General features: G+C 45.4%; 1 protein-coding gene across 1 annotated transcript; it reads left to right on the top strand.

Moving 5' to 3' along the window:
* The first annotated feature begins 15825 nt into the window (after positions 1–15825).
* Positions 15826–43534, top strand: ALPK1 (alpha-kinase 1). The gene is made up of 13 exons (XM_010088199.1): positions 15826–15946; positions 21055–21209; positions 31213–31411; positions 33444–33503; positions 33800–33886; positions 34578–34654; positions 36260–36355; positions 36859–36963; positions 37391–39461; positions 40255–40408; positions 41482–41644; positions 42533–42719; positions 43338–43534. The coding sequence occupies exons 1-13, from the start codon at positions 15826–15828 to the stop codon at positions 43532–43534; spliced, it is 3672 nt and encodes a 1223-aa protein (XP_010086501.1).
* The last annotated feature ends 8708 nt before the right edge of the window (positions 43535–52242 follow it).

The raw sequence follows: 52242 nt of genomic DNA, 5'->3' as shown, positions 1-52242 counted from the left end.
CTGAAATGGTCATGTGGCTTACTCAAATGGTTTATGTGGTTTATTCCTGTACTACAGTAACTTCTTTTTTTTAATTGAACTTTCTTTGGTCAAAAGTGAAACTGCAAATAAAAGTGTAAAGCTTGCAGGGCTGAGCTGCACGGCAGGGTGAGCGAGCTGCTGGGCCTTGGGCCAAGGGAGCTGATGTCAACATTAACCTAGCAGTAGCTCTTGCTGCTGTCCTGTCTGTGCTGCCTGCACAGCCCCTTCCTCCCTTGCGGTTGTGCCTTTCCCCAGGCATGCTTTCATTTCCGGAGCGTGACTCTACCCTGGCATCCCTGGAGTTACCCAGCTGCTAATGGAGGTGATGTAAATTTGAGCTTTCCCAAGCCTGACTGCAGAGCCGGTGGCATGCGGCTTTCCCCCGGTTTACGAAGGCGGTGTGGGATCTGAAAATAAAGGCGGAGCAGAGCCACGCGCTCCTTTTGGTTGCCTTCCAGCTGGCTGGGTTTCAGACACCTGTATTGCTTGCCTTGCCGATCCCTAGGGAGGAGGAAGTCCTAGAAAAAGTCATGCTCATTCCTTTAAATGGATGATTCCTGCTTACGTGTGTCCAGTGTGGCTTCTCTGTGTAAGTATGGGATGGCACATTATGGGTGCCAGCCATTTGGGCTAGTTATTTGTAATGCGTAGCTGTGGTGGGCTGAAAGGCTGAGGTGGTTTGGGCTGGGCTGCAGTGGTGTGTTGTTTTTCTAACAACAGATTTGTAAGGCTTCAGCTAGCTCCAGAGCCTAACTAGGCAAATCTGGAAAATGGAAAAATACTGAGAACTCTTAAATTGCTGCCAGTCATGACAGGCTTTGAAAATCTGAGAGTCAGTGAGGGCAAATATGTGCCTTTCTGTGAAGTTCCTGGTAGGTCAGGAGAGTTACAGGAAGGGTATTCTGGGTTAGCGAGCAAAGGACTGGTTTGGGGGATTTGTGTTCAGCTAATTCTTTCTCAGTGACTCAGTGTGAAACCTCCCTTCCCGAGCTTCCTCCCTATGCTCTTAACAATCCCTAAGAAACCTTACCAGAACATCCGTGGGCGTTTTCCGAGTGCTCCAGCACACGGTGCGGTTGGCATGGCTGTTAACGGTCTGCCTGGTTGGACACAGGTTGGGAATGCTGGGATCGTGGTTCTCAGACACTCGGGAATCGTGTCCTTTATAGTTCTGTCTCTCTTGTTGTGTAAAAGCCATTCTGCGGACACACGTTTGAGGCAAGATATGAGACTAGCAGTAGGCTGGACCAGTCTGAAACTTCCTATTTCTGTCTGCTATTTCAATTAACACAATGAAAGTCTCCGTATCTTGTTGGATCAGCAGCAAGTCTGGCCTGGTTTCAGTGGTGCCGGGATTCCACTGCGGTCTGTCCTTCCCTCCCGAGGCCGGATTTGACACGTGGTTATCCAAGCTGCGGATGTAGTGCGTGGGTTTACCGGCTGTGACAGGACGGATGTGGGTGGGAAGGGTAACTGTGCTGGTTGTGTCAGTTCAATTTCCGTGGTTTTTCTGGTGGCCTTTTCTTGGTTACCAGCTTTCACTGTTACAGCTTGTCAGTGGTGGCATCCTGGGAAGACTGAAGCGGATGCTGTGACCTGGTGAGACCTCTTCTGCCGGACTTTGCACTGGAAATACTTGCGGTGGATTTGAACATGTTGGGTTCTGGTTCTCAGGTAAATATGTGGAGATGCCAGTTTTCTGCAGGGTTGGCCTCTTGCCACGAGGGGACATAAGCAACCTGCTTGTGTTTCGATGTCACAGGTGTGAAAGTAGTGCAGTGCAGGTGGCAGGGGGCACGCTGTCCTTGTACCCCGCCTATTTTTCCGCCTACCCCAGGGCCACACTGCTGTCCTGGGGTGGCACAGGGGTGACCTGAGATCGTCCTTCGGGGACACACAGAGCCACAGGGGAGGAGGCACAGCCGCAGCTGCTGAGAGGCCATCGCTGCTTCAGAGCCACGAAACCCAGGCTGGCGACCGTGGTGGCCCACGCGTGGGCGCCGGCGGGGCGGGGCCGGTAGGTGGCGCTGTGCGACAGGGCATGGGCGGTGACCAGCTGGGGAGCGCTGGTGGCTTGGGGGGTTCTGGGCTTTTGGGGGGTTTTGCTGTTTGTTTGTTTGATGGTTTTTTGGTTTGGGGTTTTTGAGTTGGGTTTGTTGTTGTTGTTGTTGTTGTTGTTTGGGGTCTTTTTGTTTGGGTTTGTTTGTTTGTTTTGTTTTGTTTTGTTTTTTTAAGTGGGGAACTTCGTTTTGCTATCGCAAGAGCTGTTGTACTCGTGTGTTAATGGTAATAACGGCAGCGGTAACTTCCAAGAGTTCCATTTGGGAGAGGCAGAACAGAGCACACCCAACCCATAGCTGGGTTCTGCAATGAATTATCATTCCCACACACAACCAAGTTCCTCGTGTTCAAACAGAAAAGAAATAGGCCCTTCGCAAAGATGCGCGTATTCCAAATGTAAAGCGAGATGTTCAGCTGGGTCTGTGTTGGGGGGGGAACAGAGCTGGGTGAGAAGGAGGGGCGTTGTAGGTCCCAGTGCCTGGAACAGCTCCGCATGGTAAAGCAGAGAGGAGGTCCTCCAAAGGAAGAACAGAGTGCAGTTCCCTGTGGGTTTATGTACTTCTTTGCTTCTTCTTTACTTAGGAAAAAGCACTCTTCCATTTTGCATCTTGTCTTACGTGAATAAATTGATGAGGGAGCTCATCGTGACTAGTGAAAATAACTATTGCTTATAAGGTGGTCTTTGTTTATGCTGCTCTCCAAGTTCTCTCTTGTTTTTTTTTCTCTTTCAAAACCATGATATGCCCTTGTTCCTCCTTCCAAACCCCACCAGCTTCTCCCCTTCGCTTCTTTCTTGCCTGTCTGGTGTCTCTGTTTCTTTTCCATCTTGCTGTCTGTTGTTCTTCCCTCTTGCCATCCTCCTGATTGTTTTTCCTATCCCTCTGTCACACTCTCCACCCCTCGTTTGTTTTGTCACTGGGGCCTTTCTCGCCCCATCTGGGTTTTCTCCCTTTCATCCATCCCACTGCCCTTATTTCCACTTTCTCCCTGCTCTGCTTTTGCTGCTAAAGACTAGACACCTGTGGAGGGGCCTACAGGACAGGTGAAACCACACAGTCATGGGGCAGCAAGGAAATAAACACTGGGAAGAGACTGGGAGATGGAACAGACTGATCTGTCTGTTGGCATTGCAGAGCAAGAGCCTTGAGAGCTGCCCCAGGAGTGGGTCTACAGCATTTCCCTCCTTATTCTGCCAAAAGGATAGCTGCCCTCTCTATAAATAACTGGTAGAGATCTGGGGCTAGGAAGAAAAAAAAAAAAAAAGCACAGAAGGGCCACTGTGGAAAGAGGTGGAGATGTTCCTTGTGACTTGGAGCCCCTTCTTATTAACAGCTCTGTCTGTGAAGGAAGGTTCATGCAGCTCGGTGGGCTCCTGTAATTCCAGCTTTCACGGGACAAGAATCAGAAAAAGAAGAGTAGGGGAGGTTCAAAGCCATAGAGTCAGTGCTTGCTTCTTGCACAAAACTAGAAGTAAATCATCTTTAAGCCCTGACACTGAAAAAAAAAAAATTTGTCAGTTCTTCCCTGTTGTCTTTTTTCTTTTTTTTAAGTTGTTACCAAGCCTAGAGTCTTAAGCATGTTGGAGCATCATGCTTCTCCACGAAGAGTGTCTTAATGAATTACCTTAGAGCTGAAAATGAAAAAAATAATAATTTGTGCAATTTAGAAACATTTTGGGGATTAGTTGTCTGTGAACAGCTGCTGATTGTAACTGTGCTCACAGGAATCCCCTGTGTCTTCTAATAATAGAAAGCTGTGGGGTTTTTGTTGGTGAGCCCTACTGGGGTTCTCTTTGTTTACCAGTGACTGTGAGTCCAGCTTTCAGTTATTTGGTGGCCATCTCCCTCCTTTTGTTTGTGGAGGTGATTTACCGATTGACATTTTGCTCCTCTAGTTGTATGTCACTACAGTTTTAGCTGGCATATACCTCTGCCTACATTTGTTGTTTTGTGGAACTTTGCTCAAACTAGAAATAGAAAACATAAGGCTTTTCCATCTGTAACTGCTTCCAAGAAATATGCAATTCATGTGAGATCTTCCCCCTGCAGATACCCTGTGAACTTCCTACATACGAACTATGATATCTTTAGGATACCTCAGTTTTTACCTTGTCAGATTCACAAGCTATATGAGATTGGACCTTATCCAGGCTTACTAAAGAGAAGTCTGTGATGACATGGGTAGCCCAGTGTGCAGCATGACACCTTGACAGAGTTTTGTGCGATAGAGGGCATGCCAGGGAGTGGAAGAGAAGGCTCAAACTGGTGTATTATAACCAACACATGAGGCATTGTCAGCCTTTATAATCCCACTGATCAACTGTGACCATGCAGAGACCAGCGGCATTCTTTGCAAGAACTGGAACAATAGTCCAGGTTTGCTACAAAAATTACAGTAATGGTAGATATGTTCCCCCTAGGTCATGACCCTTGCATTTCAGTTTGGTGTTCTCTGCTCTTTGCTGTTTCCTCTTCTAGAGAGCTAAACTGAGGAAGCCGCACTTTGAGAAAGTGGCCAGATACCAGCAGCAATCACAGGCATCACAATACATAGTTAAGCCAGTGACAAGTATTTTAAATATTGTCTTGGGAATTTACAAGATTCTAACAATGATAAGATCTATTTGCTGCATTAAAAATAAATAAATAAATAAATAAAGTTTCCTCTTGCCCTGAAGAAAATTCATTGGAGTGTAAAAACTGTGACAGTTGATCTAGATGCCGGTGAAATGCTTTGGCTGAAAGCAGAATGTTCACTACTTCATTGTGCTTTGGAATAGCCTCCAAAATAGCATTTCTGTACTTCTTCACAGTCACCACATGAGGGACAGTGTGGTCTTGTCTCCTAAGTATATAGTAGCCATTCTAACTGTGTTGGATATCAACATATTGGATGAGAATACTATTTTGATAGCAAGGACCCTAAACATTGCCTTCACCGGGGCCAAGCTGAACCCGCTCACTCTGTCGGGTTTGACACCATTAGATGGGGATAATTTCGTGTACAATGCAGGCTGAACAGAACTAACCTTTCTAGCTCCCTTCAAAAGCATTGGTTGAACAAAGAATGTTGTTTCGAAGAGTGAAAGATAAGCACTAAATTAAACTGTCTTTTGCTGATGCATAGCAAGACCAGTGAATATAGTGTTTCTTTTTTTTTCTTTGAATTTGTATAGATGCTAAAGTGTTAAAGATTCCACATTTTGTGCTGTGTGGCAATAAAAAACTCTATTCCATTATCTCACTTTATAGTGTTTAGGGGCACCCAGCTGTGAGAGACACAGCCTGCCTTGGAGGTACATGACCCTTTTTTTTTTTTCTTCTTTAAAGATCTGTATAATCCTGTCCTGAACTGCTCTACCTGCAAAGTCTTTATGTTTTGAAGCTTACTGGCACACTACAACACTATCTGTTTTCCTCGGGTGTAGGCTTTAACTGTAGCTGTTAGTGAATCAGTGTGGTATTGCACTTGCTTTCTAGCTGTTGTCCTAAAGTTAGCTGATCAAAAAATGGCCTGAAATAAATGTGAGCCTTACTGAAATCAATGTGAGCCTTTCCCCAGGAAGGGATCTAAGGTGGAACAGAGGTGGAAGATGAGAGGGAACCATGTTTCGATAAATATTCTCACTTCAGCATCTCCTCAGTCTCACCCCAGGTTATATTGGCTGTCCCCCGTTCAGACTGAACCATCGCAACCCGCTGTATTTCAGAAGCCTTGCTGCACTGTGAGGCAGAGCATTTGCCCAGCAGGTGCCTGTTTCATCTTTATGTTTTATTGTCCTGGTAACCCTCCCTTGGAGCAGTTGGTGTCTGATGCTGTTTAGGAGCGAGGTATATACATTACTGTAGGCATATATGCTCCAGTTGTACGTTGGCGCTGAGAGGCGATAAAGGCTGTCGTGTATCTCCTCCCTCTTGTGCAGCCCCTTGCTTGGGACTGGGGAGGGTCTGTCCCTTACAGGCACTCTTGGCGATGAAAACAGTAGGATTTCACAGCACACGGAGCATTGGTTTGGGGGTCTGTGTATAGGCTCACAAGGGAACACTGTTCAATAGGCTTCAAAGTGATTCAGCCATGGCATAACGGTGGCTGTGGCCACATGTAATATAGCCTGTAGCTCTTTAAAGAGGATTACCCTTAGATCAGGGACAGCATTCATCTCTGGATTTCATGTAAAGTAGAATATGCTAATGAATGGAAATGTCTACGGCAAACATTGCATAATATTGTAAACCTCAAAATTGAGCATTGTGTCTTGATATCTCTGCTGGAAGTCAAACCTTCGTATTCTGTTTGTTACTTGGAGAAAAGTGGAAGCTTGTAATATCACCACAAGCTACAGTAAATTAAGATCTTGTTTGCAGTTTTACAAGCAAAGTTAAAAAGATAACAACAAACATTTGCAGGTAAATTTTCAAATACTGTTGAATGCTTTAATAATGTCATAGTTCTCCAGCAAAGAGAAAATCCACCACATCTTAAAATAGCATGTTGGTTTTCTATAACAGGCATAGAATTGGTTCAATCCTGCATGTCTACTCATCTGCCTGTCCATTGCGCTAACTGGCATGTTTGGGCTTACAAGAGTTTCAACATCAGTCCTGCAGAGACACAGTATTTCTGACATGCATTTCTGAGACATTTCATCTTTTTAAGGCACTTTCTATCTGTACATCGACCTCAACTAGCAGTCCAGCAGGCATGACTTGGCTCTCCTCTTTCAGTTTTATGGCAGTCTTTTGAATGCTTGAAGTTAATATTATAAATATGTAAAAGAAAGCCCCAAAACTTCAAGGGGGACCCACAATTCAAACTGTCTGACTAGAGGTGTGGCAAAGGATTTTAATTGCAGAAGGTCATAAACACCTCCCAGAAAATGGTTTTAGTGAGAAATCACTAGCCCCTCTGAAAGCCTCGGCTGTGTAGTTGCATGTAAAGGAACCCATTCTTGTAGCATTAATGTGCTGTGTTTTACTAAGCCTGGAATCCTCTTTATTTTTAATGTTGCATATTTGTAAGCTTCACAGGAAATGTGTTGCCCTGATACGAAGCTGACTCAGTGCCTGGACTCAAAACCTTTGCGCACGGGAGCATTAGACCCGCTCTGGGTGATTTCCTCTTCACTCAAGTCAGCAGGCATTCATGTGAGGCTCTGACTTCTCTGCCCAGTGCTGTGTATTCGTGGCCTAGGTTTTGATGCCCATGCAGGACATTCAGACAAGCTAGATATGAAATACAGGGATAGACACTATAAACCTCGGTGGACCATTTTGCTTTTATGTACCTACAAGTGATGACTTGAAGTGCCTCATCGCAGTGTGCTGGGGAATAAAAGTCCAAAGAAAGCCTTTGGGAAGAAGATCCTTCTGGCTCTGTTTACAAAACATGACCTTTCATTACTTTGTAGTTTTTCACTCTCCAGAGCTCCACATCTTGGGATTTTGTTGGTTTAGGATTTTTTTTTTTTTGTTATGGTGATGGATAAGTTTGGTTTATTTTTATTTTGCTGTTTGGAAGGGTTTTTTTCTGTAGACGTGGAGGGGTGGTGATACATATTCATGAAAGAGAAGTCTTTCCAGCCCTTGCTCGCATTGACAAAGACTTAGCTGTTTCACACAGCAAGCTGACTGGAATTGTGTGGGGCCTGCCTGACCAGATTAGAGCAAACAGCAAGCTTATTCCTCCAGTTGTTAGGCCTCCCCTTCCTAACAATTTCCCCAATTGTCATTTTGACAAGGCTGTCATTAGGTGATGGCTTCTTTTGGCCATTTTCAGATAAAGATAATTTCCTTAACTTCCATTTTATTTGACAACAAGTAGTTTGGGAGAGAAAGGAAGTGCTTCAGTAGTTCATGGTTTAAGGGTTTGTCACATCAAAGGCATCTTTGATCTAAAAATATGTGCTGTACCAAATTCATTATGTCCTTTTTTTTTTTTAAGAACTTTTTAATTTATTGATCTGCCCCTCAATTATTCCCTTTTTTGCATCCCCTAGTAGTACATGAGATAGCAATGGTGAGGGGAAAGCACCCAAATGGCCCCTCTGAAGAGTCATTACCAGGGCAAAACAACAGGTGCTTTTGTTCGGCACCAAGCGCCGGCTCCATCACTGATCTGGTTGTAGCCAGAGGTCCTGCCTGCTCCTGCCATGGCAGGGATGTGCAGCTGGGGGTAGGGATCAGTTAAAAACTGGGAAGACAGAGAATATATGTTTCATAAGGAATGGCTTATTGTGTGTTTTGTATTTGTCTGGTCACTCCTCTGGTCCAACTCAATGGCCTGAAAACATCGATCTTGGGCAGTGAGCGTTTAGCAAGCTGGAGTTTGTGTAGTTCAGTGATGAGTTTTGATCCCCAAGTACCCTGTTCTGCCAGCTCCGTGCGGTGGGCAGGCACCGTGGTGTTTGGCTGACACAGTTTGCTATGAGTGATGGCCTTCCCCCCCACCCACCATCCCCCTGAGACCCTGCACCCTCACTGCTCCTACAAAAGTGCTGCAAACAACCTCTGCTGATGAAGGGTAGCTTTGAAGTAAAACGATGGAGCTCTTTTTTTTTTTTTTCCCCATAGGAATAACTTTACTGAAGGTCTGTTCTGTGTCTGTGCTGCACTAAGAAATCCCAAACCTCATTCTAACAAACAGACCCATAAAAACCCTTTCGCTGGTCTGTTTGCAACTTAAATGCTCTTTCCGCAAAGCACTAGGCTTGGCTTCGGAGCAGGCAGGTGTGGTGGTTGAGGGTGCTGCGTACCCGACCAGCAGTGTTTCTGTCCAGGTGCGTGTCCGCACTGCTGCAGGCAGAGCGGGCTGTGGTGGAGGTTTGGCTATGGATCTAGAGCTGGGCTTTTGCAACGCCTGCCTTAGCTGTGTCTGACCCCTCCTCTGCTTTTAGCACTGACAAAACAGTGTAAATCCATCAGCGTGGCCCATTAGACTAGCCTCAAGCAGGCTTAGACGAGGCTGGCACTTGTTCTGTATAAATATTAATATCTGTTCTACCTAATTACTTTGGCTTTTTTCTGTAGCTTTACCTCTGTGTTATAGCCAGCCGGCTAACCGCCTCCTTGCTGCTGGAGGCTGCTCTTGATCCCATTTCTAAACAGAAGCACTTCTGCTCCAGCGCTGGCTGGGGTGGCTGTGCAGAGGCTGGCTTTTTTTTCCTTTTGCCTGCTAATTGGCTGAGACCACCAGAATTTGGAGGACACAGATGTCACTGATAGTTTGCCTAGGGAGCACATTCATGCCCATCTGTTGCAGTCTAGAAGGCTGTTCATATATCCACAAGGCCTTCATTTAATTCTTGTCAGAAAGTAATGTAAATCCAGTTTACCTCAGAGGTCACAGCCAAGATTTATGCCAATGAGCCCCCTGCAATTTACACACACTGTAGTTGTATAGGATGAAAAGAAAGCCTTTCATGTTGGTGCATATTAACAAGAAAGCTTGCCTAAGGAGAGTCTTTTTGATTGAGGTTCTTCCTTATTTTAATACAGCCAATGCCAGTTGGTATATTCAGCTTTACCAAAAGAAAACATCTAATCTTTAAGCCACAGAAGTAAACTAACTAACTAACTAAATAAAGCCCCTAGCAGATTGATTTTTTTTTTTTAAACCTCTTTTCTCTTTCATGTGGCAAAGCCCCCATGTACTGAAAAGAGAGGTAAATGCTCTAGGAAAACACAAGCATGCATGGATTGAAGTAGTCAGGAAACTGAATTTGTTTTCTGTGGAAGATGCTATTAACTCGGTCACTGAAAATTTTGCTAAATCATCGTAAGCATGTTTTCTTTTTTCTGTTTTTCTTTTCCCCTTGAGTTGCTAAATTTGAAAGTAAAGTTGAGCCTGTTATTTTTGACACATGTAATGGGAAGCACTCCAGAAGGCTCATGTGCAAATCCTGAGGAGGAGGAGCGGCCAAGGGTTCTGTACGATGTGCGTGCTCCCTGTTACCTGCTGAAGGAAAAATAACCAGCCTCAGTGTTCAATCACTCTTCTAGTGGCAATCTTTTGCAATTTTTTCGGTCTACCTACAGAAAGTCAGGGGAGCCAAAAATGTCATAATATGCACTTGGGAAGATGAGACCATAACTCCATCAGCTCCAGGAGGAGGTGCAGCTAGAATAGATCCAGCACTGCCTCTGTGCCATTTCACCCGGTCCCTCTTATTTAATCAAGAGACTATACCAGCCTCAAAAACTCCCTCAAAAATCAGTGTAGCTTCATTGACCTCAGTGAAGCTATGTGTAGATGGGCCTCGGTACACCATGAGCTGCTGTATGCAGTCTTCATGTTGTGTGGTTAATTACTTGATTAGAACAAGGAAACTGGATTTCACAGAGTCAGGTGCAAGGATTCCTACCTCAGCATCCATGAAAAGTGCCGTTGCACCACGTGGTGTTGGCGTGGCTAAAGTGCACAGGAATCAGACCAGAGGGAAAAGCTAGAAGTGCAAGTGGTACAGATGCTTGAATTGAAAAATAGCTGTTAAAAAGAAACACTCTTAAGTACTTTGGTATTAAAATTGCTTGTAAAAGTAATCAGAGAAAAAATATCACACAAAGATGGATCAGGGTGTGCCAACAAGATTACAAGGGGGTTTCAGAGTTGGGCAGCTCTGCTTCTTTGGGCCCAGTCTAGTTTGAGGATGCTCCTTTCATTTATGCCGGTTCCACTCAGAGGGATCCTCCTTCCTTTTCCTCCTTCCTTCTCTGCAGTTTGTTCTGCTGGTGGATTTTACCTTGGCAAATGCTTTCAAGTGTCACAGGCATGAAAATCAGTATCATTTGCACAGTATCATAATGACCGGAGTGGTTTGGGATTAGGAGGGAGGAGAGCAAGGCATCAAAATGAAAACAGGGCTCAGATTCTAAGTTCCAGTATAGCGCTTAAAATAATTAAAATGTTTATTTGAAAGTCAAAACAGCCTCAGTCGTAAATAACTATCCATTCCTCAATTGATTGTGTCGAGTCCCAACCGAGAGCTCTGGCAATAAGGTTTATTTGCTCCCTGTTGGGATTAATCCATAAATGTAGTCTCCACATGGAACTCATCAGGTCTTTGCTTCCTCTTCATTAGTCTCCCTGGAACTGGAGGGTAGCCTGAATAAGATGAAAATTAGGATAATATATTTTCAGAGAGAAAAGGTCTGTCGATCTCTAATTTGTGTTTCAGGACCATAATACTGTGGAAAATTTCCCAAATGATGTTGTCTGAGAAACCAGTGCTTGTTATGCTTGCTGTATTTGAAGTGTGAATGCAGCAATTACATCTTCTTTTTCTTAAAGCCTCCAAAGCTAATTGCGGTCTTAAACTAGCTAGGTTGACTCCCAGGCTTCCTTCTATACACAGTATAACTTAAAATTCCTTTCTCTTGATGGATCTTTTGGTCTTCTAGCCCAAGGGCTCTGAAATGTCACAGTATGGCCCATTTCTTACTAAAGAGATCATTTCACTGTAGCCCACCCAGTTCCTCCCTCCCTCTCTCCCTCCCTTCCTCTTGTTCTGAACCATAGCTCCAATTAGAGGGCAACCACAGAAATATACTTTCTCTCTTCCTGAGACCTTGGTTATTTTTTTTCATCATATTTGATGCACGAAGTTATTTTAATCCAGGCTCCAAACAGAAATGGCACAGTTTTTTTTTTCATAATTTCTATTTTAAAGTGGCTGACAATTACATCAGCCATTTAAAAACACTCTGTGCCCAAAACTGGAGTAAAGGAGCTTTCCTGTCACCAGAAAATGCTTAAATTCTCAATCTGATGTAAAATTGTCTTGTGTGTTTTGAAAGTGGTAGCTGCAGCATTTGTTGGTGTGTCCTCAGAAAGCACTTCTGTCTAGACAGTTTTGCAGCATATGAAACTGCAATTTTTATCACTTCAAAACTGTATTCTTCTTAAAGTACTGTTTGTTAGGATTTAGTGGTACTTTTTAAGGAAGCTAAATTAGTAAGCATCGAGGGAGTCCCAAAGGCCTCCAGAAGTTTGTGCTGGTTCTGCTGTTCGGCTGTAGTCTCAGGTCTTGCGTTTGCCCCAAGTCCGTAAGCTGCGTGCTCAGTTATTTTCACGTCCCAGCTGTCACTCGGTGCTACAGCTGTCACAAAACACAACTTACAAAGTGGCATCTGTGTAAAGGATGCTGCTATAGTTTAAAGCTCTTTGGTGCATTTTAAGCTGATTTTATGATGCAAGTCATTGCCCCTAGTAATGGGTCTCAAAAGGCTATCTTCCTTCTGAGTACTAATGTACAGGTTATTGCACTGTTCTATATGGTTTCAGCACTTTGTTGTCATTGCTGTTGTAAATCATTATTTATTACTCTAAGTGCTCTTGCTGTTTATTCAGTTCTTTGGAGAAGTGTACTTGAAGGAAAATTTCTCACTTGCTGATATTCATATATCACTGTTTTAGATCTGGCAGTTTCCCAGTGAGTTAGATCTTTATAATCCTAGGAAGCCAAGTGCTGTACTTCTGCACTAATTTAAGCTTCCCTGCTAAGCCCCGCCAGTTCTTTGTGAGCCTTGCAGCCTGTGTGGCTCACAAAGCCATGGGGCCCTCCTGCTTACAGGAAAGACCTGATGTGATCTTCCAGCCTGCAGCGCTGCAGCCCTCCAGCCGTTCCACGAGCCGGGTTTAAGACAAGTTTTAGGCTCTTGACTGCTGTCAAATGCAGGCTTTCTCTGACACACTTCTGCATGCTCTTGAAACAGTCTCCTCCACTTGCTCGGACTGATATTCACAGTGGAGCTGAGATACATGGATAGCTGGGTAGTTACTAGAGAGGAGTCCCTAGAAAAGAAGATTTTTGAGAAATCAGTTACACAAAGGAATGGAGTCAGGGCCAGATGGCAGGGATGCTTCATCCCAACCTGGGAGGTACTCATGGGACAGCCACACACTCGTTCACATGGGGCTGTGTAATCAGAGAAATCAATTAGCAGATGTCAGTGCAGTTAACAGAGCCAGCAAGGCTAGGATAGGTGTGTTACTGTGGTCATAGCACAGGGGGCTGCTTTTCTTTTCACTGGTGGATAACCTTCCAGCTTGATCCAAATGAATCAGCATTTCCAGACCTAGCAGGGTAGGAAGGGAGGACTCTGCTTTGCTCAAAAGTGTGCTTTTTGGGTGTTGTCACCAGGTCCAGACGTCTGTCCTTGCCAGGATTGGTTGGCTGAGAGTTGCAAACACAGCAATGAAACCTCTGCTGCTCCTCAGAGCCCTTTTTCACTATACGGGCTTTTCATTCATTTGTATGGTAGACAGCTCGCAGGCACTGCCAGGCTTGGCTTCACGGCACCCGAGGTTCCTAGCTGTCCATGGGAGGCCCAGCAGGCCCGATCTCAACTGGCGTCTCTATTCCTCTCTCATGTATGCAAGAGTGGAAGGAGAAATGAGCTACAGCGTATGTGACTTGACATCACCAGGACATCAACAGCAGACCTAAGAACTGAAGCTAGCTCCTCTGTATCTCTGCCTGACACTGTACTCTTGAGACTCCTTAATTCTTGCTGGAGGATGGTTTGTACCCTCCAGAACATGAAGACTACAGTCTGCTTTTGCAGCTGGTTGAGCAGGGTGCCAGGACCTTTTCATGCCATGCTCCAGAGTGGAGTTGCAATAGAAGGAAGCACTGCCAAGGTGCTCTACAGTGTGGGTTGCACGGGAAGAATTTACACCAACAAAACCCCACTGCGATCACAAAGCCAAGCCTCAGATGCTAGGAAATGTTCAGCATTCCAGCAGTTGTAGTCTTGCCTAAGTTTTTATCCATGGCTCTGCATCTAGCTCATCTTGTCCTTGTCCACCCTGCTCTCCAGTTGCTCTTACATGCCTGTGCTCCTGCCCTCTTCTCCCTTTTACAGCTACTCTCTTAATTTCTTCTTTCTCTGACATTTGTCTGCGAAGTCAGGCACAGACCCACTGACTAGCTCCTGCCCCCAGGCTCTTTGCTGATGAATCCCATCTTTTGCCCTGCTCCACCTGCCTTTCCACGGCAGGCTCTCTGATCCTCTCTGCTTTCGCATGAGTGCATCTCTTTTGCCCTCTGCTTTTTAATCTGGCAGCTTGCTCTTGGTGCCATTGAAGACAGAAGCTATCTGCCACCAGCTCCGGGATCAAGCGATCCCGGAGCTGCAGCAGAAAGGAAGAAACTGGAAATTTAGCGGCTCAAATGTAAGTTGTTTCTAGTCCACAGAGCAAACTGTGCCTGTATGTGTGTTCCTTTGCAGTCCCCTTCCCCTTTCAGATGCTTGTAATTTCCCCAATATTAGAAATATTTTCACAGAGGGTGTTTCTGACTACATTGCTTCAAACTGTGGGAGCAGTTTTCCCAGTGAGACCATCACCAAATTGGTGGAAAAAAAAAAAAAAACCGAAGTGTTTCTTCCATGCTTCATTTTTGAAAGCTGCTCGACTGTTTTGGCAGATGCTGAGCCAGATATCTGGGGTGGAAATTGTGGAGTTTTTTCTGCCATGCCATTGGCAATGTCATACGCACCTGAAGGACTTGCAGTGGAAAAGTTTCGGCAGGCCACACAGCCGGGTGAACATATGGAAAACCAGCCTTGGCTAGAAGCAGTCCAAGTAGACGCCAGCAGACATTTGCTTCTTGGGACTTCCTCCCAAAATTACTGTAGTAACTGGAAAGGATTTGGTGTTGGTACCCTACACATGACATGTGAGTTGATCTACAGCAACTGCAGCATATCCAGAGCTTGAGTGCCCTCAGCCCAGATCCGTGGGTGCTGACGGGTGCTCCTGGCCGCTGTCCTGAGGGATGCCCAGCAGCACCCAGGCAGCGCCAGTGCCAGGAGCGCTTCTAAGGTGGGGGCACAAGGGGGGCAGCCTGGGGAGGCAGAGGTGCAACGTCAGTGTAGGAGATGGGAATTGGAAAGGCTCCTGAGAGCTGGTCTGATTGCGGGAGGCCCAGCTGTGACCAAAACAAGCCTTGTGCATTTCATAAGATGGTCAAAAGCCCCAGTCCTTTCTGTCTATCACAGAGCTGGCAGAGCTGTGATTGATGCCAGCGCTCGTCCTGGGGCCTGTGACATCGTGCTAGGTTAGCTCCTGATGCGTGCTCAACCTCAGCAAAAAGACTGTTAATTCAGGTGGGCTCCTTCAAAGACCATTTTTGCTTCACTACCTCTGTGAATATCATTAGGATAGTGCATTGTGTGGCAGGAGTGGGGCTAGCATGAGAGGAGAGAGTGATGTGCCCCCGTGTCCCGGGGTAAAAGAGCCTTGTGATTTCCTCCAGTGTCTGGTAAACGCACACAGCATCCTCCATGAGTTCAGAGCGTGCACAGTTCTGCCATTCAATCCAGGCTAACGGTGTTCAACATCCTGAGCCTCCCAGATGCAAAGGGCTTCTGCATGCCCTGGCTGGTCGCTTCCCTGCTCGGGGTCTCACAGCTCCATTGAAAAGCCTGTTCTTTCTCCCTGGCACCTCGGAGATGTTTGCCTTGCGCAGTTTGTCACCAAGACCCTGCAGTAATTTCACACACTCCTCTAATAAAGTCCTCTGAGGCTGTCATGTATTTTCATGTATTTCCCCTATTATTTCTCCCTGCTTGAGCCTTTCAGATAATTGATGATACTTTAGTTAATCATTTTCCCCGTCTTTTGTTCACCAGGTACCTCAGCCTTGAAGGGATCCTTTTCATTTAGAATCTGTGTCTACTCTTAAGTAATTGATCACCGTGCACCCGGGGACACCCAATTCACAGCCGAGTGGGATCAGCCTTCATGAATAATCAACATGCTGTGGCCATGCTGCTGCAGGAGTGCAAGCGAGCTCTGGACACGGTCCTGTCAGCCAAGGCTGACACATGCGAGGAAGACAAGCGAGAATACCAACAGCGCCAAGGTGAGGTCCCCATTCGGCCGGCCCCCCGGCACCACCAGCCGGTCCTCAGCCCTGCCCTATTTTTTGTCTCCTGGCAGATGAGTGTCAAGAGATGCCTGGATTTCGAGGCCATGAATGGGATACAGGCTACAGGCAGACAGGGAAAGAAGCCCACTTTGTTGCAGTGAATTGCTGTCAGTTCTAATTTTAGGCTTCAGTAAACATGAGGCTGTAAGGAACAGTTTAGTTTGGGAAGGACAATGCCGGAAAGTTTGCTGATGCACATAAATTTCAGTTATTAAAAAAAAAAAAAAAGAAAGGAAAAAAAGGATGCAACTTCTGAATAAGGGCACATATTTCCTCTCCTTTCATAGGAACTGGGGGAGGGCGTTTTCTGTTTGTCAGCTTCTCTTAATATATTAAAGAGCTCATTGCCTGAATCTTTATCTTGTAAAATGTACGTGACCTCTATAAGTGGTGTCCAAAGAAAAAAAACTTGCAATATCCCTCTTGAAAGGAAAATCCATGCCAGCTAATGGCTGGAATAAATAACCAGGAAAGGAAGCAGTATTTAGCAAGACCTGTAAAAGGAGGGTTCTTAATTTGTTTTAATGCTGGCGTTACATTCTGGAAACCAACATTTCTTTTGATATTACTGTGGTGCTTTGAGAGTGGTTTGTAAAAAAATTTGTTCTTTCTTAATTCCAGTGGAAATCCAATTCACGTCAGTCATGAAAGGATGTAATACACTTGCTTCAGTTTTCTCTAGGTTAAGACTTTCAGAGGACTACATAGCTTAATTGCCACAGCTTTTTAGTTCATAAAATAAAAACCACATTTGAATGTCTGGACTTGTTTCAGTTACACCTTTTTGGCACAGGGTATGGAGGTTATGTACTCCTTTCTGCCACACAGAAAAATAACTTCAGCAAGTATGAAAGAATATAGTAAAAGATGAAGGTGAAATTTTTTGGGGAAAAAAATAAAGGCATTAGTAAAAAAACACCAAAGATCTATTTATGTGTAGTTTTCCTTTGCATGAAACATTTGCAGTACTGTCTGTTTTCCCGTTTAGTGTTAATAAGTTTGGTTTTGCTTTGCATGAGTGGCTTGGCCATAATGTTAATTTGATTTTTAAAATCCTTTGTTTGTCTCGGAGCACAGAGCCGTAGAGAATATGTTTTTCCAAACACCCTTGTTCTTGCTGGGAGGTCAGCTGCCTTTTCTGAAGCACCTAAGTCTGTTTGTGGTGCCGGGTGGCATCTAGGTTTCTGTTATGGATACTGGAAGATTTTTCTCTTCTCTTTTTGTTTTCAACAAAGGGTACTTTGTTTTCTCATCACAAATTATTTTAAGCTTTATTATGGCTCTTTAGAATAGGCTCTTGAACTCCTAATCAGGTAGAGCTTTTTTCCCCTCATCCTCCTCCCTCTTTTTCTCCTGTTAAATACCACAAAGTATGAGAAATAATCAGTTTAGTTCCAGATAAGGTAAATCAGTGCCCTCATAATCACTCCATTAGACATGGTCCTTCAGGTAAACTGCTTCAGGAAATGGGCCATCAGAGCCTGAAGTGAGGTGCAGGCTTTTCCGAGGACCTGTTCCCATCAGAAAAAGTGCCGGGCAGCGGGCGGTGACAGCGATATTAATAACCGCTGGGGTGCTGGGCCCGGGGAAGGCAGGGCCTCTGGCAGGGTGGTGGCTCTGCCCCTTCCCCTGGCAGGTGGCTCGCAGGCAGCGGTGGCGAGCAGCGGGCCCACATGTGGAGAGTGGGGCGATTATCCTGGTTTTTTGGGGTCAGCAGTGGCGGCAGGCAGGGGGCTGGGGGCTCTCCCGGCACCCCCTCCTCCCGGTGCTGCCTTTGTTCCCCCCGGCTCGCTCAGACCAGGCGCAGGAGGAACTGAAAGCCAAATACAGATAAATGGAGGGGGAGCGGGCAGAGGAGGAGCAAATCCTTATCTCGCTGTATTTGAGGGGGCAGAGTGGGGGTTAGATGGGTCTGGATTTCTTTTTAACTTCTTTTTTTAGGCTAGGAATCATTCAAATCCACTTTTGTGCCAGTGCAACCTCCGTTGATTAGCGAATTGATATTGCCGGTGGTGAGCACAGCTATCTGTACAAGAGCAAACTCTCGTCCTGGGAGTCAGATTGTAGCTGAAAGCTACAGGACTGTTCCCACTAGCTCCCCAGAGGGTTTGTGTGGTTCCAATGGATGTTCTCCTGACACAACATCATGTTATTGTCATTAACACACTGTGTTTGTTTTCACATGGTGACACCTAGATGTTGGAGGAAGGCTCAAAGTGGCATCACTAGGCTTACATGAATGGCCAACACCAAAGATGACTGAAGGCTCCTAGATCACAGAATCACAGAATGTTAGAGATTGGAAGGGACCTCGAAAGATCATCTAGTCCAATCCCCCTGCCGGAGCAGGACACCCAGATCAGATCACACAGGAACGCATCCAGGCGGGCTTTGAATGTCTCCAGAGAAGGAGACTCCACAAACTCTCTGGGCAGCCTGTTCCAGTGCTCTGTCACCCTCACTGTAAAGAAGTTTTTCCTCATATTCAAGTGGAACCTCCTATGTTCCAGCTTGAACCCATTGCCCCTTGTCCTATCACTAGATGTCACAGAGAAGAGCCTAGCTCCATCCTCCTGAAACTCACCCTTCACGTATTTATAAACATTAATGGTTTCCTTTTCTAACAAGCTGGGCAGTAGTGACTGCTGGGGATGCCTCTTTAAAAATCAAAATTCAATGTTAAAGAATTTGGCTGTATTCTTTGTTCTTCAGTGCATCAAGTAGGAGGGGGGTTAACATTTAACTAAGGATAGCATGGAGAACAGGAATGAGAGGCTAGCAGTGATACCTTTATGCTTTAGTGAGAATACCAGTGGCCATGTTATCTCTCTCATTATTTTCATACTTGCTGACACTGTTATTTTTAACTGGTTTAGTGTTATTTAAGTGTGAGTTTGCATAGGAAAGACAAAATAAGAAGGCAGAGAAGAGACAGAAAGGTTGTCTGTGTGAGCATCCCATTTCTGTTTCTCTAGATTCCCCTCAAAATGTCAGTTCTATGAGATCATATGGGGAAGCATTATAGCAGTGTCCACCATGACTCCATTCACCCTCCATCTTCCTTTGGGGAAGGTTTTAGGAAGGTTAAGCTTTGAGTATTAGCAACCTTCTGACCACTCTACACAGGGGATAAACGCCTCCCTTCCTCATTTTGCAGGTGTCCCTGCTTGTGCATTGATCTTGCAGTGGGAACCACGAGAAGTGCAAGGGGGGGAGCTAGCAGCACAACCTCCTGTCCCCTCCAGCCCTGCCACTTGGCCACCTTGCCACTCGTGGAGCGCTGAGCCTCTCCAGACACCGCTTCAGAAGGGCAGGGAAACGTAGCTGCATGTGAAGCTGTGATGGGTAATGGGAATTGTGTCCAGATCTGCAGCAACAAGTGAGAAAACTTGGGTTGGAAAAAGTGATCATATTTTTAAAGGTTACTTTTTGCGAAAGGGCCCCTAGTATCCCACTTCCCACATTTTCCCAGGAAAAACATACTGGTGAATGCACTGTAATATGAGCACAAAATAAGAATTTTTATGTATGTAGTGCATTTTCTACAGTTGTCTGTAAAGGATTGATTAGAAAATTTGTAGTAATACATTTATTGCATTGTCTTGTTAAAGCAATGAAGGTTTCTGAGCAGAGTTTTTTCTGGGGATTAATGGCCAGAAGGGGCTAGATCTGCAGCTGATGATCACCATTAACCCCATCTGGTCAATAATCCCTGTTAATCCACTTTTATTGGCCAGAGAAGCTGCCTGGCCGAGTGGTTAGCACAGCACACAGTCTGCAGCTTCACGGCTGTTTCTGGGAAAATTAAATGTGGGCTGCATCTGAAACAAAGGGACAAATCCAGGCCCAGATCTCTGTCTGTGTGCTCCTACTAGCAGTTGCATCCTTAGTCAGGCCAGGTTGGAGATCCTGCCTTATGAGCTCTGGTACATCGCTGGAGGATCAGAGGCCAGGTGTGGGAGCTCGGAGTACTTTGCCCTCATCAAAAAAAATCCGTCTTTTGACTCCTTTGTGCTTGGCCTTTCCAATTGGAAGGTAAGGGGTGCTTTGGGTAGGGTCTGGAAACCCTTGGGTGAGGACTGGGGTTTCTGTGCAGCTCAGTGCTGGCTGTGCTTGGGTGCCCCATTGGCAGGAGCGTGCCTGGACCCAGGGCACCTTGTCCTTTTAAATTCTTTTTAACTTCTGTTGCAAACTACAAGAGAAATGCAGAAGCTCAGGCCAGCTCCTCAGCTAGTGTGAGTTACTTGGCTAAGAAGGCTTCAAAGAAAATGCATCAGCTTCAGACAGTGACTCTTATGGCCAGACTCCAGCTGGTATCTGCCATGCATTTGTGGGCACTGTGATGTTCATGGCGGTTCCCAGGCACCTGGCTGAAACAGCTTTGTCTTGCTATAGCAGTGAGCTCTCTTGTGCTGAAGGGAGGTGTGGCGTAGTCTACAGCTACTGCTCTGAGAGCAGGTTAAGTGACTTAAACCAACAACTCTTCTTACTGAGGTATCAGTCAAATAATTATTCTCATCGGTGTATGCTTGTTATTCATTATATCCCTTTAGATCTTTGTCTAATTGCTGTATGTGGTTGGGATTTATCTCCCAGTTTGTATGTGGCTTTTCGAGCTGGCTGCGCCACTGTCACAAGCAAGATCTTCCAGGCAGCGCTGAGCAAGGGGGACAGGTTTTCTGTGCTGTTGGCCCTGTTTGCTCTGCCAGGAGTCCTCTCCTCACTCGGGAGAACAGGTTTCCTTCCGTCTCTTGGAGCAGCTCTTCACGCCCAGCCACCCACAAGCCGCTGTGGCTTCCTGCTAAAAGCCTGTTTAATGGCTGAGGGCTCCCATTTACCTGGAGGGCAGAGCATCCAAGGGGAACAGATGACAGGCAAGCTTGCCTTCCTTCCCTGTAAGGCTGGTGGCAAGAGCTAAGAGCTGGCAGCAACTGGGAGAGGGTCACGGGGGGGAGGTATGCTTTTTGCAGGGTGGGTGCTCTGTCGGAGCCGTTGCGGCTGAACCAGCTACAGTCTCTTTACCTGCACTTTGACCTTTTCAGCTTTGCTTCCTGAGGACTTGAGGACCCTTCTGGAGGAGGCAAAGGAAATGAAGTGGCCCTTTGTGCCGGAGAAGTGGCAATACAAACAAGACATAGGCCCAGAAGACAAAACAAACCTGCAAGATATGATCGGCGCGGGGCTCCCTGATTTGCTGGTATGAAATCCAACACACCTGTTGCATAAAATGTCCCGCTGAGGTGCTTGAGGGTATACAGAGCCCTGGTAGGTAGTATTACCTGGGGGCTTGGGGGCTTGTTTTTCTGCACTGTAACCACAGCAGGTGAGGAGCTGCTCAGCAAGCGGAGGTGAGCGAGTCGGTGTTGGGAAGGGGCTGCTCACAAAGGTCTAAGGGCCAAACTAGAGATGTAACTTTGATTTGTTTCACTCCTCGGGCAAGAGAGGGACACATGTTATTTGTACTTTCAGTTTTTTTCATTAAAGTTGCTATGAAGCAATATGTGTGAATCCTGGCTTCCTCCTCCTTGTGTGACAGCTCATCCCCATGTCACCACTGCATCTTCCAAGGGAAGGGAAGCCCTGCTCTCCGCTGCCCATGAGCCCAAGGTTGTAAGATCAGTGGGAGCTCTGCCTCGAGGTTAGGCTTCTGGTCCATTGGCTCATAGCTCATGGCAGATGGGCGTGCAACACCATGCGAGGCTGTTGGTTTGACATCTTGCTGGTAACTGCAGTTTTATGTGCTCTTCTGATGCAGGGAAGATAAAATGGATTAAGTGTTGAGAGTGTCCTGGCAACTAGCTGCTGCTGTGCAAGGAAAGTGCCTAGGTAGTAATGACAAAGGCATTGCTGAGGGGGGGGCACTGGCTCTGCCTTGCGTGGAGGTGGTCCCAGAGGCATATAGGGATTGTCCATGCACTGAGCACCTTGCAGAACAGCAGTCTTGTCCATTGAAATATTTAGCGATGACTTTGACTGCATTTATGTTGTTTCTACACACTTTTGTGCTCAGCCCACACTAGTTTGGGCACTTGCTTTGTCAGTTCCTCTGGTTTCAGAGTGCAGTTCTGCTTCTGTTTACACTAAGATAATGTTTGTCTCTTCCCTGAAGAGCTATTATTATAATGAAACTAGAATCCTGAATGTTTATGTAAAGTTTTACAAAACCCATGAGTTTGAAAAGAGTCATGTGCCTTGTTTGATTCAGTGCTGCTGGGAGCCAGTGAGGTTTACTCACTTGAGTAGGACTTGCACAATTCATCACCTGCTTTTCTTTTTCTCAAGAGAATTGCTTAACAGGATCCCATTGGGAACCAAAGCTAGGCAGGAAAGGGAAGAATTTGATGTGACTTCTGTGAGGCAAGGATTCTTGTCTGTGTAGGGAGTTACAGGATCCAAGTGGTACGTGGGGATCCCATCCCGTAAGGTGATGAGGTTGAGCTTAATGATTAAAAATCAGCAAGAAATGTGGATTGCTTTTTATTTTTCTGATTTTCTCAGAGGCATGTCAGACATGACTTGTAGCAAACAGAGGACTCCCTTTTCAACGGTAAACGTACCTAGGCTAGTGAGTATCCCTTTGGCAGGACAGACATGAAGTAAAGATGAGGTTCACGAGGGATTTTTTTTGCTTACTGTGGTGAATGTCTGAAGCCAACACAGCCCCATTCTTCGTGGGAAGTCCAGCCCGAAAATATGGGGTGCGGAGAGAGAGTCTGACCTCGCTGAAATCCAGCTGCAAAACTGCTGTTAACTCCAAAGTGGCCAAGAGATTTCACCTGCTCCAGAGAAAGCCCTGTGCAAGTAGGGCCAGCAAGGTTTGTTTGAGGCTGAAGATCACATTTAATAGCAATGGGAGGCTCAGAAAAGCCAGCTGCAGGGCTGGGAGGTGTCAGCCCCAGCGTCCCCTTGCCAGCATCCCACATTGCGGGAATCCTGAATTCGCTTGGGGCGGGTAGGGGGGCAGGGAGCGGCTGCTTCTTGGGTATTTATTTTCTTTTTCTCTTTGGTGTGTGTGGCCTTAGACAGAAATTTATGGCAGAGGTTGACCTCCTTTACAATCCCCGTGCAGCTCTCTAACTTTGGAACGTTTGTCTGCTCTCTCCCAGGATAAACACCTGCAGTAAACTCCCCGAGAGACCTGGCTAGATGGGAGATTAATGTGGCTGTAATAGTGGAGCAGTGTTTGCAGCATTATGCCCTCTCCCCAGGTAGATGGATCTTTTCTGAGATGATACCAATTATTTATTGCTGAAACATCTGTTGATAACTGCAGCTGCCCTTGTTAAACAAAGCATATCGTGGGGTCATAGACTATAGGGACCTAAAATCCTACCGCATGCTAGTTTTAGACTATTCACCAACACCCCCTGAAGTCCATTGGTTACCGTTGTCTTCAATGTTTCGTCCTGTGGTTGAAAATACTTTGTAAACATTGTGCTGCCTTTCCCCATGTGCTTTGAAGTATTATTTCATCTTCATCGGTAATTTATATTCCAGTGCCATTGTACCATGGGAAAAAGGGAAAACCTTTTTTGTTTTCCATTTAATTGTAGATAGACTGACATTTTGACCCGTATTATTAGTATTAGTCAGGAAAAGGGATTTTTTTCCCCTTCATCCATTCCTTTCCACCCCTCCCTTTTTTTTTTAAATAAAATTTCAAGGCAGAGCAAAGGCTGCTTCAGTTCTTTGAATAAAAAGCTGGGGGGGAAATGAGGCTGAAGAGAAGTGATTACAGTGTGATGAGGAAAGATAAAAGTCTGACCAACATTTTTCTTCTCTTTTTTTTTTTTTTTTTTTTCCCTGGCATGAGGGACAGAAGGATAATTTAATTCCCTGAAGGAAAAAAATAAGTCTTTGTCAATTTATTGTTCAGAAAAACCTTTAAAATTTTTAATCTCTGTTTATTTTAATTTGCCATGCTTAGAATAAGCTCATAAACCGTAATTCATTACATTTAAAAAGTGCTTTGAGATCCATGAATGAAAGGCATTACCATAACACACTGGCGGTGTTACGAGGAGGCAGAGCTGGCAACCAGCACTCACCATGAGGATGTTTTACTCTGTGAGTAGGCTGAAAAGCTCCATGAGACCAGCACAGTGAGTAAGCGGATTAGGCTTTGGCTTCAAGGGTTTGCCTTAGTGTAGCACTTTAAAAAGTGGGTTACCCAGTGCTGGTGGCTGCATGCTAGTTTGACACATCAAGAAGGCAAAGCCACCTGCACCCGCATCCTTTTAAAGTGCTCTTCTTCGCCTTTGCTGGGGGATGCTCATTACTTCTGCACAGTAGCTGAAGCAGTAGGAAGGCATGGCAAAACCAGCTTAGGGCCCCGGGGGAAGCGGCAAGCCAGGCTTTCCTTGGCGCACTCTCACTGCAGCCTCAGTTCAATGGGAGTCGTGCTGCTGCTGGAGCAGGGTTCAAGGCAGATTTTGGCAATGGATGCAAACTTTTCTCCTTTTTACTTCTCTCTCCACTATATGAAATTGATGAACCTCCTTAGGGATTTTAAGGCAACAGATTTGCTGTAATCCTTAGGCAAACCAGCACTTCTGGTTTTACAAAATCTCTACATCTTATAGAAGGTGGAGTTTTATGTTGGTTTTTGTTTTTCTTTTCCCTGACAGGGATTCACCAACCAGTACAAAGGCCAACCCAGTTCAACAAACTCAACATACTGTTTTCCATGTTTTTGTAGCAGGTTTTAAGAGAGCCTCCCTGTTTGCTGGGGGGGGGGCCATCCTGCAGCCCCCGTCTCAGCATGACGGTCTCTTTGGTGGGAATTTGCACTGAGGCTTGAAGGGCAATGACCAACATTTGTATCTAAAGCAAAAACTGGAAGGCACTGGGATTTTTGTTTTTAGCATTAGACCAAAATCAGAATTGTAACAGGAGTCTTGCTGATGACTATAATTAAGGAGGGATCCTGTTTTCTGGGACTGCAGTTCCAAAACGGAGGCTGCCAGGAGTTACCCTTGCTGCAGATCTCCCATATCTGAAAGGATGGAAATATCCTTACACTCAGTGAGCAGCCAATAGAGGGCAACATGCCCATGTTCACGTAGGCTTTGATCCCGCAAACCCTATTGTGGGTTGCATTGAAGGACAACTCTATGCACACAAGTAGTTCTCTTGTGGGATTATTCATGCAACATTAATATTTTAATTATTTTTTGCAAGATCAGAGTTTGTTTTCAAACCCATTGTAATGCTGTAGGGCTTCACTTTGGTTTTATCGTACATATCAATAGTTCCTGCACCCAGGCTCAGGCATTCAGCCATGAAGATGTGCTGGGGTAGGTACAGTGTGAACACAAAAGGGAATTCCCAGCTTTGAAGATTTCATCATCCAAAGCCTTGCCTGTGCAAAGACACCAAGGAAAAGCATTTGCAGCTAATGTTAAAGTGGACTTTATGGTTTAAGGTACCTCCACACCTGCTGCAGGAGCGGTGCAGGCCCACCCTGTGCTCCCTGCCATGGGTGTGGGAAAGTGGATCCTGGCCCTGCTGGTGCAGAATCTCACTGGAGTTAATGGGAATATTGAAAAAAATCTAGAAAATCAGTCCCCACAGCCTTGGCCTTGGCTAATTACATGCTGGTGGATTATTGTTAGGGAAACCATTCTGAGGGACCTGCCCTAACTACTCTGAGATGTGTGTGTGGCACTTGAGAACTGAGAGCCTTTGAAAAAGAACTAAAGAGGAGGCTGAGGATTTAGTTTTCTCCTCCTTCTACCTGTTGGTGTGGTAACAGGAGAATTAAAGCCCTAAATCGTAGCCCTGGGATTGTCGTTGTTCAGGCTGACCTTTTGCTACCTGCCTCATAAGAGCTCTTCTTGGGTGATCCCAGCGAAACGGAGAGTGACGGAAAAGAGAGCTGTGGCTGTGGGCGGAATTCAGCACAAGAGGGAATCGGTGGCATCCCAGCCTCCCTTATGCTGCGTGATCCCTGGCACTTTGTAAATGAGAAGCCTCAGAGGTGAGGTCCTGTCAGCGCAGGAGAATGGCAGCTATCTCAGTTGTCACTGATGATGGCCAGGGTTGGGATGCTGCACTCCTGGCGAAGCTGCAGGATGAAAACAGGAGAGCTGCAGCTGCACAGGGTGACCAGCCTGGTGCTGCCAGCCCGCAATGCTGCAAAGCATTTGGTGTTCCACTGCCTGTGTGGGAAAACTACAGCAGAATTTATGTGGAGCACCAAATAAAAAATGTGAAGTCTGATCCTGGGTACCTATAGGGATATCAGTTCTTTTTGCTTATGGGTAGGGTTTGCTGTTCTCTGATGTGGCTTCGTGGAATATTTTCCTCCCTGGAAAATACTTGAAATGTTGTATTACTGAGAGGGCTATCTTGTGGTTTCCTTCCAAATTAAACTACTTCTCAAATGGATGTATGTTTTGAGAACACAGATTTAGGAAAGAGACTCTTGGATTTTTAGCTGATTATAATGGTGTTGATGCCGCCCTCTTGGGGCCTGGGGAGGGGGGGGAGTTCTCTGACTCGCACTTAGCTATTTTTAAGTATTAAAATATCCCCTTCAAGATAGTGTTTTAATGTACCACAATAGTTTATAAATAGTCTAGAGCTTGAGCTGGACTAATCAGGGCCACAAAATTATTACTGCACCCATTATTGGTAAGAAGTAAAAATGGGGCACTCCTGCAGAAGACTGCAGTCCCCCCAAATCCCTGCTGCCTTGTCAGGTATCTGCTTGAGGAGCTTCCTTGGCACTTTGAAGGGCTGTGCTTCTGTCCTGGCCCCAACATGCTGCTGTTCAGCAGCCTGAGGCACCTGCTGCTTTCCTCCTGCCTGAGACCTCTCCAGCTCATCACACAGATGGTTCTTCCACTTGCCCCTGCAGGTAGGTGCGCACCCTTCATCGCCTCTGTCCGCAATCAACACTGGGAGTTACATGCGACCAGCAGCTTGGGCAGGGATGATGCCTTCTCTGCTTTGTGTTGGGGGGCTGCAGGAGGCCCCCTCTGCCCTGACAGGGATGGGGCTGCAGCACAGGAGCCAGCCCTGCCTGCAGGACCATCCAGGCACGGGTCTGCTGGAGCTCTGCTTCCTGCAGACGGCAGTGTCCCTCACTGAGAGAGTGGAAGCCAAGAACAGCACGTGGAACATGCCAATAGTAGTAAAATTAAATCAGTGGCAAGTTAAATTGCCAAAAAAGGGAGGCTATTGATAAAAGCAGGGGTTATTCTCGCTCTAGTACTTTCTCAGTTTGTGAAGCAAGACATGGTCAGTTGTAAAAAACCTGACCTATTCTGTGGTGGTTTGAGCTGCTAATAATGGACCTAATGCTGCTCTCATTGAATAAACACCCAGCTCTCCATTGCCTGCAGGATGAATAACTTGAGCTAATTAACAGCTTCAGAAAATCAAGCCATTAAATGGGGTTCTCTGCTGCTCTGAGCAGAGGGGAAAGTGTCCAGAAGCTTCTTGTTCATCAGGCTGTAGCTATTTACTGTGTGACTTGACTGTCCTGTGTTTCAAGAGTATCCACCTGCACATCACAGACCTGCTTTCTTCTGCCCATCACGGAGGTTGTAGGAGGCTTAATTCATTGTTATTTGCCAAGTGGGCTCTGATTGCCAGCTGAAAGGCAGAGATTGATAGAGAAGTCCCATGCGGTGACAGCGGCTTTGGTCTCTTGGAAAGACAGGCTTTGCTAACAGTGCGTGGGGTAAAAGGGTTGAGACTTCAGCCAGAGCCATTGGTGTTGTGACTGTGTTTAATCTGACAGGGGACGAGTGTAGGTGGAAAGCAAACGGCAATTTGTTAGGGTTCAGTGAAGTGCTAACTAGGAACAGCTCTTGTGAGAGAATTAAGGCACCTAGAAGTACATGCCACTGAAACTCCTGCCCTCTGTGCAGACTTAGAATTTCTTTGTTGACTGCTCTTGGGGTTTTTTTTTTTCCTAAGATTTTAAACCTCAGCCACAGTTACAAATGAAACAAAGACTGAAATAGTCTGAGGCGAATGGATATAAGCCAACACAGGAATCCAGAGTGTCTGTAAAACTGCAGGAATATTCTGAAAATGAAATTATTCCTGCCCAATTTCTAACCTCACTGCTTGTAGAGACGTTTTTCCAAAGGGGACCCTCCTGATCTGAGGCTGCGGGGGGGTGTGGGTGGGGGTGTGCCTGTGGGATCCTTGCTTTATAAAGAGGGCAGAGAGAGTGGATTAAATCAATATTTCATTTATTTTGGCTTGTAATTCCTCTTACATCAGCTGCCACATAAAGATTTTCCCCTATTTTCTTCCCCTCCTCCTCATCCTCATTTACTATGCACCAATAATTTCCCTTTGACGCTTTCCTGCCAGTTCTAGTGCCAGATGGCCCCTGTTCTGAGCTTCTCCCCTCCCTTGGGAGCAGCCCCCATTGTCCATGCAAAGGAGGCGTCGTGGCTTTGAACCCAAAGCTGGGACCCAAACTTCAGTCCCGGTGTGAGGAGGAGCTAACTCGCTAATGCAGGAAACCATGCAAACAGCACACCCTCCCACTCATCGCCATTAAGGACAAACCCTTCACTAAAGGCTGCTTTGCATTTTCCCCAATGGTCCGTGTATAGAAATCTCGTGCAAATTTAATTCTGTCACCACCTGATTCCACTTCCCAGCCGCGAGGTTCCCTTTGTGTCATAAACTCAATTAGACATATGCATTGCACATCATGGACACAGATGTTAAAACAAAGTGTGCACGTACCTCGCTCTTTCTCTCTCTCTTGATGCATCTACATAGGCTTTAAAGTGATAAAGAAAGTGAGTAAATCTGTTTACAGAACAAAGTGTCCGTGCGCAGCAAGCGGCGCGGAGTTTCTGGCTGTGACACCTCTGAAGTCAACAGAGTTTCCCTGGGTCTGGGCTGGGTGACAGGGAGCCGCGTGTTATATTTACGAGTGGCGAGGGGAGTGTCTTTGTGCGGGTTTTGTGTGCGTGTCCGGCACGATCTGAAGGTGCTGAGGAATTTTCCAGCCACACGAGTTGGCAGTGAATGAAAGGAGCGGGTATGAATTGCTCAGTGTACTGCTTGGAACAGGGGGACATAATTGCAAAGATTGACGTCGAACCGTGTTTCTGTGTGCCACACAGCGTGCAGCCCTGCCTTTAAAAAAAAAATAACCGGGTTTCTCTCCCTTGCTTGACTTTTCTACGTTTTGCATCCATTTGGTTTTGGAGAGGGACACAAGAGGTTTCAGCATTGAGCGGAGAGTTAAGTTATGCAGCTGCAAGACTGCCAAGCCCTTCAGAATAGGATGCTTCGTTTAGATTTTCCACAATGCTATTGAAGTGCTTATTTTCCTCCTGAAGAGACACAAACAGATGCAAACTTCTGTAAACACTTTAGAAATGAATTCAGTGAGTTTGGCCTCTCAGCAGTGCTCAATAGCTGACAGAAAAATGTCTAATTAGTGCAAGTGGAAATAATAGGGCCACTTGGATTCCTTCCATCCTCCTCCAAGTCTACTTTTCCTAGGGACTCAAAGGCCCTTTTGTTTGGTAGGTCACCCTCTCTCAGGCTTTTGTGCTCCGATCTATTAAAGGAAGAAGGGGAGGAAAAAAAATAGATTAGGCGATGCTCTGTGCTTAAATATATGGCCTGTTCATAGCATTTCGAATGGCTGGTTTGCAGTGTCAGTTTACAGGTGCTTAGAGAGGGGGATCCCTCCATTGTTGACCAGCACAAGCGGAGCCGTGCGTGCCCAGCTCCAGGAATCCTTTTCAAGTGCCAGCCTCTTAGAAAATCCAACTTGAGCTCAGGAAAAAAGGAAATTTGTACAAATCCGCCTCAGTGAAGTGCAAACAAGCTAGCAAATACTTGCAACAGATCAGTGCGACAAGCTGGCCTTCCTGCCGTATACTGTAGGCTCTTCTCCAACCCGTTTGACGTGGGCTTTCTCTTGCACCACAGAGGGCTCTGTGCCCGTGAAACAACTAAATGTCATTTGGTCAGGCTGCTACAGTTCCTCCCCCAGATCAGATGGTGGTTATGCTGCTAAAAAGCAAGAACAAGTCTTGTCAGGTTGTGGAGCTCTGAGCTGAAAGCAAAGACAATAGAAATCAGGCAGGGAGGAGCCCAGGGAGTGTGCCCAAGGAGCCTTGGTGGTGTCTGAAGCAGGTAGTGACACTGGTGTCTCTCTGGCTCTGCCTGGGTGTTCACACAGGGAGGGCAAGGGAAGGAGACTGATGCTAAGACAAAAATGGGAGATAGCTGCCAAACTTGATGTTTCAGTGTGGGTTTGGACAAAGTTTTCTTGTCAGTCTCTCATCCTCTGATGGTGCTGTGGGGCCTGATCCTCCCTCCCCTGTGCTGTTTTACTCTGTCGTTAGTAGAGCTACTCGCTGACATGCATGAGCTGAGAAGCACATCCTTCTTCTGAGGAGGCTTCATATGGTTTGAGGTGTTTTCTGGGTTTCTTTTTCCTCTGGTGATTTACCAAACCACAAAGCAGAACTTGACCATTGCCAGCAGGAGTGCTGACCCCTGCCCACCACAGGATGGGTCAGTTTTTCGGCAGATCTCTCTAGGTCCTTGTGGACTTCTGCAGCTGCAATGAGGCTGTGTGCCTCCTCATGGCTGCCTCGATGGCCTCCTGTCACCTAGCACAGTGTGCTGTCTCAGGAGCTCTGGCTGATTCCTCATGTCACTGTGATGACTCAGCTGCTGTGGGAATCCAAGAGAGTTTGCATGGTTTAAATTCACCAACAGATCACCAAACTATGTGGCTTCCAATACTAAACAACAATTAGAAAGACCAAAAAAAAAATCAGGAACGGTATCTACAGTTCAAACAAAATGAACAACTGGAACCTTCCTATCTTAAAAATGAAAATATAACCATAAATAGTCATAATTATAGGTTATAATAAATCCTGTCTGATAACTGCCACAACAACTTACTCCTGTGTACAAATTCCTAGGAATGCAAAGATTTAAATGTGAGTAGAAATTTTGGGACAGCCTTTTAATTGCTAGTGCATATTTGCTTCTCATAGTGTTCAGTACTTCACTTGCTATAAAACTGTGGAGCTGCCTTACAGCAAATAACTGAGGATATTCAATCTGTTTTAAAATGCTGTGTAGGCAGCACCATTAGGCAAAGCTTAATATTTTCTGTAAACAGTTAGCTGAGCCTTTGCGAGGTGACTTTCTCCAAGGCTGCCCCATGGCGCTGGTGTTCTTTTCAGGTCTATTTGAGAGCCTCCATCATGGTCAAGGACTGTGTAACGGCAGCTGCTATTGTGTTCCTGATTGACCGGTTCCTATATTGGATTGATGCCTCCAGCAAACTTCTTCAGATCGCCAAGGGTCTGCACAAGCTGCAGCCCACCACGCCGATCGGCCCGCAGGTGGTCATCCGCCAGGCTCGCCTCTCCGTCAACGCAGGTACCAGCTCCCAGGGAGCCACCGCGCCATTTTCTCAGCTCAGGCCCAATTAGGAACTACTTGACTTTGAAGAAGATACTTTGTCCCTTTCTGGGGATGACATGCTTATGGCCCCAGTGCCATCTTTTCAAACACACAGCCCACTCCCAGCCCCCTCGAGCCCTCCCAGCTCCTCTCACTAGCACAAAGGGGCTGGTATAAAGGGTTTCAGAGCCAAAAGCAGGAGAGAAAATTGTGAAAGGGTGTGGAAAATACTAATTGGAGCTTTTGTTCCTTAACAAATCTTCCCTGCTGGTTTCAAACAGGGATATCTGAATTGCTATACTTCTGACCAAGGGCCTTTAAAAAGTAAATTAGAATCCTGGCATTTTCTCTGTACTGTCCCAGCTGCTTTTTTTTTTTCAGTGGGACCACTTGACTATGCAAACAATACAGCTTACAACCCTTCGAGGATAGACTGATTTAAAAAAAAAATAAATAAAAATTCCATCATTCCTATGACATGGGCAACACCTGAAGGATTTTTAATGTATCATCTTCCTACTGTCCCACTGGGGAGAGGAAAGCAAAGCCTAACAGACCTGCTCTGAGAAACACAATTGAGGAGTATTTTATTTCCAGAAAAGAGAACTATAATTTCGCTGCATAGCCATTTTCATTTGTGGCTGTGGGTTTCTCATGCTCCCACTGCCATGGTGGCTGGGCACTGCCACACTCCAATTGCTGGGCTAGTTCAGCCAGCACTGACACCGCTTCACTGGCTGGAGCAGCCTTCTTGAATTCAGCTGGACAATTGAGACAAAAAGCAAGGTCCGACATGAATAAAACTATCCAATTAGACCTTAAGGCATCTCCTGCAGCCCACCAAGCCAACCACGGATGGCTCAGGCCATGCGACAGAGCCTCTGCGCCGTACGACAGGTGACTGACATGCAAAATCCCCAGGTGGTGTTGCATGCTGCATCCTCTCTATGCTGGGGTTTTGGCTATAGGTTCTGTGCTTAGGGTGGTTCTTAAAAGCTAAACAGAGAGTGCCAGGGAGGCAGCATAGCCTGTGGCTATGCTTTCTGTGGTGGGACATCAACTCAGCTGACTCTGAACGGCATCTGCAGAGCTCCCCCTCATGATGAACTCCCCAGTGAGACCAGAATGAGTTTCAATTTAGAAAACCCATGTTTCCTTGGGACAGAAGCAGGCAGCTCTGCTGCTGAGGGAAGCAGGCTAGGCTGCTTTCTTCTGCAAGAGAAGCAAGAGCAGGGATTCCCAGCCCGTGGGGTGGCCAGCACATCAGTGCCTGCCTCAGTCTTGTTGCCGCCTCCCCTGCTGTGAATCCTGCAGCAGCCCAATGCATGGGAGCAAGAAATGGGTGCCTGCAGCCATCTGCCTACCACAGGCTTGTACTAACAGCCGGATTTACCCTGAAACCAACACACAGCCTTAGCCTCCCCTGTAAAAGAGAGGTATCTGGTGTTTGCTCCTTGTAGTGGGTTTACTGAAGCCGCACTCTAGAGTGTAGGCAGCATGCACAGAAATTCAACACAAATACCAGAGCCTGGCTCGAGGAAGCCTGTCCCACATTTTCAGAGTAAGCACTCTTCCAGGAATGTGTAGTGTGTTGAGTAAAACAGATGTACATGTAATTTCACCTTACTGTCCAACTGCATATTACAGGATGTAGTGTCTGTACATTTATGAATATTGACAGCAACAAATCTATCTGCAGGTGATGTTGCGATGTATCAGGTTAAATATTATACGGCAGAGATTTTTCTGAAGCAAGTGTCTAGCTAGAAGTTGCCTCATCAGTGTGTTTTGCGGTATTTTTTTCCATGTGAAACAGACTATGTCAAAAAGGTTCCTGAGCATGAGGTAGCATCCGCAGTGCACACTTAACTGAAAAGTTTAGTCTAAGTATGGACACAATGACAGTGCTGGGAAGAAGAGTGCAATTTGCAGGGGCTTTCACAGATGAGTATTTTTGTTCACTTCATGATACAGTTTTATATTAATTTGCCTTTTTTTTTTTAATCAGGTAAGCTTTTAAAAGCTGAATATATCCTAAGCAGCCTTATTAATGACAATGGAGCGACAGGTACGTCTGTATATCTTTTCTAATATCATAGTTGCTATTTTGATGGGATTTTTTGGTACTAATTTTAACAGTCACACAAGCCTCAAGTACAGCCAACTTGACCTCAGTAATGGCTCCTTACACCACATTTATCTTTTCTTCACCATTCTTTGCTAAAATGTGAAAACTGTAACTTTGTATTGAAACTGTTCAATGTCGGAATGGGGAGAATCAATGGGGATTTAGGTTGCCCTCAGAGGCTTAAAGTGACAGCAGCATTTTTCATTCTGTACTGAGTTTTTCAGCTCTTTCTGCAGGTACCTGGCAATATGCCAAGGAAAGCGATAGGATCCTCGTTCAGTCAGTCTGCTTACAAATCAGAGGACAGATTCTGCAAAAGCTTGGTAAGGCTTTCGTCTATAAACATCTCTTCAAGTTTTCCCACTATTTTTTGATTTGCAGTCAAGCTTGAGAATGGTGCATTTGTCATATGTCAGCATTTTAGCTTGATCTGCCTGATGCCCATAACACAGCCACAGGGGAGTCGTACACACATCTGTTTGCAGCAAGGACCTGGAGCCAAGTACCAAGCAAACACATTTCAGAAATCAGTGTTTTATTATTAATCTTAGCAGAAGTCGAGGAGCAGTCTGAAACATTGTTCCCTTTTTCCCTGTGCTAATCTATGTTTGCTAACTCTTTTCACAAATTTGCTGTTCCCAAAGGCATGCAGTAGCTTATCACAGGAACATCCCAGCAATTTCCTCTCTCAATACAAGAAACTCCCTCAGTTTCAGCATGATGGGCTTTTGTATTCAGGGCTTGGTACCTGAGCCCAATGGCCTTAATATTATGCTTTTGGCATGACCTTTCATCTTCCATGACTGTTGAACTTTCATGAGCAAAATGTGTGTTTATGCACAGCCCAAAGCTAAAGGAAACTAATAAATGTCTAGTGTCACCAAAGCAAAAAATGCCATGGTATGGTTTTATACTGGTTCGAGGGCTCCTAACTCAAGTAAAGTGTAAAATAAACTACCGAAAGCCATCTGTAGCAGTAATTTGCTTAATGACCATTCTTTTGATTTGTTTCAGGCATGTGGTATGAGGCAGCAGAGTTGATTTGGGCTTCAGTTGTGGGATATTTTGAACTACCTCAACCAGATAAAAAGGTAGGATTTCCTTTTGTCCCTGGATAGCCTTGCCAATCTAATAATCATTCCAGATTAGCTTTTGTTTATGTCAGAAAAGTCTTTTAGCAGTAATGTTTCAATTACACACCTCAGGCAAGGTTAACATGCAGGACAAATATTCTAGCTGAAGCTGATATTGCACATTGTTTCCACATGCATACACAGACTTACAGACACCTCTTTTCCTGAAGGGGAATGAAAGTAGTAGGTTTATTTAGGCAGAATAATCTGGAGTGAATCATCACCTAGGATATCACAGCTTCTTCTGACAGACTGAAGGACAGACTAGTCCCAGAATGCAGTCATAGATTTTATTTTATTTTATCTTATCTTATTTTATTTTATTTTTTAAGGACTAAGTCTGAATTTATTTCCTAGTAACCAAGCATGTCTATTTGCTGGAGTGTTCACAAGCTGTACTACACTATCTATGGTGGGTGATGGATGTTCCCTGGCACTTGCAGTGTCTGAACACCTTACAACAGCTACCTTATCTGTCTTTAGCACCTTTGTGAGGCTTGGCAATGCTAATGTTCCCCCTGTAGATGAAGCAGCAGTCACACCGTGTGTCCGTAGCTAAACAGGAATGTGAACATAAGTCTTGCAAGTCCTAGGGTGATGCTCTAAGAAGTTTTGTAATTGTACACCAGCATAGGATATACCACAAAACAGACCTTGTCACCTCTCCTCTGCCATACCTTAAAGCTTGCCCTCAATCCCAGAACATTTCTACAGGAGCAAAGATGTGTAGTTAATTTTGCAGAAAGCATACAGATGCTTCCTAGCACTCTTAACTTTTTAGCTGGACAGGCCCTTAGCTAGCACATGTAAATCAAAGCTTCCAGAGAGGGAGAATTAGCAGGTTCGTAGATCTATATATTACATGTTCATGTCTTACTTTTAATTGGTTTTGTAGAACTAATTACAAATTACAAAAAAACACAGTTATAAACTGAAGAGTAAATTACCAACACAAAGAACTCTTGACTTTTGTCCAACTATGTTAGTTTTTTAAACAGTGCAATAAGCTAGTCAAGTGTGCTTGTTTTCTTAGCCTGTGCATGATGAGCATTTACTACTTCTATCAGCTGTCCAGACATCTTCACCCTGGACTTTTTAGAAAGACTGGAATCAACTGGCCAGTTCTTAATCATAATTTTTTGCTTTCTATGGTCTTTTGTGAAAAACAGTGTTAAAACAGATCAATTCTTTTTTCAGATATGATTAGGCAAGGTCTTAATGCAGGTTTTGGTGATATCACTTTCATTGTCACAAACAGCACCTTGGGAAATGCAATGCTAAGGAAAATGCAATGCTATTTAAGTTGGACCTAGAGCTAGTGGTAATCAGGATAGCCGCCACTCATGGAAACTCATAGGTGTCCACCAGGCTGCACTTTCTGCAAGGTGAAATTAATAAAACCCTACGAAGACATAATCTCTGAATTTCTTAGCAGTGCTTCTCTTTGTATCTTGTTTGGTTTTTTTTTCTGGTATATTTTACATAGAACCTACTTTAATGTGAACAGTAAAAATAAAAATACAAGGGGAAGAGCACTATTTCAATTTTCCGTTTCTCTTTCAGGGAATTGCTACTTCCTTGGGTATTATGGCAGACATCTTTACTTCCATGAACGAGAAGGATTATGTACGTTTTAAAAGCAATGCTGAGATTGATCTGGTAAGGCTTCATTTGGTATTTGTGTGTGTATATTCTTCAGATGGACTGTATGTTGTTGTCCCAAATTCACCAATACTTTGTTTTTCCTCCAGTTCCTCTCCTGTGCTGAGGGGGCTGAAGAAAGGTCCATTGCTCCTGTTGAAAAAGTTCATTAGCACCTATTTGGAAGAATGCCTTGCTTCAGGAAAAACATTAAGAATATTTACAGAGTGTGTGGGTCTGTGTCTGTGCAATATATAGAATATTTTTAGGGACAAAAAGTGTCACTTCTGTGGTAAACCTGAGCAAAAAGACTCCTGCAGAAGTAGGGGCTGTTGTTTAAGAGATGATGTCCTGCTCTGTCAAGACTCAAAGATCTCAGAAAGCTCAGGAAACCTACAACAGACAACAAAGCCCAAGCTTCCTTGCTTCAGTCTAACAGGGCTGCTTACCAGATAGACCCATCTCTTGAAAAGAGATCTTTTGAGATCAGGGTTTCCCTCTTGCTTTTTTCATTTCACCAGAACCTTCTCCAAGAGTTCGATCATCGCTTATTGTCAGCTGCTGAGGCTTGCAAACTAGCAGCAGTGTACAGCCAGTACACCCCTCTCTTTGTGCTCACAGCCATGGTAAGTATTCTATAGGTCCTCATTCTGAAATGTTATTTGTATAAGCAAAGAGTGCAGGCTACTAAATTCGTCTCTAATCCGAATCATTGCATCATACAGGGGGTTGTGTCTGTGTTGTGCGTATGATGCTATATGTTACTCTGAACTCCAATCAGAAGCTAAGGAGATGGGGAGAAAGCAGTATATCTGTCCACAGAGCGAGGATGGGCTTTGTAGCCCTTCTGGGCTTGCTCCTTCTCCTATAACTACAGATAGATTTCAAAGGAAAAGGAGAAAGAATGTTTCCTTGAGGAAACACAGCAGCAAGCAGTTAGAGCTCTATTTGCTTCAAATGGTATAACAGAAAGAAACATTTTTCCTCCCTTTATTTATCTCTGACAGAGGTCCAGGTTTTTAATCCCTCTATTCCTCTTTCATCCCCTCCCAGAACATCCGTGGGGTGTGTTTGCTGTCCTATAGTCACTCCAAGGACTGTTCTTCAGAAAGGAGAAAGTTCTACTTGTCTGAAGCCAAAGAATCCTTTGAGATCGGCCTCCTCACCAAGAATTATGACAGTCCTGTCACCAGCAAGCAGGAGCTCCATAGTTTTATTAAAGCTGCTTTCTGCCTCACAACCGTGCATCGACGGCTCTACGGGGAGAGTGAGAAACTCCATGAAGTGAGTCAGCTATGTAGAGAGGCCATGGGAAAACTGCATTCATACAGCACGTCATTTGCAGAAGAGGGAGAGAAAGGAATGCTTGCCAAAGAGATCATGTCTCTGATCACATCTGTTAAGAAGCGCCTGCAAGTGGAAAGCTTCCCTAATTCTGATGCCAGGTCTTACGTTCCAGACAGTTATAAAGGCACAGTGGAAAAACCTATCCTGCAAGGGGAAGCCAACTTTGAGAAAATTCTTGCCATACATTCTCAGCATCATCTGTCAGTGTGTGAAGTGTTTGAAAACTCTTGCAGGATTCATAAAACCACACCAGGAGAAACCCAAGTGGGAGCTTGTATCACAACCTTAAAAACAGAAACCAAAAACATAGACACTGTGTATACCCCTGAAGATACCATGAACCAGAGGAAAGGTCCTGACAAAATGCTTAATTCACCAACAGCAGGAAGTAGCTTGGAGAGACTCAGTGGCCAAACAAGAAATAAACACATCGGTTCTGATGTGATGAAAATTTCCTTTGATGGAGATATTGAACCATTAGAAACAGAAATAACTGATGAAAACAGTATTTTCAGCAGATGTCAAAACAGGAGTCAAACCACTACTTCAGAAAATTCTTGGTGCAAGCTGTCCAAAACAAGTTACTCCTCGAGCTGGGAGGAACTGAACTGTAATAGCAGCGAAGAGTCTCCCAGGGAAGCGCAGCAGCAGGACAAGGGCTCAGCAGAGCAGCAATGTTGCACAACAGAATCTGATGAAAATGGGCAGGCTGCGCACTTGCGCCCGTTGCCTCCCAGAGCCTGCCACCCTTCTTCTCCAGAGCTTCCCCATAGCTGTTTGGGACCTCCTCAGCCTTCCTTAGAGGCAGACACACCCCTGGCTGGGAGGCTGGTAGAGAAGGCTTGTGCCTGGGGTAAAGAGCTGCGGGAGGGAAGACACCGCGGAAGCGCTTCAGAACAGAAAGCTGGGAAGCTGAATAAAGCAGACTTGGAGAGTAACGCCGATCCTTCCCTCCCCACTCCTTACTCTGTGCCTACGAGACCGGAGGAAGAGGAGGAGAAGGAAGAGGAGGAGGAGAAGAAGTCCACCTCCTCCTGGGAGGAGCTGGCGGCGGGGCCGTGCTGCAGGACCACGGACAGCGGCCGGGCGCGCCGCTCCGCCCCCTCTCTCGCTCTCCCAGAAGGAGAAACTGCGGGGAGCACAGGGGACCCCTCGTTTGGCGCATGTCCTCCGACAAATGGGGTTGTTTCTGTGCTATCAGCGAGCATTGAGCCACGAATGGCCAGCAACTCCTCTGTAGGTGACTGGCTGAGGAAATCTGCCACGGTGGGAAACAGAAGGCTCAACGTGCCTGATGTTGATGCCCAGGCAGAAACTATAGATGACACTGAATTTGATTTCATCACTGTTGGAGATTTAGTAAACAATTATTTTACAGCCTCTGTTCCAGAGCATCCACCAGCTCCCAGTGCACCAACAGCTTTGCCCTCAGGGGGAGAGATATCCACAACCAAGCACTTTGACTGCGCTACTACTGAAGAAGATGAAGAAAGGTCTCAAGACGTGGTGAGCAGCAAGAGGCAATCCAGTTCATCTCTGATTTCATGGCACAAATCAGCACAGATGCACAAGAATTCCCCTGAAGAGCCATTTCTGAGCCCAGGGGCAAGTGGTTTTCTCCTCACACCTGGGAGAACGAAGGAAGAAATCCTTGATGCTCGATTTCTGAGGGATGAAGATTACATGCAGCTTCTGGCAGGGGTAGAACATAACTGGCTTGTCCAGAGACTGATGCCTACTGGAATTTTTAAGTCTAAACAGCTTCATAAAGCATACTGTAAGTTTCCACACAGCAACGGGTATTTTAACACAGCAACAGGTACTCCCACAGAGAACAGTCTTGACTGAGGCTTTTTAACATGTTTTAGTCATCGCTTATTAGGACTTTATGTTCTGTTGTTTGTGCTATGAGTTTTTGCACAAGAATTTTAGCAGTAGAAGAACACTCCCTTGAAACATTTTCTCCTAATTCTTTTTACCCATTTGCACATTAGTCACAGCTTCATGGAAAAGGGCTCCATCTCTAGGCCCCCTCAGTCCCTCCTGCTTCGCTTCCTTCGTGCAAGAGGTAACTCAGGCTGCTTGAGCTCCCTGTGCAAGTTCATCAAGTCCTTTCTACCCTGTTACTTGAGTCTCTGGTTTTGTAGCCCATTTAGATTCCACATTTAGTCCTGCAAAGTATGTGTTTGAGACCATGATTATTAAGTTAATCATAAATAACAGCTTAATTTATTTGCCATACCTTAATATACAGACACTTGATCAATACACTAAGAAATATAGAAGCTAGGAGCAACCCACTATAGGATACCTCATTGAGCATTTAGTACAACCCACTTAGGGCTTATCTTGTATGTCTCAAGACTGTTTAGAAATTTTTTTTGTCCTTAATGTAAAATATCCAACTCTGCACCCAGATATCTCTTAGCTTATCTTTTATAACCCAATTCTTTGCTTTCAGGGGAGCCTGGATATCTTATCTCTTGGGTGCTGGTATTTCATGCCTCAGGACAGGCTTAGAGCAGTCCTGTGGAATTGTCCATTTTACCTGTGGTGTTTTCTTTTTGTAGCTGCTCTTCTTTTAAAATACTCAAAGAAATCAGGCCTCTGGACAGGCCAAGAAACAGCTGTATTTATTGGGGACTACCTGAATGTGGCAAAGGAAGGCAAACAGAGACGTGCATTTTGGATACACTTCTTGCACCAAGAAGAAAGCCTGGGAAGGTACTGACCGAATCAATTTCTGAAACAAAATGTTTATCAATGCTACTTCTGTGTCAATGTGAATAAAAACTGTCTGGTAAGGTTTGTCTTATATGTATGATTCAGCTCATCCAGTGCCTTGTTGGACAGTAACTTTTATCAAGTATTTTCAGAAGATAGTACAAGTTTTCACTCAGCTACAGAAATCATAGTCACAATTAGAGAAGATTGTTTGTTTATTGTATTTCAGCCTAGTTTACATTTGGTTAGATTCTGACTGATTTTCTGTTTTATGGCTTTCCCAACTCTCAGGCATTTTGTCAATCTTTACTATGCTGATTCTTTTCATCACTCCATGTGACTCTCTACTGTTGAATTTCTGTGAAGAAAAAGCTACTTCACTGTTGTGGTCCAACAGCCATGTTAGTGCCCATCGTGACAACTCTTAGGCCTGACTTCACCCCACCTGTGCTGGGGTAATCTCATGGGATCTTAAAAGTTGCTTCCTTTTTATTTGGCCTTCTTTGCATTAGAGAATTAGCAATATGGCAATATATATAGAGAGATATGCATATATATATATCAATAGCTATAGGCAGAAAGGTGTTTCAGTTGCTTTTCTTTAATTTTGGCACTGGGTTTATGCAATAAATGCATCTTGTCTGAAAGCAGGATTAAAATCACCTATTTGCTTCATCAAGGCTTCTGCACCAGAAAAGCTCTGCTAACTGCAGGTTTGGGATTGTTATTAGAAGTAGCTTATGATTTATTTTGGGTTAAGAACAGCATTTTAAGTACCTCTGGGTTGGGTCTCCATACACAGTCAGGAAGAGTTGATTTTAAACATTCTGGTGTCATGAAACCCCCCGTTCCAGGATTTGGTTGATCAGTGCAGCATTTTATGCCTGTAAGAGATATGCAAGAAAAAACCCACAACTCTAATCAGTGCCATTGTAAATGCACCACCAACAGCTGGCTTTGCTTCTGAACAGCCAAGCTCTGCTTTGTAGCGATGTTTCTCTGTCACAAGTAGGGCTTCCCAAATGCAGTCTGCTGCAAATCTGGCTACACCAAACACTTCTCTGTTTGCTTAGGTATGTTGGGAAAGAATATAAAGAAGAAAAAGGGCTTCTTCATCATTTCAGTGATGTGGAACGGCAAATGACTGCCCAGTACTACGTGACAGAATTCAACAAAAGGCTGTATGAGCAAAAGGTCCCTACTCAAATCTTTTATATCCCATCTGCAGTACTCCTGGTAAGAACTGTCTTCTAAACAATGCAAATGAATTGATGGGAAGAGGATGTTAAGCCAATTTTGATTTTAAAATACTAGGAGTTAGGCCTCCTCTAGATGGCACGCTGTAATGCATGTGGTCTTAGCTGGTAGGTGCATTCGCTCATTCAGGACCGGCCACACCTACAGTAGAGCTGTGAGTTCGTAGGTGAACTGGCAGAAAAGATGCTGTGTCCTGTTAGAAGTCAGAAATTAACTTATCAGTGAAGCCCAGGAGTCACCCAGCCTTTTATAAAATTTTAACAGTATACGAACATCTATTTTCAGGGGTAGTTATGAAATCTGAAGAACAAAGTGACCCATTCTGAGCATGACAAAAACATCTACACGTAACTAGAACCCAGCAAGTGAGGTTCTTGCAGACAAGTTGATTTGCTGCAGGACAACTTTGAGGCATTTTCTGCATGATGCTAAACTTCAGGAACACAGAACTGGAAAGGACCTTTCCATGACTCATCAGGCCTAGTGCCCTGATATCACAGGCAATAACACTGCATAATCCATTTTTACACTCATTAAGACATATCTTAAAAACAGCCATGTTGTGTTTTGTGTTTTAACCTCCATTGCTTCCAATAAGAAATCATTCTAGAGCTGCTCTCTTGATGACTGGAAACTTTTGCTAATTTTTGACCTAAAATTAGTCAGTTTATACTTCTTGTTTTTCTCACAACTTCTTTGAGGCCTGGATTTAAGAAAGGAGCAGCAATAACACCCCCTCATGACCTCTGCTCTCTCGGCTGGGGAAGTCAGACTCATTTGAATCTAACCTCAAGATACAGGTGTCTCTATAGCATCCTTGTTTTCACATCTCTGCTTGCATGACTGTCATTAGAACTTTCTTTTCAGATACTGGAAGACAGAACTATAAAAGGGTGTGTGAGCGTGGAGCCCTACATCCTTGGGGAGTTTGTAAAGCTGTCCAATAACACAAAGGTAGTAAAGAACGAGTACAAAGCCACAGAGTATGGTCTGGCCTACGGCCATTTCTCCTATGAGTTCTCGAATGGAACAGACGTTGTTGTTGATCTGCAAGGTTTGTATTACAGTGAACTTAATTTATTGCATATTCTCTCCTGTTGCAGAATAAGCTATATAAAGGACGTACTGTCTATGAATTACGTAAAGCGAGGGAGGTATGTGCAGGTATGTTTCTCCCTTGAGCAATGCTCTTGTTCTGTGCTGTGTCACAGCAAGACCACATAAGCTACAAGCTCCCCAGTATGCCACAGCTTCATACCATGGAGTGGTCTGTGTCCAGTTAGACTAAAGCCGGTCTGCAAGGATGTGTCTTGGGGAACCATCTAAAACACTGAAAGAGGGAGTGGGTTTTGTCACACTTCCTCCTTCATAAAATTGGCAAGCATAAAAAAAAGTCCCCTATTCACCTAACAGAGAATTGAGATCTTTGGTTAAGAGGCAAGGATAAAACCCTTCAGACTCAATCTTTAGCACACAGGTATCTTTATGATGTTCATTTAATGAAATATTCATTACGTACTTCTTAGGGTGCTGCTTTTGCTGAGATGGGCACACACTGGGAATCACTGAAGTGACATTAACAGAGTGTGGGCTGTGCCAAGCAGACAGCCCTGACTACGGTACTGCAAAGGGTGTGATTTTTTAATACTAAGATGTATCCTTTCTTCTGCAGGTTGGGTGACAGGTAATGGGAAAGGCCTCATCTACCTCACAGACCCCCAGATTCACTCTCTTAATAGCAAAGACATCTCACACTCCAACTTTGGGAAGAAAGGAATTTATTACTTCTTCAATAATCAACATGTAGAGTGCAATGAAATCTGTCACTGCCTTTCTTTAACAAGACCCTCAGTAGAGCTGCCAATGTAGACTTGCACAAAGCAGTGAAACAAAAAATGACCCATAAGCTGGACAGCATTTTATCCTACGCATATTTAGGAGGATATTGTCACTGTGAGAAAAGAGCCACTGAGACGACACCCATGAGAGGAGGTCAGTCCTTACCTGCACGGGTTTGGCAAGTTCTGGTCTTTCCATCCAGGCTGGTAATACCACGTTACCATCTTGTGTACCATCTGATCCTCGTGTTGTCATAGCTATCTGTAAATATTAACAGAAGAACATCAGACGAGTAAAACAGCCTCCAAAATTCAGATAGAGGTGTACAAGACACTATAAACTTCTAATCCATTAGCAGACCCAGTAAGGGCAACAGGCACCATCTGCTCCTTGGAAATGGAGTATGAGATGGAGTGAGACAGAAGCAGAGAACTGTATTTCAACCATCTCTAAAATTCTCAAAAACTTGTCTAAATGTTTCAGGGAACAAGTGATAATGTTCTGGGTTGCTTAAAAAAATAAAAAACTTTCTTTCAGAGGTGTGTGTGTTTATGTGTGTGTGTGACCACACAACATCTACAGATGGAAATATGGTTTTAACTGTAACAGCCAAGAAAACTCTGTTGCTCTGCAAGGAAAAAAATATTGTTCTTGAACCAAGAGATGCTTTACATGATTAATTTCAGACTGCTACATTTAACAAACTCTCAGAAGACTTTCCCAAAAGAAGAATTCCCAGTTGAGGCCATGCTTTACATGATTAATTTCAGACTGCTACATTTAACAAACTCTCAGAAGACTTTCCCAAAAGAAGAACAGTTCCCACTTGAGGCCAGTACACCTCTTCTGCCTGTAATGAAACTCGGAATGACACAGATTTGGTGACCAACTCTATAATTCCCACCAATAATCTCACTGGACATGAGCATAGCCACTTGTACAAAGGGGCAGTTCTAGGGACAATCCAGCATCTAACAAGGACAAGGACTGATGCAGAACAAGCAGCCTCAGTGCCAGTTTTGGTTCCAACTTGACAGGCAAAGCACCCCTCCCTTTGAGTCCCTGTAATCCAGCCTCACAGAGCTGCGAGGTGGAAGGTGTTCAGGAAGGAGAGGCACCTTTCTCAGCCTAGTCCCCGACAAGGCTGGGAGGGAACTGACAGAAGGGGACTTGCAATTTGCTGCCAGTAGCAAGGATAACACCTTCGAGGGGTTGTGCCTCAGTGCTGGTCAAGGCACAGCCTGCAGAGCTCCTGTTCTGGTGCTTTTCTGGCACATGCCAGAAGATACATTTGTGAAAGTAAAGCAGATGTCCAATAATACTCCAGTGATATATTTACACACTGCCCCTACCCACAACCCACCCCAAGACCCTGATCCTCCCACCCCACTCCACCCGTACAGCCAAAGACTAAGTTTGTACCTACATGATGGGGGGTTTCTTGACGACTCTGCCTGTGCTGGGAACACACTTTACTAGCACACATACAAACAGCTGCAACTTCGTTAGTGCTTTAACTCCAACATTTTAGCAGTATTTTTGTTATCGTTTGTGGTTGTTATAGAGCATATGCAGAGAGCCCCTGATTTTTAACACCAGGACTGAGCAGCCTGTGGCATGTACACTGGCCACATAGTTCAGCAGTGCGTGCTTGGGTTACAGGCAGCTGCAGCTTTTTGCTTTTTATGAAACAACCTTTTGTGGGCTTTTTTCATTGTTTTGTTTTCTTTTTTTTTTTTTTTTTAAACTAAAGCTTGCAATTCACTCATGTGACCTCCTGGGACTCTTGGGAGCCACCACCTGGAGAACTGGGAAGTATGAAGTGCAGAGCTATGCTGGTCCCTTCCCACTGACAACACACTCCAATGCCAAAGAAAGTGAGCTCTGCCGGCACCAGGTCTGTCCTTCCTGCCCCTACCCCTGTCTGGAGCACAGGCCCACCGATGAGTATGATGAATGTAAGGGTCGTAACACATCCATTAACACCTCCAGTGACTCACGTGCTGGTAACCACTTACCTGCCTCCAGGAGACCCAACTGGTAGAGTTACTCTGTCACAGTAAATTTCAGAAGCACACAGAGGAAAGTGATGCCTTCCCAACTTTGTGAATTCTAGCTGAACAGCTTAAATCCTGGTTTTTTTCTCCACACAGGCTGGACAGCTGAAAAGACTCCAACCTGCTGGTGTGGTCAGATAACATATACACGTGCTGTAGAGAAAAGAGCCACTAAAAAGGGGGAATGGGAGCTCTTCACACAAAGTGCTGCGCCCACTCAATGCTGAATAAGCCAACTGGAGTGTCTGGTTGAAATGAAAAAAAAATAAAAACTTTGCCAATATTACCCAAATTCAGACTGTGATGAAAGCTTTTTCAAATCAAATATGCTGACTAATGCATTTTAGTGCTAAAAAATTCAATCGTCCATCTTATGTCTACTGCGGACAGACTTTTAATGAGCTACCTGACCAGGATGAATGGGCTTTGATGTTAGTTTCCAATAGGGATTAATCTGCCTGGGTTTACAGGAGAACGCTTGTTTCAGCCTCTGTGAGGGGTGCGTTGGAGATTTGGATTTAAAGCAGGAGGCATATCTTCACATATACAGGTTGCAGCTGATTCTCTATTCCACAGGTGAAAGAAAGCAATCAACTTAAATTCTTTCAGTACATATTTCCTGGTGTTATTAGTCTAACTGGGAGGCAGAAAAGCTGCTTCTGGGGAAGTTCAAGAAGCAGTTACACGTATTCCCCTGACCAGTGCCACATACGACTGGAATACATCCACAGGACTGGAGCTAACTTGTTGCTGCTCAGAACCCCGCCTCTCCAACCAGAATAAAATATGATGAGATGTAGATTTTACTCTTCAAAGACCATTCCAACACCTCCAGAATACGTGCGTGTGCACTCACACGTGTATTATAGGGTTCTTCGTCTGATAAACAGTATGTAGCTTTCCCACTACACCAGCAGTACAAAGCTACCTTCATTTCAAATTCTCCCCTTCTCCACCAAAGCCCTGGTGTTCCACTGCACCAGAGTTCAAGGGCTGGACTTGTTTATTTGGGGAGAATTTCATGATGAGAAAGGGAACACAGCATCAAACTTCCACAAAAAAAATGGGTTCCCAACACAGTTAGCTTTAACAAAACCATCTGCTTTTGTTTCTGCAGCCAGGAGAGATTTGGAGGCTTTTGTTCCCATTTTTTAGCAATGCCATTGTTTTCTAGGTGATGTTTGTGCCGAGTTGTTTGGAAAGATGCCCTATCACTGCACTGACCGATTAGAACTAGGTGTAAAGAGGGAGACGCAAGAGAAAAAAAAAATTAAATCTCTTTATTATGGTGCATAAACCTTCAGTGTTGGGGAGCTGGGCAGCTGCGCAGGAAGAAAAATGCATTCAAAAATATAATGCTAGTGTGAATAATCCTTTCTCGAATGCTGCTTGCAGACTGCTCCAGCTTTGTCAGGTGAACTTGAACTGGGCCATCAGATTTGCGGCCGTTCCCATTGCACACTGTCTATCACCCCGGGGCATTCACCATCTTGACTGTTGTTTAAAAGAGAGCAAACAATCCATCATTGAGCCGGGGAGTCACTCGCTCATAGAAAAGTAAAATCGGCATGTGACGGTACACTCAGCCCCAGTGTTTCGCAGATTAAAGTGATACATGAAAACTCACGTGTTACTGGGAAGATTAAATCCGTTATCTTGTTCAGCAGCCAATAAAGGGCAGCCTTGTCTGCGGCAGTGGGGAAATGCTGGCTTTAACCAAGTGACAAACGCTGCGCATACATAGCTCCGTGCTCCGGCAAAAGAGAGTGCTGGGCTCTAAAGAGGAAACAAAGCTAGTTAGAGAGATCTTGGGAATTAATAGGCAGCAGAGAAGCTGTGTTAAAGCCTCTCGGCAGAGGCTTCCCCTCCTCTATTGAGACAATTAAAAGCAAAACAAAACCTCCCTGACAATGTCTGCAGAACAAAGTGTCCTGATACACTGTCAGCAGCCGGCCCCCCCACGGCTGTTGCAGGAGCACAGGCAGCTTCAAGACCCCTGAAAAGTAATGTCTTTTCCTGCTTGTGCCTTTTGTTCAAAGAAAGAAAAAAGCTATGTATTTGGATATGCTTTTGAATAAATAGATATGTGGGAAATTTTAATATTCTGAGTTCTTCCTAATATGGTAGAGTTTGCATTTAGCAGCTGTTTTCTTTTGTTGTTTTGTAAAATACATTTTACCAGATCAGCCAAAGCTCTGGCTACTCACAGTTAAAAGTTAATATCATGTTATCAGCTTGTCCACTTACCTGGTAAAACAGACATCATCATATTTAGCCTCGTAGCTTATACTAGTCTTACTCTTTACAGGGTTGGACACAAATTCAGAGGTATCCATCCTTCACAAATGTGGGTGCTCATTCAGCACTCTGTCTTCATCCAGTGCTTGGCTACTGGGAATCCTGCATTTATGTGCCCTATAACCTCATTGCCTGAAGAACTTACATACAAACACTGGAACAGCTGCTCCTTTCCCGTCCCTGGTACCGGAGTTTCCCATGTGCAAGACAGAGTTAGCAGTAACAATGATGTATTAGTGACTCGGGCTTTCCTTTGGCAGGATTTCTCCCCATTATTGGCCAGTGAAACCTCTCCCCAGCCCAAACCACTGACCTGGCACCCAGCTAGCCATCCTGGAAAAGGTTTTCAAGGAGGCATGTCTGGGTGAAGCCTCGTTGCCTTCCCTTCAGGTCAATAGAAGACAGGAGTAACCCAGGGAGTTAACAGCTACTGGTGAATAAGTCCCAGGTGTGGGCCAGGCTCTAGGTCAGGTGCTGGCAATCACAGCATATATATGGCTTAAAACACACAGAACTTAAAGTACCAGTAGATATTTGTGGTATAAGTAGGTTATTATTTGAGGAAATAAACTCAGACTGATGATGGAGCTTTTAATGTCTTGACTGGAAGTTTCATCTTAGAGCTACTGACCAAAAAAATCGCTGTTCTGTTATTTCCTCTGATTGCAGAAGAAAGTCATTGAACCAGCCAAGCCTCAGGGAATTCTTTTTTTTTTTTTTTTTCCCTTAGAAATTCAGTGTTTTATATTAAGTAACTTGCTACCAAGAGTGCTTTTTAGGATTGATTAATTACAACACACTCCAAAGTCCAACATAAGAGCCCAATATGACCATTAAGAGCCAGTCACCTTGCGGTCTCTACAGAGTGAGTGAAACTGTGTTGTGCTAGTACAGTGAAATATTATCATTAACTGTAGGGACATAAAGTCTGAAGAAATATTTCCTCCTCTTCGCTAAAAGCATCCACCTCAAGGACTTGGTGTAAGCACTGCAGTAAGTCTGGCACAAAAACTTCAGGCTCTTGACAAGCTGATGACACACTTTCCAGTCCTCAGGGGAAGACCCTTGGTTAAGAAAGTTTTTTCCACTTTCTGCAACTATCCAGGTGAAAGACAGAGATCTCATTTGCTTTGTGTGAGGTACTCATGCATAAAAGTTATTAAATTTGATATTGAGGGAACAAGCTGCTACAACCAAAGCCTGTTAATCACAGACAGAATTATTTTTCTCACTCTTTTGCCAGTACCTAATGAAGCACTTTGGTGAACTTCTCTTACAAAAGGTGCAGTGTAAAAGGGAGACCCTCAGTTATCCCACTGATAATGCTTGTAAAGCCGTGTGGAAGCCGAGCCAGGTTTCTCTCCTTCCCTCTCCCTGTGCATCAGCAGCTGCCTGGGCAATTAAGGGCAGTGGAGAGCGGGCGCCAAGTGACCCCTCCAGCTGTGAGGCGGCCCCTGCACGCGAGGCAGCACATCCCTGCTGCTAGAAAACCCGTGTCAGCTGCCCTGAGAGCCCAGCTGCTGGATTTAGGCATCGCTCCTATGCCAGCAAGAGCTATTCATGGCTTACACGGGTACGGAGGGGAAAGCTTCCTGTAAGCAAGCTCACAAAGGTAGCCTGGCACTGCCAAATCTCTTCTGCTTGGCAAAATGCAGTGCTAATACTGAACGCATCAGCACCAGCCTCCTCGGCGATCTCCTTCCCGCTGCCCCAGGTCCAGCTGGGCAGCAGGGGTGGGGTGCTCTCACAGCAGGGGAGGCTTCCCAGTGCATCCTGCCCCCCGGCCGGCAGAGCCATGGGGACCCCCATTGATGTCTGGGCTGGGGGAGCCCCCAAGGGAAGGGAGAACATGCACACGTGTGTGTCTAAGCTTTGCATGCGTGTTGGGAAGAGCACGCTATTTACAGGTAGAGTTACATACTGTTGTAAACCATGCTCCCTTTAAATAACCCGAACAGGGGGATTTGCAGCAAAGTCACTCTCACTGTCACCTGCTGCCTTCAAGTGAAGTCCCTGTACCTGCATGCAGGTTACTTGCCCAGCCCCCAGCAGCCTGGGGACCCCCCCACAGCAGCAGCCCCCTGCTGTCACCCTTCTCCTGGGAATGGCACGCACCACTCTCCTTTCTTCCACTTGGATGAAATCATCCCGTGTTCCTTTGCAGAGTGGGAGCAGGTGGGACGATCGGTCCCCACAGCCACCCGCTGCCCCAGCTCACATGTGGGCCTCCAGTCGCTCCCAGCCTGCTGCACATTAGCCAAAATACAGACTGGCATTGGACCGTTGGGTGGATTTGCGGGGCTGGCTGCACGGATTGTCCCATCATCCCTCCGGCATCACGGCACCCCGCTCTCCCACAGCAGGCGAGACTGTACATTGTCCACAGCACACAGACGGTGCTTGAAGTGAGGCAGCTCGTTTGGAGAAGTTCATACCAGTGTAACACGCTGGTTCTTCCCACCTGAGCATCCAAAAAAAAAAAAAAAATTAAACCCCTGTTCATTCTTTCCAAATAGAACTTAATCCCATTTTTTAACCAGAAAAATTCTCTGCCAAGCTATTTTTAGGAGGGAGTGTACATTTCATAAAGAGATACCAACTTATTAATAACTCAATTATTGCCAGATATGGCGGGAAGCCACAGGGCAACCTCTGTCCAGCAGAGCAGCAGTGGCACTGAGAGGGACATAGGTCCAGCATCCCGCTTCCCTTCCCATGTCAAGGGGGTGCAAGGGTGGGGATGCCCGCCGCAGCCAGCACCCAGGGGTGCCTGGGCAGCCCAGCCCATGAAGGGCAGGGTGCCCCGGGTGGCAGCTGAGGGGTCGGTAACAGCCAAGTGAAGCTCAAACAGCCGCGCGGGCTAGCGGGGCTGCTGTCCCCTCTGAGCAGGCCATCACGTTAATAGAGGTTGATTTGCAAACGGCGTCGCCCCCCCTTTGCCCCCCTTTGCCTGACTCCCGCTTTTCTGCTCAATGGCACAGATGCTGCTTTGTGCTACCCAGGACCAAGCAGCTATTAGCAGCAAATCCAGCGAGGGAAATTAATGAAGGCGACTACTAATAAAAGACAGCTCAGGACAGCCATACCAACTTGCTCCAAGCAGTAATTAACTTTTTTAAAACTCATGAAGGTAAATATGCCATCAGCTTTGGTCCAGTCTCTCTTCTTTTTAATAAGAGGAGGGGGAGGGGAAGCGAGAGAAAGGGGACGGCTGTGTGTCCCCGCCACCCCAGCACCATCAATATTCCCTCCCTGCACAACCGCCTGCCATCCGCTGCGGCTGCGCTGGCGGGGAAGTGCTGAGCATCCCTCCATCACAGGCACGCTCTCTCATTCAGCAGTCCAAAGAACTGATTCTCAAATCAATTCTTACATGCTTCATTGTAAATCTTAGTGTTACAAGATTACTACCTCTAATTACAAGTCTGAATTCAGTACCAGAAGTCACAGGGATAAGAAGGTGGACAGAAGTTTGCTGAATCTGCACAAATGTTGCACCATCATAGGCTGAAGGCAGGATGGATCCTTAAGTTAGTCAGAGCAAAAAGAGGCTGTCTTAGACTTTAAAATGCAAGCTTTCGCCCGGTAGTTAGACAACCAGGTAAAGATCTACACCAGGTAAAAAAAAAATCCACTAGGATTTCTCAGAGCAAAAAGAGGCTGTCTTAGACTTTTAAGATGCAAGCTTTGGCCCCGTAGTTAGACAACCAGGTAAAAATCTACACCAGATAAAAAAAAAAAATTCCACTAGGATTTGTGTTCCTGCAAGTGGACCGCAGCGCTACAACTACTATATAAAGGACAGTTGCTGAAGATTTTTTGTCCTTGTGGTATGGGAATCGGGGCTGCACAGGCCAAATCCATGTACAACAAAGGCAAAACTTTGTGAAGTCCCAGACCCAGATTTGGTGTGTATCCTTCACCTCCCAAGGGATAAATTGCAACCTCCCCATCCCCATTCCTCCACAGAGCACCACAGAAGTCTCTGGTGGCTCCTCACCGTACGTGCAGCCCAGGGGTTTCCAGGATCAGGAATTACCATTGTGCATGGGCTCGGATGCACGCGTTACCCCAAACACCGGACTGCAAGGGCAAACCCTGTGCTCACAGCTCCCCGTGCTACCCATTGGGCAGCTAACGCTCCTGTTTCTGTGTGAACTTGTTTCCCTGCTGCTGCAATAAGCTGAGGGAAAGCAGCCCCCTTCCTCCAGCCTGAACGTGCAGCCAGGCGCAGCTGCCCCGAGCCGCCTGCCGCCGAGGCCGGCTCTCCCGCTAAGCTCTCTGTGCCGCCCTGAAAAACAGCGGCTCAGCTCCACGGAACCGTTGGCCTTGCTCCTGGCTCACTTTTATTCCTTCACGCTGAGTTTATCTGATTACTTCGGC

The sequence above is a fragment of the Pterocles gutturalis genome, unplaced genomic scaffold, assembly GCF_000699245.1.
Source record: "Pterocles gutturalis isolate BGI_N339 unplaced genomic scaffold, ASM69924v1 scaffold17156, whole genome shotgun sequence".
In the NCBI taxonomy this organism is placed as follows: Eukaryota; Metazoa; Chordata; class Aves; order Pterocliformes; family Pteroclidae; genus Pterocles; species Pterocles gutturalis.
The sequence above is the reverse complement of the archived record's forward strand: the minus strand, read 5'-3'. Positions and strand labels throughout refer to the sequence as shown.

Bases quoted from the DNA above. Each gene is read 5' to 3' on its own strand.
- ALPK1 (XM_010088199.1), top strand. From the start codon at position 15,826: ATGAATAATCAACATGCTGTGGCCATGCTGCTGCAGGAGTGCAAGCGA. The intron at 15,947-21,054 runs GTGAGGTCCCCA...TGACCTTTTCAG, and splicing joins AGAATACCAACAGCGCCAAG to CTTTGCTTCCTGAGGACTTG. The intron at 36,964-37,390 runs GTAAGTATTCTA...ATCCCCTCCCAG, and splicing joins TCTTTGTGCTCACAGCCATG to AACATCCGTGGGGTGTGTTT.